At 37.1% G+C, this 54,405-nt stretch overlaps 1 protein-coding gene across 1 annotated transcript; it reads left to right on the plus strand.

The window, feature by feature from the left end:
- The first annotated feature begins 5,435 nt into the window (after window positions 1-5,435).
- On the plus strand, window positions 5,436-49,811 carry MICU3 (mitochondrial calcium uptake family member 3). The gene is made up of 14 exons (XM_074155119.1): window positions 5,436-5,644; window positions 9,000-9,031; window positions 9,875-9,953; window positions 14,351-14,398; window positions 15,405-15,487; window positions 20,570-20,641; window positions 21,989-22,027; window positions 25,273-25,368; window positions 30,487-30,587; window positions 32,225-32,396; window positions 37,301-37,409; window positions 38,530-38,687; window positions 41,670-41,744; window positions 47,410-49,811. The coding sequence occupies exons 1-13, from the start codon at window positions 5,596-5,598 to the stop codon at window positions 41,736-41,738; spliced, it is 1,107 nt and encodes a 368-aa protein (XP_074011220.1). The 5' UTR covers window positions 5,436-5,595; the 3' UTR covers window positions 41,739-41,744; window positions 47,410-49,811.
- The last annotated feature ends 4,594 nt before the right edge of the window (window positions 49,812-54,405 follow it).

Below are 54,405 nucleotides of genomic sequence, written 5' to 3' on the forward strand. Positions count from 1 at the left end.
CAAAGAACATTTTTGTTTTGTAATAGAAAGGGTAATGATGTCATGTTTTATCTTCTGCACTTTACTTCCACTGAACCTGAGCAATATCATTACCATTTATTGATATTTTCAGATATTTTGGGCTCATAACTGCTGCAAAATGGTAGTTATTTTAATGTCAATCTGTGACCTCATGTCCTGTGTTAGGCCATCTTATGGCAATGCCTTAAGTTTTTGCATGGATTTCACTGGAAGGCCACAGAGGTTAATTCATGTTATACCAAATTCAGACACACCGTATCTCTGAGATAAGAGAGCCAGTAAGACAAACATGGAACCAGAAATGGAGGTCAGCCCATGCTTCAAGGAAGTTCGAGTAATACGTGGAAATCTTTGGTGAGAGCACTGGACTTTGAGGGCATTTTGACTTGTCTCCACCGATAGACACAGTACATGAAAGATGAATGCACAATGGGAATTGGGGACACTAATTTCACTTGATAGAAAGCCTAGATCTTCTTCACTCAAGTTTTTGCTGTGCATAGAGGAAGAAAATATAGAGGAGTGTCCTGGTTTGAGGTAAAACAGAATCAATTCTCTTCTTGGTAATTTTCAGTTAAGTCTTTTAACTAACTGCACTCTCTGAAATACGTGCCGTTAATTTCAGAGGGAAAACTTCTTTACTTTGAGGGTGCCAGAGCACTGGAACAGGCTGCCCAGAGATGCTGTGAAGTCTCCTTCTCTGGAGGTATTCAGAACCCACCTGGATGGGTTCCTGTCCAACCTGCTCTGGGTGACCCTGCTTTGGCAGGGGGTGGGACTAGATGATCTCCAGAGGTCCCTTCCAACCCCTGCCATTCTGTGATTCTGTGAAATTGTGGCTACCAGCTTCGTTCTTGGTTTCAGCTGTGGGGCTTTTTTTTTTTTCCCCTAGAAGTTCTAATAAAAAGGTAGGTCTGTGTAGATGTGCAGGTAAAGCAGAACTAACCTGCTATGCTGAAAATTATGATAATACTGCTATTGGGAGATTTGTGACATTCTGCTTGGAGGAAATGGCCGTGTCCAGTTTCTAAAAGGCAGAGAACCATAACATGATACAAGCTCATAGTAATTAGTAGGCAGGATTGCCAAGAAGATTAGTAAACAGAAGCATTAAAAAAAAAAAATCTCCCCTCTTTTGTTTGTCAAAGAGATGTACTTTCATGAGTGTTTTTGAAGATTGTTGATAATTACAGAGAGATTTAGTCTGGATAAGCTCTTGGAACTTCAAATAGAAATTGGAATCTTATTGAATCCTGTTCAGTCCTTCAGCAGCAGCACCTTCCCTGAGGTATTCAGCATCGACTTTCTGTGTCTTGTTCCTGTGTCTGTTGGATTTGACACTAATGCTGCTCCAATAAGGTTGCCTAACCTGGGCATAAATATCAAATAAATCAATTGAGAGCAATCGGTGTCACTAAGATGCTCATATTTGCCTCACCGGATTATGATCTGCTAACGTTGGGGAAAACAGGAGACAGTTTTATGTGTTGAGACATAAATAAGTGCCTGAAGAGGTACAAATTGAATGGCTTGGTGTTTAATTAATTATCATTCCCAAAGATGGTTTTGTTTTTCAGTTTGCTAAGGTGTGTGCCTGGAGCCTTCCGCAGCCAATCCTTGCTTTTATTTGGACATCTAGCGTAAGGCCCAGTGATGTGATACGCATTAAGCCCTGTATACATTTGTTTGAATTCATGTTAGATCAATAACAGAAACAACTCGCTTTGATTCTTTCCGATGAACCCCAAAACTTCAAAGTAAAGTGGTGTTTTCATTCCTTAGAATGAATTTATGCTTCAGCCTGCAGTTTTCCCATCACTTTAACCTGAAGTAGGCGGTGCTTGCTGCTGGAACAGGTGATGTTTTCTTTTCCATAATCAGCGCGTTCCCCTGGCCCGTGTTTTGAAAAAAGTAACTGTTCTTGTGGGGTAAATCCGGGCATTTATCTGGCTTGAAAAATAGCACCACCAAAACAAAAAGTTCCCAGTCAGACCAGTTCCTTTATCCGGTTTGGCACTGGGGAAAATAAACATAAAGTGCCAGAGCACGGGCAGGGAGGGTATGGAGCCTTTAGGGAGGTGCTGCTCTTTTTTGGTGACAGGCTGTATTCCTATCAGGTTACTGTGACTTTGAGCCAGAGGGTGAAATATTGCCATCGCTATACAGTCAGAGGAAACTAGGTTGGCTAAAATGAGGCAGAAGTTAAGGTTTTGGAGACTTAGGTACTGGCATGAGTTAAGTTTAAGTGTGTTTTGAAAATTCCATGTTTGCAGTATTTTATACTTAACAGTAGCATGGAGTACTCAAGATAATGCCAAAAATATTTGTCTGAGAATTCCGCAAATGCTTTTCTGAGTGTCTCAAGCAAAATATTAAGCCGTAGTGCCTGAGACAGTGTAAATTACTTGAGAGAGGAAAGAATCACAGAATATTTTTGGTTGGATGGGACCTTTGAGATCATCGAGTCCAACCAACAAAAAAAAAAAAAAAAAAAAAAAAAAAAAAAAACCAACAACCAAACAAAAAACCCCCAAAATCCCAGGACACCAAAACCAAACCAAAACAAACGCCCACAACCACACCACACCCCACCCACAAACAGACACAAACCAACAGTCTCGGGCACTAGAGCATGCCCTGAAGTGCCACGTCTACACGTTTCTTAAATACCTCCAGGGAAGGCGACTCCACCACCTCCCTGGGCAGGCTGTGCCAGTGCCTGACCACACTCTCAGTAAAGCAATTCTTCCTAATACCTAATCTAAACCTCCCCTGCCCTGACTTTACACCATTTCCTCTGGTCCTGCCATTATTCACTTGGGAGAAGAGTCCGACACCCACCCCTTTACACCCTCCTTTCAGGTAGTTGCAGAGGGCAATGAGGTCTCCCCTCAGCCTCCTCTTCTCCAAACTAAACATGCCCAGTTCCCTCAGCCTCTCCTCGTATGACTTGTTCTCTAGACCCCTCACCAGCTTGGTGGCTCTCCTCTGGACACGCTCCAGCAGCTCAATGTCCTTCCTGTAGCGAGGGGCCCAGAACACAGCACTCGAGGTGAGGCCTCACCAGCACCGGATCTCAACATGTTCTCCAAATACTGTCAGTGATCAAAACTGAGATGATGTCTCTTGAGTGATACGTTATCTACAGATTCTCCTGATTATGTATGATTGATTATGACTGATTGCAATCGATTATATGTACTGCATGTGTAATATGGCCTTGAAGCAGTTTCTTTTCTGAAAATTGACTTTGCAGATATATGGCTTCATTACCCATGCTTACAACCTGCATGTATTCCAAAGCATGTTTTTAATAGTGGTAAAGTAACATATGTATCAAAAATAAGGTAGATTATTAAACTTAAAATATAGGGATAATCAGTTATGTCACTAAAAGCTCTACCAAAAAAATTGAGTCGTGTAAATCCTGCATGGGGGCATAACTTGAATGCCACTGGACTGCTGAAGGATCAGCAGAACCATAATACTCAAACAGTGACATGGGGCAGAATTATTTTGGCTTGCATATGGGTATGTCAGTGGGTATTCAGCTTTTTTCTCTCATTCTAAGGTGAGTTTGTAGGTCTGGCTGTTAGAATTATTTTTTTTTTCTCCCCATATTTAATTTGGTTCATTTGACAATGATAAAAAAACAGAGAGATCAGGTTTAAAACTGCTTCCAGGGAAAAATGCAGAGTATTTGTATGTAGAGCAGTCTATTGAAAATTAAATGCTTGTGTAAGCATTTCTGTTGCTCTTACTTTCTATGGCAGTTTTTTCCATTGAAACGAATCATTGTCACATACACACAATAGAAGCAGTAATTTCAAAAAGACGAGGGACAGTGCAGAAAGAGAACTGTGCAGTTAATAGTCTTGTTTTGCTTCTAGAAGGCTGGTTAAAATGTCCTAGATAAAATAGTGAAGTACTAAAACTTCCATATATAAAATCAAGAAGTTGTGAGTCTTCTGTTACATTGTGATTATACGTGTGGGTTTTTTGGTTTTTGTTTTGTTTTTCTAAATAGGAAGCATTTGACCTTTTCTAGACACATTTATTTTTGATGTGTCTAGTTTACAAACATAATTCAGTCTCTTAGTTACAACCGAGGCCATAAAATTTTGTTTCACTGCAGTAATCTTATGAATGTTTTATTTTTTTAAGGACGTTGTTTGGAAAACAGAAGGGAAGTCAGCCCAGAGTTTTGACTGCCCAATATAAACGTGCCTTTGCTTCTAATTGCTGAAATCTGAAACCTATTCTTAGAAAGGTTTTGGAAAAGCGAGTCCCATTTGTAGTTGAGGACTGCTACCTCTTGGCGGTCAGCAGCTGCAGGTATCTCCTGGCTTCTCTTCGTGTTTAGATGCCTCTCTGAAAAACAAAATGTGCTAGGCTGGTTTTTTCTTAGTTGGTAAAGGAAAACGTAGACGTTAGTTAAACCATGTGCTACTTGTCTTTCCTTAGCTTGACGCCTGAAGAATTTTAGGGATACTGTGTGAAATGACAAAAATAGTGAGAACGGTGTCAGATTAGGGTATTTCATTGATAAGACGCTGTATTCCTATTTAACATACTGGGAGAAGTTGGCTATATCATTGCTCTTCCTTTTATGAAACAAGTTGGGTTTGGTTTTTCATCTCTGATAAAAAATTCCAAATACTTACATTTTCTTCAAGATACCGATTCCACAGAGGAGTTTGCCTTGTTATGGGCTAAAACAAGTTTTCAGATAGTGGCAGTAGTATATTTTCTGTTATAAGGTTTGACAGTGTAACACAAAGATGTAATAATTTAGAACTCTTAGAGTTCATACTACTAAGTTCACATGTTAAACAGCTGGATGGTAAATATACCAGGAACTCCTGACATCTGTAAACTCTCATGAGGTGTGAACTCGATGCCATATAGTACTTCTCTAACTGGGGGAATAATTCTCCTCTTCTCTTCTTCTGTGCCCCCAAGTCTGGTAGCTCTAATGGCGTGGAATAATTGAAACAGGAGTATCTGTGCAAGACTTACACTGAAGTATATTATAGAGGTTTCTTGCCTGTTACTGTCAACAGTTGCGCTGTATGCTAAGAATCAATATAAAAGAAGTGTTGTTGCATTCTCTTCTAGAAGTGTCAGACAACTGAAATGATTTTATCAGAGTCGTTTAACTATTGAAGTTACGTGGACTTCCTTGAGTTAAAGTTGCCCCCTTTTCTATGATTCAAGAGCCTAAGTTCTCTTGGGTTTACCTTCCTTTTTTTTTTCTTCCCTGAGCTTGGGTAGTGTCAACAATTTCAATGCGTAAAGATTTATTGCTAAAATTTGTAGAAGACTGAAAAGGATAGAAGAATATTTGGATGCATTCGACCTTATGAATTATCACCTTTACATTTACAGTTTCTTTGTGGTCAATGGCAGTGGCAATTGTAAACCAAAGCTTTTTTCTTACATTAAAATTGTTTTCTTCTGTCTTTGAAGGTTACAGAAAACAGATCAGACCTTGAAGATTTACACCTTTATGCAACTCCTCGGGAGCAGCGGTTTCGTAGGTTTGCCAGTTTAGAATTTGAAGGGCAGCTCTATATGACTCCATATGACTTCATTCAGGCTGTCACAAGTGATGAACCCAAATGTAAGCAGGAGTTTTATACTGATAAAATTGCTAGGGAAAATGCCAGTGGGGTATGTTATTTTTCCATCTGCTTTTGATTACTGCTCCCTTTTCTGATTGTGCTCAAAAGGTACTGCATCTTCCAGAATTTTATTTTTAATGGTATCCAAGTGCGTACAATCAGTATTCTGATTGTTGTTAGATTGTAAATATCTGCATAACAGCCCTTAGTTAAGCGTTCTTGTCTTAGAGGTCACAAAGAGCTCAACGGGCATGAAAGACGAGGTTCATTTGTTCCAATTGCATTGACACAGTTACAGTCACGGTTTCTTTCTGAGCAGGCCACTATTGCTGTAAAACTCCTACCTCCTCCTCTGTATAGTTTCTGTGTAAATGGGCAGGCAAGGTATGAGTTCTCTAAATAATTTAGCATAAGATTGTTTTTGCAACTTTTGCCATCTTAAATTGTCATCTGCTATCATGGTGGGGTTTTTTTTGCCCTGCAGAGATTTTATAATCATATCGCGGCTTTCTAAATAATGTGCTTTGAGTAAGAGTTTCAGTCCCCCGGGGGATCCACTTTCTACACTTGAAAGTTGCCAGAGTTAGCACCGTGTGTTAATTAAATTAATGAAAAATAAACTATCAACTTTAGTTCACTTACTATTTAGTCACTCTTTGATACTTAAAGCAAAAATTTTACAGTAAGGTGATCCATTTCTGATCTGGTTTGATTTCCTGGCCCTCAGGCTTGCAGTGCGTTGGTAGCAGCACACAACTTCTAGGGAAAGTGAATATCTTTGCTCAGGTGTGACATGTGTAATAACAACTCACCTTAGGTCTTTCTTCCTAAAACCTACACCACAAAGGTAGGATAGAGAACAGTCAAAAGCAGCTAAAACAGTCAGAGGAGAGCTTCAAGCTCTGTGCAGATGTTAGATTTTCCCCCCTTTGTTCTCTTAACAGTAATGAAACAAGGAAAGAATTCAGCCATGGCACACCAAGGATCAAAACTTCTATAACTTTTGAATAAAGATATAATCTCATTGTAACAGTGAAGACAGAAGATAAAGCTTAGACAGCGAAAACTTGCAAAACTTTGAAACTCTTACCAGAAAGCAAATCTTCATTCTCTTTTTTTTTGCTCTGCAGTTAAAAGAGAGGAAGCAGATTCCTTATCACAGAAGTTAATACAAATACACAACAGCACTTTATATCTACTTCCTCTGCCCAAATCTCCAAGTCTTCTCTTTTTTTTTTTTTTTTTTTTGTCACTGTGGAATTGGGTTTCACCATGTATGGTCATGAAGCATTTGTGCCTTATACTGGATATCAGTTAAACATTTCATTTTAGCTCCATTTTGTGACAGTTTGACTGGTTTGACCACACTGTATGTATGGTTTGCTATTAAGATTTTTTCCATGCTAATGAAATATATGCTTCCTCCTCTCTCACTGCAAGTATTCAGATTTTAAAAGCAAAACAAACCCAAAAAGTCTTAAGCTCACAAGGACGTTCTGTTCATCTCATGCCAAAGGAGAAGAGATCTGGAAGTGAACAGTCAGACACCCTTCTGAGTTGAGTGGAGGAAGCCCTTGTTTGTAGCAAAATCCTTCCTGTGCATCCAGCTCATCTCTGAGAGTGAGAGCAAAACTAATCCGGATGGATGTCCTTCAGTTTTATAGAGACGAGTATCAGAGATTACATGACTGAGGTTAGTGTAAGAGGATGTTACTAAGTAGAAGTGGATGACTTCATTATGGTGGAAGTCAAATCATCTGGGACATTTGGACAGAAGGCTGACAAGTAGGAAGTAATAGATGAAGTAGGTGACCTGCGGGTGTTACCACCTCCAGCTTCTCATCTGGCTTGTAATTTTAACCTTTCTGCTGCAGCTTTGTCAAAATACCGCTCTGTCGGTTTGGACGAGTCTTTAATTTTCTGTTTTGCCGTATTAAAGGTAGTAAGTTTAAGGAAGGTATTTTTCCGAATAAACTAGTACATTCTAAACATCTTATTTTGTATTTTTGGATCATTTTTTAAATAAGTTGCAAGTTGTCCGTTGAGCAATTGAGTCCATTCAGGCTGACATGCTAGAGCATATATATTTTGCAGGAAAAAAAAAAGAATGAACATGCACCTGTGGTTTTTTTTATGGATGAAGACTAGAAGGGTCTTGAGTTTTGTCAAAAAGCAAAACTGCCCTTTGAAGAGAAAGAATAGTAGCTCTTTACATCTGCTTTATAGAAAAGCTAATAATACTAGACCTGAATGAGATTTGTGATGGAGTGAATGCATCTATTGTGATTGATTTACTTTGGAAATCTTGTAAACCCTACAAAAGTCAAGAGGGTGTTCACTTCCTCTTTTGATTAAACACTAACTAATATGGTAAGAGTATATTTTCTTTTATAAAATCTAACTTTTGACTCCAGGTAGTTATTATAGAAAATAAATGCTATCATTATCTTGCTGCTGCTGCCTTTACAGTGCAGGCTTTTATTTGGGAAAATACAGTATTTTTAACAGTCATGCTTCATACATTTTTATCATCTGAATATATGTCTGTATATTTAGAAAGCCAACTAAGAGAAGAGGAAATATATTTTGTGCCCTTTAACTATAATAATTTTAGCCTAATACTGAGCTGTAAAAAGTATGTATATACACATAAATCTTCACTTGCTTGTCCAGAAAGAAAATCTATATGTAATATATGAGATTGGGAAATTATCTGATTGGAAAGTTAGATATGTTTATTACCCGGGTTTTTTTTGTAGTAGGCATAAACATATACCAATTTATATGGCAAATGAGGTTGGTTTGGGGGGATTGTATTTAGTATTTTGAGACAAGACTTTAATTGACATTAAAAAATTAAGCTGAAAAGTATATAAAAATCTGTTGGCTCATGTTATGATGTTGTTTGATATAATTCCACCACAGTCAGAGTGGAATTTGCGGACAGTCTTGGTGCTAACCTTTACCAAGATGTAAAACTAAAATTTCAATAAGTTTCTAACCATAAAGTAATGGAAGACCATAGTGAATAGCTCCAGTATCATGATAATTATTTAATGGAGCATGGAGTTCATCATTAGGAATGGATTTCTAATACCACTGAAGCAGAGCTGGATTAAAAACTATACATCTAATTAGTTCCTTAAAGTTAGGAGTTTAGGTATGTATTAAGTTAATTATACTTTTAATAATATAAAGAAAATTTTTTGGAACCACGTTGAAGACTAGCCTTGTGAAGTGGAGAAAATAGCTCTTCTTTGGCTAGAAAATGCAGTATAGATGCAGTCTAATTTTTATGACACCACATTGGCATAACTGAATTCTGTGTATTCGTAACTTTGTCTTTTGTTACAGGTGCTAAAAAGTGGCGATCGCTTTCAAAGCAGGTGAGCAATAATTCCCTGTGCTGCCTTATAACCATAGATTTTTATAGTGTTACTTTCTTTCATGATGTAAACTTAGAGTCACGGGAGAAATAAGGAAATTTTTAAATGTTTTGGTTTTTTTTTTTTAAAAAAGAGAGACTTTAATTTCTTTGGTTTTGTCACTTCGGCTGAATCCAGAGTCTCAGAGATACTTGAGCAGCTGTGCTTGTTACATTGGATTTAGTGACTTTCTCAAACGTCTGTCAGTTCCTTCCTCGGCCTGTATCTGACTGAGTTTCTTTAGTGTTTAACAGGTATATCCAAAGCTGCCTGAAATACTTATGCCACACTCTACATTTTGTGATGTTTAAGTGCCTCTTACTTTTTTTTTTTTATATATATTTGTGTAACTGTAGACTCCGTATCCCTGTATTTTAAGTAAAGTACATTCATATTGGTGGGTGAAGTTTGCCTTAGTTTAGGTTGAGAGTTTTAAAGAACAGTTGCTTGGAGCTCATGTGAAAACCTCACTGAGATCCAGGGGGACTTATCCTTGGCTTCAGTGAGTATGAGCAGTGGTGAGTAATTTCAGCAACAAATACATTACATGTCTCTCTCCAACTCTGCAAACACTTAGTATTCATGCAGATGACCAATTCTTGAGATAATCATGCGTGCAAAATTTATATATGTGCTTGAGTACTTCTAAAGTCATTGTGGCAAACTGAAGTTAAATTAGCTGGTAGATTTGCATTTAGTTCCTTGTCCTTTATATTCGTTTCCTAGCATTTATTCGTAATCTGTTAACTACTTCATTACATTCTTAAATATATAATTTTATCTTTTTAAAATGTTATTTTTCAGGAACTGAATCAGATCCTTATGGAGACACCACCAGTTTGGAAAGGATCATCCAAACTTTTCCGTAATCTTAATGAGAAAGGTAAGGGATAAGAATTTATTTTCTTGATCCGAATTATGCCTTGTGTTAATTTATTGTGGCTAAAGTGCTATGGCACTTTAATCTGAGTCACATCTTCAGAAAGATAAAAAGTGTTGCTTTCTACATTTTACAGCATGGAAAATTTCCCTTTAGTCTCCATAGTGTTTTAATCATGCCATCTTAGCACCAGCCTCTTTAAGTGGATTGGTATCTTAGAGTTTGTTAAACTGGTGTTTGAATGTTTCAAGCTCAGTTTGTTGCAATGAAGAATGATCTATAAACCACGGATAGAATACTCTAATAAAGACATAATATCTCTTTACTTATTTAATAGGTTCAACAATGTGATTATTTTTAAAGAGAGTAATGGTGTCTTATATCACGGAATAAGCATTTTCACAGTTTCAGAAATGCTATATAATCCTTTAAATTCTGCAGAGAAGGGCTTTGATAGCTTTTAAAACTCATACTGTTGGTGAAGAAAGAGCCAACAGCCACTCCTGGTCTCTTCTCTTCCCCCCCCCCCCCCCCCCCAGTCTTTCTTAATAAGCTCTATCACTTGAAAAACAAAAAAAACAGGGGAAAAAAAAACCTCTATGATGGCTTGTATATAGATATTTAAAAGCTTTTTATGATAAATAATCCACGTATTCCTTTGCTTATATTCATAACGGCAAAGGTCTGGTGGAGCGGCTTAAATATTTTAATACTGAAGTGTTTTAATATTTAAAAGTAACCACAAGTACTCGCTATAAAATAAAGACACTTTATGAATGTTTAAAATAAACTTGCCAGCAACAAAATTCCAATCAAACGTGTGCGTGTAGTGAATGAATCTAATTCAAATGCAGCTTAAATTACTTAAAGGAGTGAGTATGCAGCTACCATCAGAGGAGGGTCCCGGGCTGAAATGTCTAGTGCATGGAGGCACTGGCACAGTTCTACAGCCAGAACTTTGGAGAGGTAGAAGCTGGCACATCTTTGCCCTGCATTTCCTTGTATTTCCTTGCTTTAGGCTGTTCTCTATATAGTCAGAACAGCTGGTTTTTAAATACTAATTATATAAAAATTTAACTTCAGGATCTGTTAAATCGATTAAAAAAACCCCTTATCTGCTTGTTGCTTATTAAGTCTGTCATAGAATGTCTGCAACATTGTGTAGTCCTAATTCATCAGTGTCTTACTCATTTTCTGCCAGTGAAATTCTACAGAAGTTGATGGCATTAATAGGACTCAAAACTGTCGTAATAAGGTGGTAAAATTAGTAATAAACTTGAGCACTTACATTGGTTTTCGGCATGCTTTACAAAAAAGTGAATTCCATTGTCCCATTTTATAAATAATATAAGAGGATGTCTCTTATGGCTGATAATGTCATTCAGGAACACAGTGAAAGTGAATGGGAATAGAATTCAGGTCTCCTTAATTGTGATTTAGTGTTTATTTAGTACATGACATGAAACTCCGAGATTAATTTAGTCATTTTCGGAGCAATCAACCAGAACTACCTGTCTACAGCAACAATAGACCAGTACAAACAAAAGGAGAGAATGCTTTCAAGGCCTTTTATATTGCTGTCTTCATACCTGTGATGGACTACTTGACAATTGCACTTTCTTCCTCTGTTTTACAACAAAGAAGGTGTCATCAAACAAACAAAAATACATATTTACATTTATCAACTGGCTCTTAACATTTTACATCACTGACTGAGAACCTTTGAGGTATCTGATTTCTTGATAGCTGCTTGTCCAAACAGATTCGAGCAGGTCTTTGAAAACTATTTTCTGCAAGCTGCTGTATAAAATCAAGATAAAGCGTAGAGCATGTGTCACTTAAATGCCTGCATTTAATCTTTGCTAATCTTCTGTGTGGAGCTGTGTGTAAATTGAGGAAAAGAATAGGCGGTATTAAAAATACTTAGTAGCCTTCCTAACTAGATCTACTAGCAGTAGTAAAATCTTGGTTCTGAAGACTTAAATTTGCTGTTGGATCAAAAAGTGGGAAATATCTTTTTTTCCATGAATGGAATGGAAGTTGGGAGGGCAGCGTTTCAGCTGGTAAAGGTTGAGGGGTTTAGTGATTCTTTCATAGAATAGTTTGGGTTGGAAGGGACCTTGAAAGGTCATCTACATCTAGTCCAACCTCCTGCCATGGGCAGGGACACCTCCCACTAGACCAGGCTGCTCAAAGCCCCGTCCAACCTGGCCTTGAATGTTTCTGGGGATAGGGTATCTACTACTTCTCTGGGCAACCTGGGCCAGTGTTTACCACCCTCATTGTAAAGTATTTCTTCCTGATATCTAGCCTAAATCTAACCTCTTTTAGTTTAAAGCCCCTACCCCTTGTCCTATCACAATAGACCCTGCTAAAAAGTTTGTCCCCATCTTTCTTATGAGCCCCCTTTAGGTACTGGAAGGGGCTATAAGGTCTCCCCGGAGCCTTCTCTTCTCCAGGCTGAACAACCCCAACTCTCTCTGCCTGTCATCGTAGCAGAGGTGCTCCAGCCCTTTGAGCATCTTTGTGGCCTCCTTTAGACCCACTCCAACAGGTCCATGTCCTTCCTGTGCTGAGGGCTCCAGAGCTGGAGGCAGCACTGCAGGTGGGGTCTCAGGAAAGTGGAATAGAGGAGTTATTTCTAGTATGTGATTTGGTTTCACAGACAATTTCATTAACTGTCTGTCTTTTGTATTGCCCTTCTGTTCCGGCCTGTGTGATATCTGTGGAGAAGTCTGTGGTTGGTGATTTTTTCTTTTATGTTTGAGGATAGGAGACCTGATTCTCTTGAAGGTGCCCCTCTTTCAGGACAATTGGCTTCTAGTATTGTATGATCAAAGCTTTGGGGAGACGTTTGGACAGATCCAAGAGAAATATACCTGAGGCTTTCATATCTCAGCTATTCAAGAGGACAGAAAGTCCATCCTGAGTATTATTTCTGGACAGAATTAATTTAGAACTTTTTGTGCTGTAAATATTAGTAGAAAATGCCAAAGTTTCCTGCTTTGGCAGTGTTGGAAATGCTGATGTTAAATGTGTTCAATAATTGTAAAATCCACATGAATGATACAATGTTTTGAGTTTTCAGGTTTGTCAGTGAAAAAAAACCAAACAGATGACTATTTACATTTACCGTTTACAGGTGACATTAACATATTCAGTTAAGTCAGATTTTAAAAGATGTTTAAACATCCAAAGATGTGGCTGTTTTTCTAAAAACTTTTTGCACCTGACTTGGACTGAAATCAAGGAGACAGCCAGCAACTTTTGAAAATCCCAGCTGATAGACATCTTTACTCTCAGGCATCTAAATGCTTTTTTTTCCCCACTCTTTTGAAATAGTCTGATATTGTGGACTGACTTCACCCTCTTGGTTTTGGAGGACAGACAGAATCAGTTGGTTAAAAATCAGGAACCAGTTTTGCTGGTTCAGCCTCAAAGGTCATTAGAGCGAAGGGCTACTGGGAGAGCTGCAAGTCATCGTTTTCAGTTCTTGGTGAACTATAAGATGCTGCTCTGTGTTGGTAGCATGGGCATTCTGCAAGGTTAGCTCTTTACCCCAGAGCTAGAAAAGCAGAAGTACTTACTGTTTGGATATTGACTTCGGCTCTAATATAAATTTTGCCTTGGTGGCTTCTGAGGAGAAAAGGAAGTGCCATTCTGCAATGTGGTTGCCTTTTGACATCTAACCAAAGAGGAAAAGCTTAGAATGTATTCCTTACAGGTCTTCTGAATATAGAAGAAATAGTACAAATGTCTCTAACAGGCATAAAAATATTTAACAAAATTGACACATTAATTTAGTAAGAGTTTTAATATAAATTTCAGGTGATGATTATGAAAATGTGCATATAAAGACAACTCAAACCCCCAAATCTATGCTTTCATAAGTAACATGAGGCTAAGTTTCCAATTAATGTTGGACGTGCACTTACAAAGCACGTAATAAAGTCAAGCACTGTATTCAAACGGTATGTATCAGGAGGGAGCACTATTAATGTTCTCAGAGTAAATGTTCTCATACTGTTAGAGAGTGTTGTCATGAACTATTGGTGGGGGTTTCGGAAAGAAAATCATTAATCATTTATATTAGCTTCTAAGAATCTAGCCAGCTTCTGTTTAATGAGCCATTCTCCACTGACTGTAGTTGTTTATTTGCTGTGTTTAATCTATTCCTCCCTTAAAATACTCAAACCCGAATGAAAAAACCCATCCGATAGATCAGTATTTTAGACAAATAACTCATTGACCTCATCGAATACAGTCACATACACACACGTATGAATATGCATATATACAAAAATTCTCCTTCTTCTATGTAGATAAAATATTTTCAAGTTTAGCATGTGAAGACAAGGTGAAACTAATATGGCATAACCTTTTTTTTTTTGTATCTTCAGGTGTGATATCTTACACAGAATATTTATTCCTCTTATGTATTTTAACAAGTAAGTATTTTTGAGAAAAAAATCCAAAAACTTCCTTAAAAATTTCTAAGCTCTTAATGTGTTGCTATTTGTGAAAATACTCTTTTTTTCTTTCTTTCTTTTTTTCTTCCTCTCCTGCATATCTCTATATGCAAAAAAAAATGTATCATGTATCTCTACGTTCATTTGAAGCTCTCCTGTCCTGAAATCTTGTGTTATGTTTTATTGAAGTGCTTTATTGTCTAGAACTGTTACTGACTGTTGAGAAATACACTTCAGCTGAACCCCAGTTAAGAACTTAAATTTATTTTCTTCTTTGAAATTCCTACAAAGTTTCTTGGCCCTGAAGTTGACCCTGAACTCTCACAATCCCTAACTGCTGGATATACTTCCACCATTTCTTTGTTATCTGGACTAAATTTTGGCTGTAATTCATCTCTATTGCAAATCACTGAGTATCACCAAAATGTTGCCTAAATGCTTCGCTTACAGTTACCTTCAAAGCCTCCGTGTTTTGGAAATAATTTAAAATTGTAACCTGATTTCAAATTTCAATGGCTCTAATCATGTAAACAAGAAAATTCTGGGTCTCTTTCAGCACATCATTTGTTTTGAGCAAAAGTTGCATCTTGTACCTGTTTTGCAAAACTTTTTATAGTGTCTTTTAGAACACTGTGTTTTCATAGAACATTTATTTTCTACAGATTTGTATTTTTTAGCGTAAAATGGAGTCTAACACTCTTAACTACCCAACCAGCCATTACTGTGAGATACTTTTTCTTGGATATTTCATGTTCTATTTCTACTGTCTATTTTCGCTTATCTATGAATTTGTGAGCATGCCTTCTGTTTTCATAACATGGATAATATAGTTCTACAGATGTTACGATTTGCGTTTGCTGTGTACACAAATGCACTAATTTAAATTAGTTGAAGATACGGCTTTTTTAAACAGACAGCAAATATAAAACTCTAAGAAATTATTTAGTTTCTTTCCAAGCAAATACATTTTTTTTTTTTTTGGCAGAGCCACATGCAGGTTTTAGAATCGCTTTCAACATGTTTGATACTGATGGCAATGAGATGGTGGACAAAAAGGAATTCTTAGTGGTATGTATATTTTCAGTCTTTGAATATTTTGATGTAATCTTGAAATCAAATTTTTTGTTGGGATTGAGACACACAATGATGTCAATAATAATGAGAACATGAGCTATTCTTCACTGAATGTAGTTGTTTATTTGCCTTATTTAACGTAAATATTAAATGTAATGTAAATTGTAAATAGCTCCTTATTACAGTGCATGGGTGTGTTTTATATAATCATTTTTGAAGCTTAATTCCAGTTTTTATTCTGGATCTTTTTGTTGCTACTACATTCACAGATAATTAGGCTACTAAAGTAATATTGATGTATCAATGGTGAGCAGAATTATTCAATTGCCATAATGATGGAGGGACTTGCAAAAGAATCTTTTCCTGGGAGACCACTTTGATTTGTCATTCATTCACTCATAATCCCAGGAGACCTGAAAATACTGGCTGGCATAATGTTACACTATCATCTGTTTTTAACAAGATTCGTAATGAAATAAAACATACTGTACATATATCTAGTTCAGCCAATTAAATCCATATGCTGAAGCAATTTGCTAAGCTGGAGTTTAGTGATTTTTTTTTTTAAGGAGAATATTCCTGATGGCAAAATTGACTTTGAGCTGAATAATTTTCATGTGCTTTGGAACAGTTGGCAGGACACCTAGAACTTGGCAGTAGTTTTGTTGCATCCAAGGTTTTGCCGCATTACAAATCTGAATTACAGTATTTTTCAAACTGGAGCTTTACTCATTTTAATGCTTGGAAAAAGCAATTGTGTAAATTCTTTTTACTAATTATTTAAGCAAAGAGTCATTTTTCTTCTTCTGGGTAGAAATTTAAGCAGTCCTAAAAGGTCCAGACTTTGAGAGAAAAATTAGCTTATTTTACATGTCATTGAGATTTCTGCAGTAATAATTTGGCACTTGAGAGAAAATTTTCAAAAAATCTTAAATCATCCACTATATTTTGATTTTTGATCATGATGTATCTGATCATTGCATCTTCAAATTCGAATCCTTCATAAGTTTTCAGGTGATAGGATGCACTAAGTACAGGAGAATAATGTTTGCACTGACAAGTATAAAATTAAAAAGCCTTGGAACAAGAGGGCTATTTCAGATATACGTTTGTTTCGGTTTTTTTCTGATTTTAAAAGAAATAGGAATATTTAATGCTATTCTAAATTAGTATCCGTGATGAAGTAAAAAATTGATAATTTTTTAAAAAAAATCATGAAATGCAGAAGATTGCTTGCTTGTTCGGGCTTCTGATTACAATGACTACATGGCTTTACATTAACACACTGCACAATACAGTATAAATTAGAGTTTTCTAAGTTGGTAATGTCCATACACAACAGATGTCTGGGATCACACTGAAACACTCAGTTATGGCAAACGTAGTTTTTTGACATTGCTTTAGAAATTAGCATTTAAAATTTTGTGTTTAGTGGTTTAGACAATCTTTCTAAAGACTGCACAAGGCCTTTATTTTCTACTGAACAAGTACAGGCGATTAATTGAATAAAAAATATTTATAAGAGTTGTAAAAGAAAACTCCATATTTGTAGAAGTCATCAATTCTTATCTTCATGCATCTTTTGTGTAGTTGAGTTTATAAATAAATACAGTAAATACCTATAAGAAAAAACCTTACTGAAGAAGATAGAACAAAATATAAAGAATGAAACAGACACATGAAATGGATTTAAGTGTCAGGCCATGATTTATTTAAAATTAAGACACCCTGATTTCCTGTGTGCTGTTTCTTGTTTTCAAGTCAAGTTATAAGGCTCGATGCAGATAAGCTGTGCTAAGCTAAAGAAAATGGAAATGTGAAAGAAACTGTCCTCAACACACTGAACTTCCCTCAATTCTCCTTTTCAGGGAAGCGAGAGCTGAGACCCAGGGGCTTGTTTTCTGGCTTAAGCAGAACAGGTCTATTTTATTTTGGAAGCTTGGACCACTTGCAAATAGTGGTGATCATTTTTTGCATTCTAATATTACATGTGTGCATCCTTATATTTGCTAACTCCTAATACCCATCTCCTCCAGTTGGGGGAAGAAGCCAGCAAACATTGGATTAATTGTCCAAAGGAAAAATAGAGGAAAAAGAAACAGGAAAAAAAAAGTCTTTCATGATTCAATAAAACAGAATGTGGTTTAATAGACTGACAACTTTTTTTTTCTTTTTTTTTCTTTTTTTTTTTTTTTTTGAAAAAAAAAAAAAAGGCTTCCATTACAACAGCTAAGCAGGAGGAAATTGAAGCCAGGTGGCTTTATCTTTCAGAAACTGATGCTGAAAATGAAAACAAATAAGTATATAAGGCAGGAAGCAAGGACAACATTTAACTATGGATATTGCATCTTTCTTTCTCACCATGCTTTTATAGTTCTCTTCACGTCCTGCTTTTTATTTGTTCTCTGTCATGGTCCCTGATAAAAATTTCTCCTCCTTATTCTTTTTCTGTTACCAGACTTGGTAGATAGAAGAAAGAAAAGAGACATTTTAAACCTTAGATATATTGTTCTCTACCTATTATTGTATTTAACAAATTTGTATAGATTAAACCTGACCCTAACTCTGCTTGATTACAGTGTCAGTGACCCTTCAAAAATTCACTCAAAACCTGTAAATCAGGATATTAGACCTGAAGTGAGAAAGATAATGTCTTTGTAAATAAAAGTAAAGATGAAAATAAAAGTTGATTCAGTGATGCTGCAGCTGTGATGGACCTGAATATACATTTGGTGTCTGAACTCACCTTACTTGGGTATGCATCATCTCCCGTGTGCCTGGAAGCAGGAGACTGTCCCTGTTGCCATTTGAACTGTATCCAGAATTTGCAAAATACTTCTCCATTGATTACAGTCAGCTATCATAAAATTGGAAATATAGCTAATACTATTCAGTTTTGCAAACAAAGAGACTTTGAAGAGATTGGTGTAGGGATCACAAGTTACGTGATTCTTGAAGAGAAGAGTTCATGTAGGGAAGGGTTGAAAAATACTTAATTTTTCTGATAATAGCTTCAATGTTTTTGTAAACTAATTCTGTGGTGTTTGTGCTTTCCTCTTTACTTATGTCATAGGGGTGAGGTCAGGGAACAGGAGGATTGTGTTGCCTTGTTAGAGGAGATCTTGGTTTTGCTGTGTTCAGCAGTCTCATTATCCTGTTTCAAACAATGTTCCTGTGAAAGTACGCCTAGATCCTTTTTGCATTCACTTTCCTGCTGGCTGGTATCCTATAGCAGTCCTTCTGAACAAAAGAGCCATTTCCAGGAGTTTAGCAAGTGCTTTAATGATGAATGCAACAGAATCCTACTCCCTTTGCCTCTGCAGCAGGGGAAATGCATCCAAGGATGTATTGCTTTTTACGGATCTTTTTTTGATTTTTCAATTCCTGCCACTCTTCTGCTTGATGGCTTGTCACTTCACTTTTCACAAGGTATTTTCTGTCTACTTCTCTCTCTTCATTCACCTTTCTTCTTTCCACAGTTTTGGGTTGCAAACTGTGTAATACTCTAGGCATCTAGCTAAATCTCCTATCATAGCTCTTTCCTCATCAGCAAAGGTTACAGGAATTTGTGCCTGTAGGATTGCAAAAAATTAGAAAAAAACATACCTAGAAAAAACCGTAAATTGATCCCATTCTCAAAAGTAGATACAGTGACACACACAATATTCTCGTCTGTATTTGCCTTATAGGCAATTCCAGAACACAGTAGTCCATTTTGGAAATTCATAAAACTTTATTTATAAATGCATTTGCTATTTAATCACTAAACACTGTGATTTATTTCAATGTTGTCAGACCCCTGCAGTAGAGCTTGCGGATGCCTTTGTCTTAGTCATCTGCCTTCTCCGAAATACGGTGCTCTGGAATTAAATTTGGAAAATTTCCTCGCAAAATTTATCACACACACTTTATCTTTCACATTCCGATCCCAGGGGAGCTCTGTGTGCATGGCATTTACAGTATCAGGTTTTTATCAGACTTCTGGTAGGTAATAGCAGGTCTTTGAAACGACTGCCACAGTTGTGTCTGTATGCCATGATGTTTGGTTCCAAAAATACCATATTTGAGATAAAACAAATTTGTCAGCCACAGCGTTTATTCTTTTTCCAGCCCATTTTGAGATTAGCAGATGCTACAAATGGCAGTACGATATTTTCAGGTGCAGTTCTTGAAAAGCTGAAGCTCACTGGTGGAGATAGAGATGGCATCATAGTTAATGCCACTCTCTCTTGCTGTGAAGAGTAAACACTGTGACACTTTTCTAGTGGTTTGGGAGTATTAGTAAGTACTACTATAAATCAAAATATCTAAACAAACAGATACTTACAAAGAAAGATTAAGTACAGATCAGTTTTTATTCTGAAGACTTTATAATTTCAAAAAATAAATATGCTCAAGAATCTGTATGTTTTAAATCCGTATTTGAGGTTTCCTCAGAAGTCTTGTTTAAAGCTCTTAATGTAGAGAAAGTTGTGAAAGGGGTATTTCACAAGACCTGAAGGTATTCTTTGAACAGACTTGAAAAAAAAAAAAAAAAAGGGTACTTGATAAATTACTCTTGACTAGTAGTTTGTTGCTGCTGAAGGGGAATGTTTCACCCCCACCAGGTGTTTCCACCCCTCCCTTGTGCCAGCAGGAGTAAGAACTGATCTGGTTGGAAATTCACAATATGAATAAAAGATTGATCCAGCTGACTCCGTAGCCACACAGATACTAACTAGTACCTGACAAGAAAGGATGTGCCTAGAGGTGGTGAAAAAGGCTGGAACTCCCCCTTTTTGTATAGGCTGGATTGCCTAAAATGTAAAGCTAAATAGGATGTTCTTAATATTGTGCTTCCAAATAGAATTATTAGCCTTACTTTGTGGAAAAAAAATTTCCTTTTTCCTTTCTGTGTGATGGTTAAGGTCACAGGAGGAACATGAAGGCATTAATCTGAACAATAAAGTATTGATATATTGATATTTTAGTAAAGAACAGCATTTTAGTACTGGTTGCAGTTCCTCACTATGAACAATTGTTATGCATGTGAAATAACCTGAAAACTAAGTAAGAACAAAATGGTTTGGTTTTTAGCTACAAGAGATTTTCAGGAAAAAAAATGAGAAGAGAGAAAGAAAAGGAGATGAAGAAAAACGTGCGATGCTGGTAAGTAAAATTAGAATAGTCGCACCTGGTAGTTGGTTTGTTTTCTTTGATGTAGGACAAAATTGTGCATGTATATATTTCACTAATCACTTTCAATTTTTTTAAAAACAATAAATTCATATCAATAAAAGAATGCGCATAACCTTATAGATAGAAAAAAGCAATATTTAGCCGAAATGCAGTTATTGGAAAAAAAAAAAGTGGTCTTATAGAAAGGAAAAATTAGTTTTTAAATACTGTATCGAATATTATGACAGTAGCATCGATTCCATTTGGAGTCTATAAATCTAGGAAAAAGTGAATCTTGATGACCCAGTGTTACTGTCTGTAAGAGTGAGAGATCTTAGTGACAGGACCAAACTGTATTCCTGCTCTTGTAACTAACTGAAGCTCTTCATGTAGACATACTGATCCTGATGCTTGGTATTAAAAGAGTAGTTTTAAACAGCTGATGAAATGTTATAAGTTAACTTAGGTTTTATATTTAAGTTTAATTTTTTTTATTAAATACTGCTTATGACCAATGCAAAATGGTTTCAGTTGTTTATATTATCTGAATAGAATTTTGTGAAATATTAAGTACTCATTCTTACATAATGTCACATTTGCATTTCTTCTGTGCCTAAGAAAGGTAAGTCGGAAACAGACAAGTCTGTGGTGGTTGGTCTGGAGGATGGCAGCAGTAGCAGGAACTTACTTTACTGTTGGACAAGTAAAAATCAGGGACAAGTCTCTGTCAAGCCCACAGCAGAAAAAAAAAAAAAAACACATGTTCATTTGTGATTTCTATATTTATGGCAAAAATTCCTTATTATAAGAAATGTTTTGACATTTATGCAAAACTTCTTATAGTGCCCATTATCCTTTTGGGACCGTAAATGCTTGATCTCAGATCTTTGTCCCTGAAACTTTATAAAGTTTGAATTTCAAGAATTAATACTTTTTAAACTTCTCTGAGTATAAAAAGGGATCTCTTCTTCCCACTCAGAGAGACCTATCCTCAGCTTTTCAAAACTGTAGGTCAATCATTGAATCTCTCACATGCTGTTTATTCTGAACAAAGGAAACTTACACCCAAAGGAAGAGCTTCTGGAAAAAGTGAAAATTGCAAAATAGAACATTTCTCCTAAAAGTAACCTTTGCAACTCTGTACTTCTCTTTTGAAAATTTGAGATAAACAATTTTTTTTCTTCACTGTCATTTTATAAACAAACAAATTTAATAATATATAAAATAAAGATTTGCTTGTCTTAACCTATTCTGTTGTCTTTTTTTTTTTTCTTCCCCTTCTTTTGGCTTCATTCTGACATGTGATACTTGGTTTGACCCGTTTTTGCTGTATGTCAGCGTCTTCAACTTTATGGATATCATACTTCTACTAACAGTGTATGTACTCTAACTATTTTCAATTTATGCGGTCTTCACCAGTGAAGTGAAATAATATGCTATAAGAAAATTTACGATATTCATCTTTTTCCTCAAGTAAATTACTTCTGCTAATCAGTAAAAATGTGATGGCTCTTCACTTGCATAAAAGGTTACGCATGCTTGTTGCACGCATTCTGAAAGAGGCGAGCCTACCAGGAGGGAAGGTTGCTTCCTCTGTTCATACGAAATGAAGTAAACAGTATTTTTAAGGGAAAGGACAAACTATATCTTAGGAAATTATAGACTTGTTCTTAATTAACGTCCGTGAATTGTCATCCTGCATGAGTTTTTTGATTCAGATCTGTCTCGTCTCCTTGTGTATAAAGTGAAGTAATAATTAGTCAAATGAATCCTTCACCTTTCTGTTGCCCTACCCACCATCCCCCCCAAAAAAAAAGAAACCAGAAGAGAGCTTTTATATTTTTGTGTTTCACTTACAGAACAAATGACTAAGAATTTTCAGTGCTGAACTAGGATAAGATTTTACAGAAAATAGTCCCTGTATTATGTAGGTGACAATAAACTTATTTTCGATCATTTTTGAGGAGTGGGAGAGAGAATCAGCAAGAGAGAGACCTTTTGGGGTTTTTTTAATGTCTTTGTCATGACCTGATTAAATTTTGGATAACAGCAAAAATTAAACTTGTAAAAAAGATTGATTTGGTGTTAAAATAGAAGAATTAAACTTGTTTTGGGATGATTATTGTGATAGGAGGGAGCCTACAGAATTCTAATCACTCACAGGAATGCAGAGATTTATTTCTGGTGAAGTTAGCACATACAGTTTGGGCAACATGCAGGAAGGAAGGCTGCTGAATGAAAAGGCGCAGTAGATGCTGCAGTATTGTGAGAATAATGGAGTAGAAAATATGAGGCCTTGTGATTCCATGGATTTTAGATCCGGACTTACTGCAGCAAAAGATGCTGTACAGTGGTTGCCACGTTCCTGTGCTGCCTCCTATTTTAAACTGAAACAAAACTAGTTAGGCTTTCCTACTCATACAGTTTCCAACTTTAGTGAAAGTCTCCTTCTAGACTCCAGCCAGGTCCAAACTCTTTATCAAGATGATGCCCAGGTGTGCGCCATCCTTTTCTGCCCTTCCGCTACCTGAATGGAGATCTCCATGCAAGGAGACTCAGATGTATAGGAATTCACAGTATCTGACAAATCCCCCAACCCAGAAAATTGATAATTTGGGTTTCTATTTCTCCTACTGAAACAAGAAGTGTAGCAGCCTTTTCAGCTTCCCTTGATGTCCTGGGGAGTTGAAGCTACTCAAGACAAAGGAGACACAGCCCTAATGTCTAGGATAGTCCAAAGTGCTGTCTTGGGCCCTTCTCCTCACTTCATCCTTCAAAGCAGTTCTAACTTTTTGAGAAGTATTGAGGCCTGTAAGCCATAGAGTGCATACAGGGACATTTTAAAGAGGTTAAATATTTTTGTATTTGCATTTGCATAGGTTAATTCTTTCAGATCATGTTCTGGTGCATACTGCAGATGTGCGTTAAGACTACTTCAGCATGTATTGCATGAGTGCATTCACTAGCCGAATGCCAACCGGAACATGATAATTATGATAAATATGGTGCATATGGAACATATAATTATGTAAGGAAAATAAAATGTGCATGCCCTGAAGTACTAATTCCATTGGCTAAAGTAAATCTCCAGTAAGAAAACTAATTCAATGTGTACTTACTATAGATAATTACAGAATTGCATAAAAGAATGAGGTGTTTATTCATATGATGCAGTAAACTTATGTGTAAGAGAGAAACTGCTAAGGGCTTAATCCTGTACACACTGAAGTAAATAAATTTATTTGAGTTTAGCAATTTAGCACTGAATAGAGTTACATGTGATGTGATAACCACATAGGAATTTTTACTCCATAATGAGAGAAAGATAAAACCAGAATTTTTCAAAAAGGAAAAAGAAGTATAACGTACATTAAGCATGGGTATAATTCCTGGTAGTTTATCATGTTTCTTTGATGACAATTTACAGGAAGAGCTGAGTTGAGTTGGTCAGTGGAGGAAGTACGTGATAGAACTTGTAGAAGCAGTGCATGTAATGTGTTGGCATAACGTAGAATACATAGAGACAATAAACCTTCGACTCTGTACAGTATCCTTTATGTGGTTTTTATACCACATATTTTATACCACTATATTATCCAATGTGGTTTTACGCATTGCACAGCAGCATAAATCTTCTAAGAGAACAGCATGTGCTGAGTCAAAAAAAAAAAAAAGGTTTTCATTTGTAGTTATAAGATTAAATTCATTCTGGCTTTGTCTTGCCTGCCCAGATGGACATGAGTGGGGAGCTGGGAAAGTAGGAGGCCTAGTGGAGAGAAAGAGAAAAATGCATTCAATTGCAACAACCCTAACGAAGTTCAAATAGCCTTCTGCTGTCTTTAGGATTACCTCCCCTAGGTTATTTGGGGGGGGGGGGAGGGGGGAAATGTATTGCGTAGATCTTCCCAGACTAATTGTAAGCAAAAGGAAGGCCTGTTTTAATAAGAGAGGATTTTTCAGGCTTCCAAAAATTAAACATTTCAGAGCAAAAAGGTAAGTATATTTTCTGTGGAGAGATTAAACTTATTTTCTGTTTAAAAAAGGTAAGTTTGATCATCACATGTGGATAGTCTTTTCTTGATAAGCATGTTACGGTTGAAGTTGGACTTACTAGGCTTGTTTTTTGCATTTCTTTATTGAAGCAAGGATGTCATCGTGATTGTTGGATGAAATTAATGTTACGTAACTCGTTGTATAGTGATGTTTATGTTTTGACCAATGAGAAAACAAATTTCATAAGTATATAAATTAATATATTTTTGGCAATACAGAATTGTTAGAAAAAACAGCAGCAAAATACTGAAGTTAGATGGACATTTTCACATGTATTTTTAATTGGTATTTTCACTTTACACTTTCCCTGATTTATTTTGTTTGGGAAAGTGGAGTCTGGTGATACTTTTGGCACAGCCAAGTTACAAGTAATAAGTAAGCAGCTGTAATAGACCAGTGTTCCTTTCATTTACAAGGTATCATGTAACTGGGTAGAAATTTCTCTGTGTAGAAGCAAAAAAATCAAGCCATGCTTTTGAAGATTAGTCAGAAAAGATTTTAAAATCTCTAAGCAGTTGTTTTATTGTTCTTTGGTTTTCAAACAATTGTACTTCTTGAAACTTCTGCAGGTTCTTAAAACAGAAGGCGAGGACGTTGTCCCCAGAAGCTATTGGGATACTTTGAGACGTAGCACAAGCCAAGCGCTCTTTTCGGACCTTGCGGAGGTATACGACAACCTCTGTCTCTGGTCCATAAACACACTGTTATTTTATTTATTTCTTTTCTGATTATTTTCCTACTTTATGCACTTTGTTTCTTCTCTTCCTTTTAATTCCTTTTTTTTTTTTTTAAAACCTGAAATTTCTCAGATGAAATGGATTTGGTTCCGTGCAGGGCGATAATTGAAAGTTGTCATTTCCCAGTAAAAGCGAAGTTACCTTTTGAAAAAGCTGGAAGATCAAGTCCTCTTCAGTCCTTACTGTTAAGAAGCATTTTCTAACACTAATAGTGGCAATATTTCACAGAGAAGTAATTCAGGAAGCCTTTGTCATTTAGGCTTGGTCCAGTGATAAGACAACTTTAATGAGAGTTGCAGCCCCTTAAGCTTTTAATCTTTACGTCCTTAATGTGCTTTTTATATATAATATCGGAGCTTATCTTCACAAAAACAGTATCACGCAAAGATTGTTTTAATTGTTGGATCAAACCAGGAATGTTTTAAGGTAACTAATTCGTTGGTCAATCTTTTTTAATATTACACAATCATTTTGGAGGACTAGCACTATCACTGAGCTGTCAAATTAATTTCCATAGTGCTTTAAATTCCAGTAGGATTCTTGTTTTGTGATCTGCTTTCAGATAATGGAGTAAGACATTGATTTGTACTGATCACGATAATGGAGTAAGACATTTATTTGTACTGATCATTTAAGAGAGTGAGAAAAATAGATCATTTAGGCTTTTCTGTGCCCCGTACAGTGAGGGCGATTGCTCTGCTGGTTGTGGCACTAAAGGACATTCAGCAGCTCCCCACTGACCCTGGGCTCGAGTCCGTGCTTCATAAGCAGGATCGTAATGAGAAAAGAACAAGGAACTGAAACAGACTTCCAGGGTAAAACAATCTTTTTCTTTGCTTCATAAGCAATGTGTGCTCCATATTAAAATAATTAGTGTTTTGTCCCTGCTGTTCCTCTGCAGAAGTTGTTGAATAACCTGAGGACTTGGATGGACTTTTTCTAATTTCCAGACTAAATTTACTCATAGTCCCTTTACACCGGTCTGTTGCCCCTTAATTTTCATAGGGTTTGGTGGGGTTTTTTTGTATTCTTACTCATGGTTGTGTTAATGCAGTCATAGCCTTCAGTTTTAATTATCGTAGGCTAAACACAATAAGGTCTTTGATTTTTCTCTTAAGGTAGAACCTACATTTTCCAGGCATCAAATAGGCCTTCTCTTTACCTCTCAGCTTGAGTTCATTTGACCTGATTTCGTTGCCACTACAAAACAAAATGTAGTGTTACAGAATTGAGTTTTATACCATTATTTATAGCAATATCCGTAGTAATAATATATTCATGGTAGTCTTGCAATAAAGCAGTATACCCAGCCTTTCTTTCCTTGCTTTTAAATTGATGAGCTCCTAAACTATTAGTCCAGTTATTAGTCCTTATTTATTTCACCAACTTTTAAAACCCAGAATATCAGCGTTCTTGTGTAGTTAGCTAAGGGAGAGAGAGAGGGGAGAGAGGGATGCTCTTTTCATTGACTATTTAAGGAGCTCGGGGCACTGAGTTTTCTGAATTAACTGTCGTCTTAATCTACAGTTGGCTGGCATGAATTCAGTCCCAAGTATAGATGGTCTTAAGTTTGGTAATCTCTACACACCTTTAATTTGAAGAGAGAGAGGTTTTTTACGTCTGATGCCTCAGACTGATATCTTTCACTACGATGTAATTGAAGCTTAACAGCAGCTATACTAAACATTGGTTTAAATCGTCTGTAAAGTCTACAAAAATTCTCTCTGCTCACTTGTAAGTCTTTTTATGAAGAAAAATTCACATCCTGCATTTGCTCCACTGACAATTTCCCGCTTCTCACCACAATCATCTTTATCTTGCTTGGGTTAAGTTCAAGCCGCCTGGCTTTCATCCATACTCTTATCTCTCCCAGGTACTCCCACATCTCAATAATATTCTAGCCATCTGCACTAAGAAGGTGGTATAAAGCTAGGTGACACTGGGGTCTGTGTTGTTTCGGAGCCTTTTGAGAAGGCCTTGTCTAAGTTGAAAAGGAGAGTAAATAAGGTTCGTTGTTGTGGGAATCAACTTACAAGGTCTCGTTGGGGGGAAAAGAAGTTATTCTTCACATCCAGTTTCTTTCTAGGACAGTTTACAGTACATTCTGCTATTCCTAATTTAGCAACTACCCCATCCTGTTGGAATATGCCAGTTATCACTGAATTCAGTTGTGTTTATTCTTAAATTACTAAATGAAACTGGAAATCAGTAGATTTATTATCACTACTGAAAAAACGAGGACTTGCAATAAGAAAGCTCTTATTAATTCAAAGCATAGTATGCATACTTCACCCTCAGAATATGTTGCTACAAGTGGACCGTTGCTCATGAGTGCAACTTTTAGTCAACCCTCTTTAATCAAAAGCTTTAAATTAATTTTGCAGAATATTAAAAAAAAATGAATACTGCCCCTAAGGTTAGGAAGTAGAGAGGAAAACACGTTACCACTATGCAGCAAGCCAATGCTGTGACTGAAACACTTGTCTCTCCTGTTTGTCTCTTTACCTGTAGTTGTATTAGTACAAAGGTAAAGAGAAACGAGGCAGGGTTTTATTCTCATTTAAATGACTGTGAAATATATTAGATCAAAATACAGGCTTATATTTGTATGTATGGAAACAGGTGTGGTGGTTTCATTTTCACTGATCTGAAATGCAAAATTCATTTTATTATGAACAAGAAATAATAGTTTTAAATTATTGAGGCTTTTGTTTTTATCCTTGACCCTTAAGAGAGAGAATTTATTTAATGCTATCAGTGCAGAGGGAGCAGAGGAATAGTTTTCAGTTGCCTGCAGCTCTGCAGAGAAGCATCCCGGGTTGAGTTTCTGGGGTGAGGTTTTTGTTTGGGGTTTTTTCATTTAGTGAGGCTGACCAAGTGGGAATTGTGAAAAGACTTACAGATTGTATTTTTTTTTTTTTAAATGGTTCTTTAGATATGGGTGAATGCAACCTAAGTCTAAGGTTTTGAAATGTTTTTGCAAGATGAAAGGCTGTAATTTAACATTTGATATCTTTTCAGTGTACTTGAGGGAAATTGTTTGAATGTGCTTAGGGATTTAATTGTTTAAAAGACATAAGAAATCAGGGTATCTGCATTTCAGTATATTGTGTCCTGTAGTGGAGGATAACAATATTAAAAGACAAATAGTGATTACTTTTCTGAATTAGCTTGCTCACTTGAAGGGCAGAGCTGTCTTAATTAAAGGACATGAAATATCTCTCTGCCTATACATGCGCTATGTCATCTTATTTCTCCCTGGAGAAGAATACAAGAATAAAGAGGAAGGTAGAGTACATGAAATACAATCTTGAGAATCCTAAACTGATTATGCTAAAGTACGGAAAAGTCTCTCTCATTTCTTTAGTTCTTGAATGTTGAATGGAAAGGATTTGTGTTGTTACTGCCTCGTGTTTTTCCTTGTTGATACATAAATACTCTTAGTGGATATTGCATTTTACATTTTATACAAATCAGCATGTAAATTGGAAATTCATATAGTTTATTTCAGAGAATGTAGATATGAAATGGTTTTTCATGATACAGGGTGATGAGCTACTGCATACTGTTCAAAATTTCTTCCTAGTTTCTTCATTTAGAGTTTCTGCGTCTGTTACAAATTGATAGCCCCTTCAGTTACAAAATAAAGTCAGAATCAAAGAGTTCTGAGTGCAGTTTGCAGGTTTTGTGTAGGCAGATCTTTATAGATCTGTATCAACGGTTTTCTATACTTACAGTAAATCCCATAGGTTTATAATCTGTCATTATGGTGATAAATTAGTACTCCCAAACTCTCACTAGGTTTCTGTACTGTGTATTCTCTTTTGTGCTTTAGCAGTAGAGTTGACAGGCACACTTCCACAAAAATATGATGCTGCTGATGGGTGGTAGCTTGCCCAGGAAGGGCAGAGACTACTGGCTCCCGCTCTTTGCTGCTCATAAAATCTCGTCTTTGTTGAGAGCTCGGACAGAAAGGTCTCCCTAGGCAGGTACAGCAAAGAGACTAAATATATTACTTTTTAAATTTCAAATGTTGGCAAGCGCATGTTAATGCCAGAAGGACATTGTCATGGTGGGATACTATGGCTTATTTAAGAGCCCAATATTACTGAATTATTTTTCTAGCTCTTCTATAAACTTTACAAAGAGTTTCTTTGTAAAAGAGGTAAAATCAGTGCACATACACAGCAGTTAAGGGTAATGAATATGTAGTTAAAAAGTGGAATGTTGCACAATCACTATACATTGATGATAGTTACTTCTGTTTATATGTCTTCCTATTTGCAACTCTTGCTATTACAAATGGTCAAAATTAGTTGGTTTTATTATTCTAACTCTGTGCCTTCAAAGTTGATAGTTCTTTATTAAGGAAAAAGTATTAGTACATGTTCAGAGATTCCTGTCTGATGCATAGACCACATACTCGGTAGATGAGGAACATTCTTAAGAGAATGAGTCAAAATACTACTTTGTGCTTTGAAAATTTCTTGCAGTTCTGTTGTTTTAAATATATTTGGGCAATAAAATTTAAACTACTCATCTGCTACTTGTAGAAAAGATTCATATAAAGTACACCTGACTGATGTGAGTGGTTTTAGAATACAATCCCATACTTAATCATTTTGAAATATAAAATAAGCGTGTATGAAGTAACATCCTTTAATTTCTTTGTAGTTGCAGAGTAGAAGGAAAGCACAAAGGGAGTTATTTTTATGATTTACCTTAACTGACTAGAACTTTTTTTTTTCTCAAGAGTTTCTGGTTTTATTTTTCATGCTTTTTCCCCCTTCATTGCAGCTTCCATTATAATTTATTGTTTTAAGTGTTTTCTACTAAATGCAAGTAACAGCCTAATGCTATTTTGTGTGCCAAATGCATGAATAAATTAATTTAGTGGGTTTTAATACTAAAATCTTCTTTAAGACTGTGAACATAAAATAAACTCTTTTAATAAAAAGGTCTATTGTGATGATAGGCATTCTCAGATTATACTTCTGTAACTCATCCAATCATGGCCTTTTAATTTTTTTTATTCTAATATTTAAGCGTGCTGATGATATTTCAAGTTCACTGTCAGATACTACACTCCTTGTACACTTTTTTGGCAAGAAAGGAAAAGCTGAACTGAACTTTGAAGATTTTTATAGGTGAGTCTCAACTTTATCAATTCCTTGTAAAAAAAATACTCTCATGCTTGTTCTAATTAATATCTATTATATTACTATACACATTATATTACTATGCAGACATGTATACAAAGTTTATTTTCCCTTTGTGTGTGTTATATATACAAAGAGCAAAATAAAATGGTAAGTGGACCAACAATAAAAAATTCTGTACTGATGCTGCTGCATTTGCAAATTGTGTTAGTGCTTGTGTGTATAGTTGGTTCAGGATGGAGAGGTAATTCCCCAGCCCTGTCCCTGTTGGTATGTAGAAGCTTTTTGCTTGGCTTTGAATTTTTACTGTTTTTTCCCCTGTTTGTCAGTGCTTTAAAAGAAGCTTTATGTGCATTTCTGCTCTTAGGGACATACCTAAATGTAAAGATTTTTCTGAAGGCATCATGAGGCACCTTAGAGAAACCTTCTTTGGGGGAGAAAGTGAAAACAGAGTGGAAGCTATTGGCTTAATTATTACGCCAGTTAAAACAGAATTTTAAAATATAGGGAGAGTGCCATAAAAACAGGGCCATAAAACTATGTTTCTGTGTGGTTGAAAGAGATACAGTGTTTGGTTATTGTTTCCTCAGTAAATACTCCCAATACCTATTGTCTTTATCATTGACACTTAACTGTGCGTTCTAACCAAGCAGATGTTCACAAAATATTTTGCCTTAAAATTATGTGTGTCATGAAAAGTATTCAATCACATATCATATCACATATCACAATCACATAACATAAAAACTGCGTCGAGTGAAATGGTGGTGTACGTTCAAAACAAGAACCAGAAAAGAAGGTACTTTTTCGAAAGGCATCTAGTTAAAATGTCCACCTATTGCTGTACGATGTTGTGAACACTAAAGAGGTCAAAACACAGTAGACATATTCATGAAAGAGGGATCCGTCAAGTTTTATTCAACACTACTTTACCAGCTCAAAAAATCATTAAACTATGGACTGGTGAGGGAAATACTATTGTATGTTTGCCTTGCAAGGCAAGAATAAAACTTGATGGAAAAACTGCAAGTGCAGTGCTGTGACCAGAGAGCTAATTTCATGCTTGGCTGTATAACCAGGACATCATGCAGAGTAAGGGAAGTTGTATTTCCTTTTTATATGTAGCTGGTTTTATACTTTATCCAGTTTTGGTGGGTTGTTAAGCTGGGAAGAGTTTATAGAAATAGTGTAAGAATAGTGAAGTATTAAAAAAAGTAAGTATTAAGAAAAGTAAGGTATAATTGCAATCTGTAAGTAACTATATGGGGAATAAATCTTGGGAATTCATTTAGTACCATGATGGAATTTTCAGTCTAGCCTATTAACATAAAGATTGGTGACCCACTGAAGAAGAAAATGAAGCAAACACAAACCAGAAGTAAATTGGAAATGTGGGTATTAAGTCATTTTAATCCTTAATAAAACACTTCATCTTTGAGTTAAGATTGTTGTATTGATTAGGAAATATGTCAACATAGATAAAGGATTTACCAAATTTACCATCAGTTCTATGAAAAGGGAACTAATTTGTATAATGCTGTTTGGTTTTATATTCTATGAGCATTTTAACGACATGAATGGTATAAAGTATTACTATTTCTTTGTATTTATGTTTGTGCTTTTAGATTTATGGATAACCTACAAACTGAGGTTCTAGAGATAGAATTCCTTTCCTACTCTAATGGGATGAACACCATCAGTGAGGAAGACTTTGCCCATATTCTTTTGAGGTATACAAATGTAGAAAATACATCAAGTTACTTGGAAAACCTGCGCTGCACGATTCCTGAAGAAAAGGTAATTGTTTAGCTAGAACAGCGATGGGCTACAGTGTCATCACGGTGAAAACAGAGCCTTGTTGGACTGAATTAGATTCTGTCACTGAATTAATTAGCACCAGGATTTTATTCTGATCATAAGATGTGTCTCATGTTTTTCAGATTACTTGCTGAATTAAAAGTAGAAGAGTAAATAGAACACAATTATGTTCCATAGGATTTAACTCGTTATATTTTTGAAGTTTAGATAACAAAGCTTTCTATTACGTGAAAATTTTTAGTTTGAACAGCAAAAAAAATAAGACTTGGAAAAGAACAATTTTCTAACAATGAGGCAATAAACCCCCATTTTTTTCTTCTCTTTTGCACTGCCACTGGAATAGCACTTATTCAGAAATAGCATTGATACCCTTTATGTAGTTGTTTTATAGTCTTAATAATGGATCACTTGTATACAGTTATTGATGGGTATGTGGTTCTTATTAATGGCTGCAGAGATAGAAAAGATAATAAAGCAGTAAACGTCATGAGGCAGATAGTCCTTCATTTGTTTAACAAATGTCAGAACTGTATCTGAGAGAAACGTAGTGTCAACTATGCATCAAGGGTAATCAACAGAATAAAGTTAAAAGTAGCCCTTCAAATAAAGGATGATAGGGATATGTTCCTGTGTGTATTTACAGAAGGAGGTCAGATTAATCTGTCCTAGAAATCTAACTCTTTCAAAAGCTATATATTTTAATAGCGTTGACAGCAGAGCTCATGAAGAAAAGGAATAAATCAGTTTGGACAGTTTTGTGGGGGGGTTTTAATTTGAGAAATCATATGGTAATTTCAGTCTACAGAGTAAGATCAGTCAGCTGACCTGATAGAAAAACACCACAAATATCAACAGTTTTCTGGATTATCTCACTTAGGTCCATTGAGAGATAAATATAGCTGGGGAGTGGGAAGAGAAAGCAGAGCTGTCTCTTTTGCACCAGGTTAGGTGTAACATTGAAGCAGTGAGGTTGGGATCCGGGTTCCTGGTTCACCAACCCTTTCTTCATTCCCAGTCTATGCTCAGTTCTAACTACTCTAAAAGGTCTGCGCAGCTTTCAATATTCAGAGCCAAGACAGTGCAACAGAAATGGTATAAAGCTCTTTCTCTGTGGTTGTCAGATGTTTTTTTGTTTAGGCTGAAATCAAGATTTCCACATATATGGAAATCCGGAAAAAAAACCAAACCAAACCAACACTTTGGGGCTTGTGTAACAACAATGATATAAGTGTCACTTGGGTAACTGAAAAATAATGGCAGTCATAGGTATAGAGAAATACTTATTTGAATGGCAAAGGGGAAGGGGATTAAGTAAATATAAATACAGACACTTTCTTTTAAACACAAGGAAGTGTTCTTCAAAGTTCATCCCTAAATCTTCCAGTGCTGTTGTCCTGATAGCATGTCTTCCACAGTGGTTTCCTCTTCCTGATCTCTGATGGGAAAACTTCCACATAGAAAGCTGCATCGCTCAGTTACAGGTTTGCTTATGCTGCGTTCTGGGAATCACAGATTGGTTTGGGTTGGGAGGAACCTTAAAGATCACCCAGTTCCAACCCCCTGCCCTGGGCAGGGACACCTCTCTCTAGACCAGGTTGCTCAAAGCCCCCTCCAGCCTGGTCTTGAACACCTCCAGGGATGGGGCATCCACAGCTTCCCTGGGCAACCTGTTCCAGTGTCTCACCACCCTCACAGTCAAGAATTTCTTCCTTATATCTAATCTAAATCTCCCCTCTGTCAGTTTAAAACGATTCCCCCTCGTCCTATCACTCCACTCCCTGATTAGAAGTCCCTCCCCATCTCTCCTGTAGCCCCTTTAGGGACTGGAAGGGGCTGTAAGGTCTCCCTGGAGCCTTCTCTTCTCCAGGCTGAACAACCTCAACTCTCTCAGCCTGTCTTCGTAGCAGAGGGGCTCCAGCCCTCTGAGCACCTTTATGGCCTCCTCTGGACCTGCTCCAACAGGTCCGTGTCCTCCCTGTGCTGAGAATATCCTGGCACTTAACCAGTGCTATATATCTGTATGTCCTATGCCATAGCTCCATGAAGTAAAACAAGACATTGCCATTTTCTGTAACTCCATATCTCTGGTTTGGTAGATGTGCTGTCAGTACGGTGGAAAAAATAAATCCCTGTGACATCTCTTGTGGTGGTCACAGGCTTTTGAGAATGGGACTTTGCCTCTTATTGCCATGGAGGCATTGTTCGTATGTTTGCACTTTCTTACACTTGGAATAACATAATTCAAAAATTATAAAAGGTATTCTCTATTTTATTACAGTGGTACTCTGCAATATTAATTAGTCTAGCCTGTAAAGTAATAGGCAGCTACTCTCACAGTTGGCAATGGTAGTCTTTTGTGGCGCTGTATGTAGAAGCCTCTAAAGCAACGTGATGATCATTTGGCATACTATAATCACATTAAAATGTTCATCTGGCGTGCTGCCTGCTCACAGGATATTTTCCTCTCTTTACCAGCTACATGCCAGGCAGTGATTCATTTAAGCTGGCACCTTGAATTACTACAACTATCAGCTCTTAAAGAAAGTCTATGCGTTTTTAACAGCATTGGTGCATTAATATAGCAGTTTTCTGTGCTGTAGTAAAATATAATCTGTCCAAATGAATAGAAAAGTTAGCTTCCTTTTACATAGAAAATAATTTCCAGTATGAAAACTGTGGGATATCTACGCGTAGATAACTTACTATGTCAAAATGCAAAACATATGCAAATATGAAATGTTATTACAGTTACCAGTTGAACAACATATGGTCCTAGGAAAGGAGAGAGACAGTAGTATGCTGTGTGCCTGACTCTTGAGTGTCATTTTGCCTGCCCTTCTGCCTCTTTTGTGTCCTTTGCTGGTCTTCCTTGAGAGGAAATAAACATGTATGTTTGCAGATGATTTCAGCAGAAATGAAATGAAGCCAGATATTTTTCTCATTGCTAAAATGTTGTGGAGTATGTACAGTTCAGCCATGGACTACAGGTGTGACTCCTTTATCTCCTTGCTTCATCTCCAGTGTCAACTTGTGGTAGCAGTTTTCACTACTGGAAACACAGAAGCTGGAAGGCAGCTTATTTGTAGACCAGTGGTTCTCAGCCTTTCCTGAGAGCAAGGGCTACTTTCCATCTAGACTGATCATCTCCCATCTAGTTACATGGAAAGAGCCAGGAATTTTGCAGTAGCCTGACTTCTTACAGTATCTCCCACATGCAGAATCTTCACAGACAAATTAGTGCAAATTAAGGATTTTTAAAAATCATTGTGAACCTAAAAATGTCAGCTCAAGACTTTGATGGCTGTTTTCTATTACTGCTATTTTGCCATAGTACCCGATGGTCCTAGTTGGGGAGTGAAGTGTCACCGATCTAGGTATTTCACAAACACTTGACAAAAACAATTCCCATCCCAGAGAGTTTTCAGTCTAAACAAAGTGCAAGAAACAGAACTCGGACATAAGCTGTTAGATGTCAAATGCAACAAAAGAAGAAGACAGTATTGGTTAGTATTAGTAAATTAAGCTTTTAAGATAAAAATTTAAAGGAGAATAAGGAGGTGGCTCTGCTTGTGTCCATGAGTGTTTCCTCCCAATTGCAAGGGATGAAATAGGCTTGTTGAGAAAAGCAATTCATGGAGGAGATGGGTCAAGCTCTCCAATCAAACAGTTTATAAATATTAGCTAGAGCTTAGGGAGGATCACTGAAGATGTGGTTTACATCTCAAGCAAGTGGAGGCTTATTAAAGTCTTATATTTTAACAATATTATGTTGTTCTCCGCATTTACCACAGTACTTGCTTCTTGTGGGTTTATGCCCAACCTCTGCCATTTTTTCCTCTGCCACAAACCTACTTCAGCATGTTTTCTGTGTTCTGCCATACCATAATGACTATGCATATCTTTGAGGAGAGATGTAGGTTGAGATTTTAGTTTGACCAGAAAGGCTCACAGGTCTTTCTGTTGTCTTCAGGTTTATTTTCAGAGAGGAGTAGCTAAATAGGGTAAAAGCAGACAGAAGAATAGCCAGGAATGATCGTTAAAGGAGGCCAGGGAGATCAAGGTGTGATGAAGAATGTCGTCCCGTGTTCAGAGTGGCTGACAGACCATGGAGAATGAGAGATAGGTCCTGGCTTAATTCAAAGCCTCTGTTTAAGGTCTCTTTCAAAATTGATTTAGAGGTATTTTATCAGGTCTTTGGAATTGTAGCTGAGAGAAAAGCAGAGCAAATATCATAAGGAAAGAAGAAAAAATAAGCTCTTTTAACAAGAGCACTTTCAGAGAAACTTCCACAGAAGTTATTCTGAAGTCTGGTCAAAACGCAAAAGATTTTTTTTTAAAAGCTGGACAAACCCTGCAATACTTGATACACAGAGTATCAGCTGATGAGACTTAGGTGTCTAAATAGGGATATGTAAAAACTTTACCTTAAAGTACAGAGCTTAAGTTAGATCATAACATATATTTATGAATTCATTCAATGTACGTGAGCACACACACTCATGTATATATATAGAATAGTGGTTTGCAGACTTTCAGTAGCAAACATATTCCAATATTCATACAAACCTAGACTCTTAATATTAATGCCATATCGCAATAATCCTGGAATTCTTAAGGATTGCCTTAAGCAATGGAACAATATTTTTGACTGTTTTTTTGGGTGGGAATTGCTATCCATGGCAGTGGCAAAGAGGAAAGACATACTGCATTCCTCAGGAGACTCTAATTCTTTACTTTATTGACTTTCAGTGTAAATCTCTATTTTTTTCAATGGGTGTAGTATGTATTCTTAAATGAAGTAGACATATGTGACTGCAAGGTTTATTTATTCAGTTGTCATCACTACCGATAATCCTTATGGTGCATATTGTTCTATTTTTTAGGGTATCACGTTTGATGAGTTTAGATCATTTTTCCAATTCTTGAACAACCTAGAAGATTTTACAATTGCAATGCAAATGTATAATTTTGCAAGTCGTTCCATAGGTCAAGGTAAGTATTTATATTTTTATAAAAATCTGTTGATAAATATATGAAACTGTTGAAAAAAATACAAAAACGCTTTCTAATTCCTAATTTGTTGTTCTAATGTCTCGGGTAAAAGGCTAAAAAGGCTAGGACTTCAGCTTTGAGAGAAGGCTCAGTCATATCATAAGAGAGATGATAAAGCTTTAGAGAGTCATGGAAGTGGTGGATAAGCTGAACACAGAATAGTTGGTCATAGAATCATAGAATGGTTAGAGTTGGAAGGGATCTTGAAGATCATCTTGAAGTTCCAACCCCCCTACCATGGGCAGGGGCACCTCCCACTAGACTAGGTTGCTCAAAGCCCCATCCGTTCTGGCCTTGGTTGGATGACCTTACCAACCCTAGTCACCAAATCCTACAGGAGTTGAGGTACTTGATGACACCAATAAGAGACTGGTTTAAAGCAAACAAAAGCATTTCTTTACACAGTGGGCATCTGGAATCTGGCCTTCTACAAAGGTTGTAGAAGTAAACAGTGTTAGAAGGTCCGAAGAGGGATTAGGCAGATTTTTGAACAAATTAGTAAGTAGGTGCTGAAAGAACTAGGCAGGTATATACTGACTAAAATCCTTAATACAACAGTTGAGATGCTTGGGGAGTGCAAGGAGAACTATGTGTGAAGTGGTCAGAGTTGTGTGCTCTCCTCAAGTAGTATCTTCATGGATCTGACAAAGTAACACCAGCATAGTCCTACCTCATGTAGCCTTACCAAAGGAGCATACTGTTTTCTCTGGGCTCCATTTCTTAGGTTCTGATTTGTGTCGATTAAGTAGATGCCAGCAGTATATATGTAACATAGGTTTAATTATATTTTCTAATTTTTTATTACGTATAGTATATAGGCTGTTATCTTTTGTGTAAAATAATTGATACCAATTAAGCAGGATCAATTTATATCAGATGAACTATGACCTACTTGGGTTAGAACTGTGAAACTGAATCTTGATTTTCACATTTCCTTATTTTTTGAGTATTTAAATGTGAAAACTCAAGTTAAAAGTTTACTTGTATTTCATAATTCATTGCCCAAAATCCGATTAAATTAATGTATTTTATTTTTTCTTCTGATGTTCTCTTTATGCAGATGAATTCAAACGTGCTGTGTATGTGGCCACAGGTGTGAAGCTTTCACCACATTTGGTGAACACAGTGTTCAAGATTTTTGATGTTGACAGAGATGACCAGTTGAGTTATAAAGAATTTATCGGCATTATGAAAGACAGACTCAATCGAGGGTTTAGGGTAAGGATTCTAATTTTTATAGTAATGTTACTTGACTTTACTACTTACCACTACTTACTTCAATGCCTGTAGCACCAGTAAGTTGCAAACCAACAGTATGTATATCTAAAGATACATGTTTTATAGAAATCCTGAAGCAGTCTGTAAGATAAACTTCTTAAATTTTTCATTTTTTTTATTAGAAAGCAATACATAGAGGACAGAATGTACCTTTATAGTACACAAACCAAATTGGAGATGAGAAATCCTCTGCATTTTGTCATTTCTTCTGTATTGTGAGATCTGATACATTGGCATTAATTTTAACAAGGGTAGCAATTACATCTGGGGTGTTTGCAGGGAAAAGAGAGTTTGTCTCTCTCAAACCTGGGCAATTTACTTAAAGGTTGACCATTGGCTCGTTAAAAAACATTATTTAAAATACCAAGTGTTGGTAATGACTGTTGGAAAGAGTTGCAGCAGCAGATTTTTAATTTTCAAATAAAGAATTAGTGGAGTGGTGCTGAACAATGCTATATTCTAGTGCAAAGTAGCTTTTGATAGTTTAACCCTGTATCCAGTATATTAAATTACAAGAAGCTAGAGGGCAGGAAATAACTTCCAGAAAACTTTCACAGGGAACAAGCTTGTAAATCGTGCTTTGCCTTTTAAGTGAATGTATAGGCCCTGCTGCCCTCTTCAGGGTCTGTGTAGTAGAGGAGAATTTTATAGTAGCAGAAGCCAGAGTATGATCAATAAAAGTCACAGGGGTTTTTTTCTTCATATGACAGGTGTTAACATTTTTAACTAAATGTAAAGTGTTCTTACTGGCAACCTAATCCCTTAGACACAAATCTTAAACTGTATTATGGTTTCTAAAATCACATTTCAGTATGTTCTTTTTATAATATAACTTTAGTAATTTTTAGTTAGCTTCCTAAATATAATTTTAGAACTTTCTGTGGTGTTGAGTCTAATAGTTTTCTTGTTATTTTCGTAATATTATGATTGAATGTAAATTGTGGATAACAATCACTGCATTTGTAACCAACTTATTTCCCTGTTGGTCCTCAATTCCTTTCGTTTTGGTGTGGGAATGATGATTGTTTCATAACTGTTTTGAGATGTTCAGCTCTATGTTTTAATTGTTTATTAATTGTAAGTGTGCAGTGTATGTTAATTTAACCAAAAACCAGCCTGCTTACTAAGTAATTCTTGTAAATGTATTACATGTTTCTCTTTCACAAAATGCATGACAGAACTCATATAACCCTTAAAAATCTTTATCATCCAGCATTATTCAGTCTTATGCATGTATCTTTCTTTTGCCTAGCGGCAATATTCCAGTGGACTGTAAAAGAGCTATAAAGAATAGCCAAGGATGTTCAGAAGAATAGCACCATCTTTCATAAGTGATATGTTTAATTTTAATTAGATACAAGATGTCTCCTGGATTGTGTAGGAGATGATCATGATTTGGTCCTATAATTCAGTTATATTCAGACATTTCTACGTGCAGACTTGTTAGATTATTCAGAAAAGTGCATTCTCTTCAGTAGCATTCCAAGATAATTACAGTACCAAACTTAGGAATTACAATTTCCAGTTAAGTTTTTGTGTCACACAAACCTGACTTTTCCAAAAGTGGGTAGTAAAAATTCTGCCAAAATTTGCCTTTTCAGTTTAATGAACAGTCCCCACCCACCCCAGTCTTGGTTTAGAATGAGAAGAAGAAAGCACATAAGAACCTTTTGCCCAGAACAAATTGGCAGAAAGTGTCGTTAATTGCCTCCTATTGTTTGCTCATTAAAAGTTACACAGTAGTTGGTGTGGCCAGAACATGTAAAAGTTTACCCTCTTCCTCCTACAACATGGAGGGCTCAAATGTTGTCTTGTGCTAAATCAAAACTAACAAATCACTAACCTTTTCTTTGTTAACAACTGTGTTTTGAATCCATATTAAGATTTGGTCAGTTCCATTATACAGATAAAAACGTTATGGCTTCTGCTTACACAGTATTTTGTAGCAACATGGACATTTTTGCTGTGAGAAGTTTGAACCTGTTTATAAAGTGTAAATGCCTGATTTTAATGTTAAGTATCCTACAATTAATGTCTGCCCAAATTAATGGAGTCTCTGATTATTGCTCTAAAAGCATCTAAAAATAACAGTTTAAAATAGGCCTATGATTTGAAATATTTTACAATTAACATCTAGTAGTCTTTTTTTTTAATTATTTTTTTTTAAAAGTTGTTTTACTAAAATGTTTGTCCAGAAGAATCCCGAGGGCATCACAGAGCTTGGTTCTAGGACCATGTATTTTAGAAAAGGGTGTTTTGTAGTTAGATAGCCTGACTAAATCAAACATATTTAAGAGCAAAGAGTTACACAAATCCAATGAAACAGGAATTCTGAAAGGTCAGTCAGCACCTACCAGCTTTGTCCTGTTTACAATCTTAGCCATAAACTTGAGGAGGGTCAGGTACTACCCCTTATAGGAACATAATAAATACTCATTTTAGCATATATTTTAGATATGTTTTTTGAAAAGTAAATGTCTTAAAGAGTTTATCAAATGAAATTTCTCTCTTTCTGGAATATAGTAGTATAATCTGAAACCCTTTTTGGTTTTAGTAGTTTGAAACAAACTAGTATGTTAAGCTGCCATCAAGCGGTCAGTCAGAGTATTGCCATAAAATGTGCAGACATGAAAAGCTTTATTTTTGCTTGCTGTTTGGTTTAAAATAGTTATTTCCTTTCATTTTTTAATTCAAAAATACATAAGAAGATTCCCTTTCACTTATAAATTCCATTTTTAAACTGAAAGATTTGGAAATTAACGATGACAATTTTTACGTAGGGCATACTATGCTGTATCTTGTAGCTACGTGTCACTGAAAGCCATTTTTTTGTATTTTCATGATACCGTTGTCTTACGCTTCCCTCTGGCTGCCTTCACGTGTTGTCTGCATCTGCGCACTTCTCCATCTTCTGCTCCACAGGGCTACAAACCCATACAGAGATACACTACTTTCAAATCCTGCGTGCGGAAGGAGCTGTATAGCAGATAACTGACGGTATGTGTTAGTCTGAGCGTGCCGGCATGCCTGCAGGAATGGCTGGATGTTAAACTGTCACTGCTGTGTTTTCCCATCCCAAAAATTCAGGAATTGGGTTCTCCCGACCGTAAGCCGTGTAGTAGCTCGAAGCGTCACGTTGTGTTTTTGGAGTGAAGCAGCAGAGTTTGATTCTGGAGTTGGCAAGGGCCGACTCGCGCTGTCACTGTTCTGTAAGCCAGCTGCGATTTTGTGCTATGTTTGAAAAAAGGAAAAGTATTCTTCCATAGTTCCTGTTGCTGTTTTCTGTCTGTCCTGTGACCTCTTTTTCTCCAGTACCTATACCTAATGAGTATTTACTAATGAAGATTGTAGAGGCAGATTTTCTGAGACCGACAGTAACCCGGTTCTACTTTGACATACACACTTATGCTTCTGAAAACAACGATGTGGTTTTATCTCAATTTAATGTTATACCAACGATTTCCAAAAATCAGCACTGTGCCCACACACGACCACCATGGCCGTCTCTGTGTATCCGCTGCAGGAATATTCATTCTTTACCATTTACATCGTACTGTGGGTTTCAGTGTAAAAACTGGGGTGCACATATTCTGTAGCCATATGGCAAAACTGTTTGCCACACGGTGGACATAGCAGAAGCGCGTTAGTAGACATTTCTCTTCTTACATAAAGCAAGAGTTTGCTCCTTTGCAATTTAAAGGTCTTGGTGCCAGCCCTTTTTTCATGTCTGTATTGATGGGCTTTGCAGTGGTTGCTATGAAGGCTGTTGACAGCTCACGCAGGTCCCAGATGTGACATTGTGCAGGGGGGAGGAACAAAGAGGTCTACAGCATGACAAACGAGGTTCTCATGGCCAGTGGTCTGCTGTGACGGGGCCCCATTGTTCCTCCTCTGGTTTTAATTATGAGGGCAATATTAAGCTGAGATTTCTTGTCAAATAACCATCTTCACATGCTTCTGACCATCAGCAAATGGGCCTCCCTGAGCGCCTGTATGCCAGCAGGCATGCTGGGCTGCTGGTTTAAATCTTTCCTCCCGAACTGTGAAGCAGCATGGCAGGAAAGGAATGTAGATAGATTAAGCAAAAGTTTCTTGGATCCTGTTTATTTGAGGTGGTGGTTGGCTTCAAAAATGCATATCTGTGAGGATGAGCGGTGTGTCTGGTCACGCAGACTGGCAGCCCACCAGCTTAACAGTCCCACTGATGTTTTTCTTTTGTAGACCCCTCTGCGAGATGGGTAAGGTAAAGGGAATATATCTAAACTGTTGGCCTGTTCCTGTGGCACAGCGTGTCACGTATCCCAAATTGTGTTCTTTGGGACTCTTCATACCATTTCTTTTTCAGTGAAGTGTGGCATCTTTCAAACAGGCTGGTTCTTTGAAATTCAGCAGTAAAGAGAGCTTGGGGCACGTCCAGCCGTATGCAGCTGATTTGTCCTCCTAGAAAGAAGACAAGAGTTCTGTTTAACCTGCATACACTCTTCTTTTTTAAAATTTAGCATCCATAGGATTACTTCTTTATTATTTTGATTAGCATTCAAAAATTTTTTTAATTATACTTCCTCTTTATGAGTACAAATGACTATGTTTCACGTACAGAAGTATTGTACTAGTACGTGAGGAACAGAAAAGGAAATTTGATCTTAACAAAGTGTCTGGTTTCTCCACCTGATTAATGGGAAACTGTAAATGACTAATGAAATAATTAAAACAACATTTTAGTAAGCCAACCCACCAGTCACATAAGAAGAAATTCATGCCTTTAGGTTAATTTTATGTAATTTCATCTCTTGGAAACTTTTGCCTCTTCCTTTCTTCCTTCCCCATGTCTTTTTAAAAATCATTCTTTTAGGAGTATTTTGTCTTTTTGTCTCTGCTAATTCTGCTACAGCCTACATTGTACTTGCATTTCAAGTATTCTTTAAACTGAACTTTTCAAGACAGGGAACAGTTTTTCCAGGGAAACTGGCAAAATGTTACACAGTCAAGATGCTTTCCTAATAATTTCAGTGAAGGCTATGTAACCAACTGGAACAAAATACAGTGTAACAAAAAAAACCCAAACAACCAAAAAAAAAAAAAAAACCCAACCAAAAAAAGAATCCAATGTCTAATAATCAAGGCAAATAAAATTAGCTTGGTGACAAAAAGAGAGGCTGTGGTAAAAGCCTCAAGTTTATATACCTGAACATCTGAGATCTGAACTTGGGCAATAAATTCATTCATTCATCTGTTGAGATGGAGTAAACTGGGGAAAAAAAAATATAGAGTGGAGATTTATAAAGAGAGATTTGTGTTCACCCTGTAGAAAGTCATTCTTTGCCCTGCTCTTCTTCCCACCTGCAGCTCCCGGGTGCTGTGACAAGAATTCCGGCACCTGAGCTGGCGTGTGTAGGACTGTATCGGGTATCTGTTACCTGCGCACTGGAGAACACAGCATAAACCTCATCTGTATAAAATTCCCTCTTCCCTGCAGACACATTGGTCAGCTACTGCCCTTCACTTGAGCAACTGCTCACTGTCTCTCGGGATGAATTACAGTGACATATCCCGTTGTTAGCTGTTCCGAGTTCCTTTTTTGGGCAAAACTTTATGCAACTTAGAATATGTCTTCAAATTTGTTGTAGACATTTATTAAAGTTTGTTGCAAATGTCAGTAAAAGGAAATGGAAGCGTCAGCCAAAGCAGATGTGGAGTGGTTTGGAGTGAATTACTGTGGAGGAGAGCAGAACTAATTCTGTCTTTTCCAGACAGTGTGGAGTGGAGAGTTACATAATTCTAAAAATTATTATTTTCTTTTTAGTTTACAAATGGAAAAGATAATAAAGAAGGAATCATTGGAGATCTGAAATTGAACTATTTCAATTGGGGAATTAAATTCCAGTCTGATGTACAAAGAAACACATACGTGTATGTGAAATACAAAAATCTGCTGCAATTACATGCCAAAGTTAGATTCAATAAAATAACTCTTAATTTTACTTTGTTCCAAATATAAATGTACAGATCACTGTCTGTGCTTTGATATACTTTCTGTGGTAAACGTAGGACTGATGAAAGAGATGAAGGTGCTTGGCACAGGTACCACAGATTACACCATGCTTTGAATCTGCACCCTGAAAAGGGTTAAACAGCACGTTGTGCTCTACATTACGTATCTCCAAATTGCACTAATGCATTTTACTTCATAGTGTAAAAAAAAAAGTTACACCTTTCTATCAAATAATGACGATTTCTCCTTGGAGAGAAGAACTGTAGAAGCTCTGTGTGGTCCAAACAGCTGGCGATGTTCTGGGAGAGCTTCTCTGCCTGCCTTGCTCTCCCTGCAGGGCAGCTTCTCCTGTGATGCTGTAGGGAGAAGAGGAAAAACGCGTGAGTGAGGAACTGCCAAAGAGAGCTGAGAGCTCTACTTTGAACACCTTATGGCAGGGTTAACTAGGAAATCGCTAACAAAACCCTTCCAGAGTTAATTTCCAAAAAAAAAAAAAAAAAGATGCTAGAGGCCAGCTTCGGGAGGGATTCGAGTCCATCTGACAGTACTGTTCACTACACTGTGCGCTCAGAACCTGTAATAGATAGTTAGGCTGTAATTCCAGCTCCGTTCACTTCCACAGTATTGAAGATAAATATTGTATGTCACAATTGTAAACCTAGAAAAAAAGTTGTATGTCCTAGCAATTTCATGAAAATCTTATGATTTTTGCATTAAAAGAACTGTTTTCTAGATGTTCTGAATTTTGTGAGACTTCTAAATTTCTGATCTAAGAAGTTTGTAGGAAGTAATAGTTAATATCTACAGAGAGAGTCTTGAGGCTGACTGGGGAAGGAGATTTCATTTTGAGAGAGAGCTGATAGACGAGTGTGGATTCAGAACCTCATAGCTAGTCATGTTTCAAGGATAAATTGCCGCCTTCTAGACATACTTCGTTCAGTCAAGCGACATTTAAGACGTGTTGCATAGTTAATATTTTGAAAGCTTTTAATTTCTGTACTTTCCTAATATCCAGCAGTTGAATACATCTGTCATAAGAGAGAACTTTAAAAAAAAAAAAAAAAAAAAAAAAAACAGAAATAGCTCTTACTTACTAGTTGAAGAGGCTGTTGCTTACCTCTTCTTTACAGCAAATAAAGCGGGACGTGTGTGATAGACACGTCTCACTGACTCATCTCACCAAAGTAACTGGAAATTACAGAACCCAAACTTTCGATCCTAAAACTGGCTGGAACCTTAAAAACATACCTGGGTACAGTGGGAGGAAAAAGTTCCAGCGAAATGTGAGAGCATCGCAGAGTATGTGGACAAAATGTTCTTTCTATGGGTTTGGTACACGGAGAGTAGATACAACTACAGTGCATACATGAGAAATAAATAGATGAAGGGTTAAGGTACTTCAGTGTTTCTTTTATTGATTTTCATGAACATTTCTCTGAACCTGTTTCATAAAATAAAAAAATAAATGCATATGTCAAAGCACTGGTTAATTAACCAAACGTGCTTTTCTTAAATAATGCAATGCATTTTGCAATTAATACATTTTTTTTCATAAGATTGGCCGTAAATCTCAAGTAAATTATTCATTTATGGAAGTATTGTTTCTGATACTTCCTTTAAAATCTGGATTATATACTGCTGTGCATTAGATTGTTTTCTGGATATTTACAACTTCTGCATAATGCTTTTTAGTTATACAAGAGTAATAAGAGTGAATTAAATGTAGGCTTCACTCTGTAATGGTTGGTTTTAATATATTGCAGTGTCACATTATTTTTAACTTCTTCGCTCACTTCAACCAAAAGGAGCTCTCAGACAATCTCTCACCTTGACACTGTAACCATTTACCTCCAGACACTGGACTTAGTTTCTAAAATGGGTTGCAATTTAGAATTACTTGTAAGTGCTTCTGGCTTATCCACAGTTACAATTCCCGTTCCTTGCTTAGCCTCTCTCCCCAGCTGATATAATACTTATATTATATAAATCTCCATCTTTCTGCACTCACTAACAAAATACTTTTGTGAAGTTAGGAATAGCAGAAGAAATGATGAGCTGCAGTGATAACTACAGACAGCACTGAGTCTGCTGAATCCCCCAGGTCAGCCTGTGGCGGATTTTCCTCTCCGTTCAGTGGGCACTTATTAATGTCAGTTAACAGAACGATGTCAAACTACAACTCGGTTTAGGATTCAGGTGACCCAGTGTAAAGAAGCTTCCACATCATCTGCCTGTTTTGTATTGGGCTTTTGCTAATGCCTCAGTTTCGTGAGCATCGATAACTTTCTATGCTTTTTATTTGGTGTTAGAAGTGAATTTTTTAGTATAGTGTTGATGTGAAGAAGCAAGAAAAAACTAGAGAGAGCGAGCGAGGACATACCTGAATAAAGAGGAAACCCTTTCTTACAGCTTATAACATACGCAGGCTATTTGTTGAATGCTAACGGTGTGCTGTGAGGTGAGGATGGATTCTGGATACTTAACCTGTGTATGGATTTATTACCCTCATTTTACAGAAGTACTTCTGAGCCGTAGAAGTATTTGATCTTTCGTGATTTTAATATTGCAAGTTACATCTAGTGTGTATGAGTCTGAGTAAAATTTAATGTAGTATTGAGGAATTTAGAGAGAAGTATCTTTTTCCCAATTGTACGTTTTCACTTTTCACAGGAGACTCCAAAGTCTGGTTGGAAGGAATATTACTCTTGTGTGATGACTGTAACCAGTGAACACCTCAGAGATCTATGGAAGCAATTTCGGAGACGAGATATGCTGAGATAAAGGAAGAAAGGAGGATTATCTGCACCGGCTAGAACTATTTATTCCTACGAATTCTTAATGAAGAACAAACTAACCCAGGTGAATCGTGAATCTTCCAGCTGCAATAGAAAACACAGGACTTAATGTAGTGATCATCAACTCTTAACAACCGCTTTTAATATGTATTTTATTTAAACGACAAGCTATCACCTGATTGGCTGAAGTCTTTTTTTTTTAAAGAATACATTTTTAATATTATTTTTTATTATTTTGATATACGTTTGTCATTTAAAAGAAAACAAACATAAGTTTTACACCTGGGAAGGCAAATGTTTTGGCAATGGAGAGAAACTGCCCCACATCAGCTTAGACTGTGAATTTGCTTTCAGAAGAGCATTATTAAAAGTTTGTGCTAAACGAGGAATGAGAATACATTAAGTAGCAAAACAATTATATACAAGTTGAATGTACAACTTAAATTCTTAGAAGCCAACAAAGCTGTTACTTTGAAAAGAGTAAAGCTGTGATGGTTATAATGTGAATGAAAGGTATTTACCTAGGAAAGGTACTGTATGGACTATAATGTTTAGATTCTCCAAGTCTTATGATAATGTTTATTTATTTATCCTTTTAAAAAAATAGTAGAGAGTTTAAAGTCTTTTGAGCAGTATGTTGAAAAAAAGTCAAAATGTTCAAATTCACGTTAAGTAACATGTACATTATAATATTTATTATAAATTTTATTGCCATACATATAAATTCACTGCTACATTTCTGGTAGAGTAAAACTTCGTGTGTTTCTTGTGAATAGTGCACTTTTATGTGAAGTAAGATGTGGCACTGAGTAGAAATTATAGCCGTTTAATTTGCTACTCTGGAATGCAGTACCTGAAAAAATAGATCAATAACTTGTGTTTGTGTCCAAACAAAAAAGCAAACCAAACACGAATGCATGCAGCAGCACAGAGCAACACGCACTAAGTGATGTTATTTGAGTATCACGCAGCAAATATCAAGCAGAAATTGGGCCTCACAGAAGTTATGGAGAGCACGGGCCATATGGAGTAGCCACCGTGACCTTTCCTGCCCTGTCGGTTTAGATGTTATTGAAACAGCGGTAAGGACACTGTTACCTTTGGTTTTCGCAGTCTCTAAATTTTATCTTTGCTATTCAGTAGCAATGTTTTTCCTTACTCCCTTTCAAGATGATTTTTAGGCAGTGCAAATTAAACCCAAACAAACATGAACACGTATTTCTTACATCCTTCTGGATGTTAAATAAGGCTGTATCTGTTTAGGAACAATCTGTGCCTTGAAATATTTCTAGTTGAATACGCACAGGCTAAAACAAATGTCAGTAAAATGTTATTGGAAAGGCAAATATTTGGTGGAGTCTGACAATTAAAATAGAACCAAAATAATGGTTTTAAATCTTCTTTTACTCCAAATAACTGTAAGCAAACTTGTCAAAATTGTACTTAGTGTGCATGTTGCTCAAATGCCATCTTAGATCACACGTGAGTAGAAAAAACGTATAGTATCTGTGTATATACACCTAAGTTTAGAAATGTTTAATTTATAATAAGATTTATCTCTGCTAAAAAGTCAAAACAAAATGAAAAGGAAGATGTTTTTTAAGAAATTCCACTCTGGGAATCTTCAAGAAAAAAAAAAAAATGTACGAGGTGTGGCTTTTATCTGAGAAAAAGCCCGTTCAGAGAGCTTTTGAAGGATGCTACTTTAGTTAATATTTCATGATAAATACTTACCAAATTTCTTGGCATCTTTAACTACTGACAACAAGAAAAATCAAATAGATTGGGATAAAGACACAACAGAACATGGATCAGCTGCGATCCCTGTGTGATCATTTAGGGAATCGATGGTATTCGATGTATCGTCTTGGTACGCAGAACTGTCTCGCTGCTTCTTGTCAGCATCTGCAAACCCCACAGTTTGCTGCTTCAGTGATGGAGGACAATAAAAAGGGAAGGAAGGAAGGACAGGGTGTTACTGAAGGGGTGCCCCTCCTTCCTCTTCATTCACTGTCATCCACCCTGTGGAGGAAGCAGCAGCATCATTTTGCTCCTCCACTGCCCTAGGCAATAGTGCACTTTGCTTTTATGGCTGGCTTGAGACAATTTTATCGTTTTTCTATGTATTTCCTAACTATAGTCACTTAATATAAAATAGAATGTGAAAGTGTCAGATTAGTTTTTAAGAGTATTTTTTCCTCATGTTTAATAATAAGTTATTTAATATAAATATATGCATATAATATTCTTATTTCAAAATAAATGCACTTGAAACTCATTTTCTTTGCAGTGTATATCATTCAATTTTTTTTGTCGTAAAACCAGCTTTTTTTGCATAACGGGAATGTACAAGTATTTTGAATTGGAGCATTTCACCATCACAAAAAAGTATACTTTTTGGTTTCTTTCAGCCATTTCTTTAGATAGCTTTGCTTTTCTGCCACAGAATTCTCTGTTAAAGAGCTGGAAGTGCAAGGAGAGGCAGGTGAAAACAAGGCGGGGTAGTGGGACATGCCATCTGCTCTGGAGGCACCCCTCGGACAGGCAGCAGTCTCTGTGCTCCATGAAACCTTACTCAAAATCCATCAAATTCCTGGCAGCAGAGAAGATTTGTGTGCTGCAATGAAGGTATGTCATAGTTGCGTAAATGAAGGCTCTTTGTAAAACCTGCTCTTGTTCTCTTCTGTAAGAAAACTGTAATAATATAAGAGGACAATCAGTGGATGCTTCAGAACTGCCCACGGGTGTCCAGACCAGCTGCAAATCGTGATAAAATGGTAACTTGAACCTGCAGCTTTGGGTAGCTTCATTATACTAACTTTTGCCTGAGCTCAGTTTATAGAATTCCCAGTTCCCAGCAGAATATCCTGTACTGGAAGCTGCTCCCTGCTGGTCTGGTGTTTAAAATCTCACTGGCAGTTTCCCTCCTTGCACGTTTCGACAGTGAGTCGATACAGATGACTTCCACTGCAAATGCATCTATTCTATGCCTTAGAATAAAGTTATCGGCCTGAGGAAAAAGAAATACTGTTTAATGGTGATTTGCAGCATACTGTTGGTTGTACTGCCTGGTTTTCTACAGTTATTTGGTCTCCTCTTTTCCACCCGTGTATCAGGATAAGGATGCTTTGAAACAAAATGAGGGAAAAAAAATGATAGAGGAATTTTTCACTTTGCTTGGATTCAACATTGTATCATATTCTTTACATAAAATATTCTTGTCTTGCTGTCTTGTCCCACTGAGGACACTTTCAAGACAGTTTCTAGCAGAACTCCAGACTAATACTTGCAGAAGGAAAAGAATCAGACCAAAAGCTCACTATTCAAAAATGAATGTGAAACAAAGCTCATTTGTAGCAATGCCAAGTCTGAACTCCCCTTAAAATCAAGGCAAAACTAATATCAATATTTTCTAATATATGTAAGGTCTAAATGTTCAGTACTTTTCCCTGTATCTGAAAGTCCATGAAAGTGTTTGGCAGCCTCAACCTGTCAGCAGATGGTGCCCTTGGATATATTACGTTCTTTTTCTTACACACGCGCTTGAATACATGGGGGTGTGCTTTCATCTTGAATGGGTAATGTTAATTTTTACCACTAGTTTGACTTATAAATTAGAACCACAATGTAATTCTTTACCTAAAGTTGGTTCAACAAAGCACAGCCCCATTGACTTGCCCGGGAGTAGTTTTTTATTAGGACTGCATGCCAGGGTACCAAAAATCCACTACCAATGCCTTGCATATACCTTGTCCAAGGGGAAAAGCTGAGTGGTACCACTTAGGACAAAAACATTGTGTTTCGATTTGCCAACACTCCAGCCTCCTCCTCAAATCCCAGCTACCTTCAGCCTAGCTCCTGACAAGAAGAAAAGCCAGTAAATTACCTTTGTTTCCTCTATCATTTTGCTGTGAACACTTCATACAAGCGTCGATAAACCGTGCCCCATGTAACCTCTCTCGTTGTAAGAGAGACGCTGCCCCAGTACGTTCATTTGGGAAATCTCTCCATGAATACCTCATAGAATCATAGAATTGCCCAGGTTGGAAGGGACCTTTCAGATCATCCAGTCCAACCATCAACCTAATACTGACAAAAAACATCACTAAACCATACTTTTGCCATAAGACAACGCTCCTTTGAATGTGCTCGCTCTTGAGTTGCTCTGCTGCTACCTAAAATTTCTGCAGATCATGATCATACAGAGGGAGGAGGAGGAGGAAAGGAACAGAAGTAAACGGTCTCTGATGACCCTCCTGGAGAGTGCTGAAAATCATGGAGGGAACGGAAAGGACCTGTGGGCATGCAGGGCAGCAAGAGAGGAGTCCATGTCCATGTCCATGGTCTCCACCAGCACGAGGGCAGGAGAGAGGGATTCTTCACAGCTCTCTGACGAAAGGATGCTCCAAGGAAATTGGGAGTATTGGTTAAGGCAGGCTTTCTTTGTCCTGGCTAACTTAAAGTGAGACCATACTAAATGGGCTAATTTTGAACCAGAATGACCATGATTTTGGAGCTCCAGTAAAGAGTATGCTATAATAATTACTATCAATGTAATTATTCACATGCTAAATAAAAACATGCTGACTATTGTGCAATCTGAGCAGTGAGAAGAGGGTGGTAGCTGCCATGGAAAAGTTAGAAATCTGGACTACAGAAGTCCATTTCCCTGAAGGAGTGATTAAAAGCCTCTGACCAGAAATTGTATGATACAATTTGAGGTCTTTGCAACACATCATCTTTTTATTTCCACATCTCTGGCAAACTGCCACCTCTCTATATACATAATCTTGTATAATAACAACTATTATTTCAAGGAATTGATTGTTATGTTAAAAAGTCTTCTCTACCGTTTACCATGTTTCCATGGAGTGTGTTGTTAATAAGCCCCTTATCACATACAGCGTTTTAAAATGGTTTATAGGAGAAAGCTTTTCATAGCCCCAAGTATGGTGCAAAAATGAATTCAGCCTTATGCATAGAGTTCCCAGGTGCTGACTTATCGTGGTACAGCCGTGCATCCCTGGAAACACACAACACGTTAGATGCATTATTCTTTATACCTGAGAGAGGTCACTGTCAGGGATTTCCACCAAATGATTTAAATTGCCTTCACGTCTTTTAACTTTAGTCCGGAAAAGCATGGGGTATGCCTTCAAGCGGTGGTAATTTTGTTCCTTATAATTCTAAAATCTGTTTTGTTCCTTATAATTCTAAAATTTGTTTTGAATAGCCATGGATGTTTTCATTAAACATACTAAAGTCAAATCCTTTAAATATTTTATTAAGATGTTGGCCTTAGTCGTGATTTGCGTAATTAACTACAGGTAAAATAAAATGGCTTTGTTGTCTATGTTACATTGGCTTTGGTCCCTTTCCTCGTTTTGTGAAATACAGTATATAGGAATATCAAAACTAGTTTTCCAGTACTATTCACTATTTCCCTACCTTTTTAACATATAATACATAACTCTCCATTATGCAGAATCTTTCTTAAGTTATTATATTCCAGTCTTCCGATGGCATCGTATCTTGTTCATTTCTATAATAACTATACATTGCAGAGATGGTTTCAGTGAGCCATTCACAATGATATACGAGCCTTTGTCTCTGGGAAAGATAATTTACTGCCATGGGACATTAATATTCCTCTCGATACATCATTCTGTATTGCTCACTCACCCGCTTCACCGTGGCTAACTGAAGTTCCTCAGCCTAATCTGACAATAATGAGGGGTGCATGCTTTTGCATTACATAAAAACACCGCAGCCATATGGTCAACTTCTTTTCCTGTCTCTTCAATAACCACGCTAACAACTCTGTTTCATACTGTGGAACCTGGCAGCGCACCTACTATTGTTTTCGTCGTATTTTCTCTGTTTTTTTCTTTCTCTCGCGCAGCCTGTTTTTAATCAATGGCAGCCGTACGCCTTCCAGGTTGTGATCGCTTCGCTTCATGCGTAGTCTCCCGTGCGTGACATTATGCCAGTCTTTTTTCCAAGTCCAGACACATTTTAATCAACCGGCTCTTTCCTCCCCACCGTGCCACCCGTGCCCTGAGAAGACTCCAGCAGATTGCAGAAATACTAGGGGCCGTGCTCGGCATTTGTAATTCTGGAAGGATAATTCAGCAGCAGTTTGGGTGAGCGTACTGCAAGGCCGTCTGGGCTTACTATGACATTTCACAAGCGTCTCATTACGATGAAGCCTTTTCGGGAAGGAGTGAGTCAGCACAACCTCAGGCCACCTTCCCTTGGCCGAGCATCCGCCATGAGCATGGCCGGCCGCCGCGGCCTCTCGGGCACTGCGACACGGCGGCCTGCAACGCTTGTTGTTCATTATGTGTTATGCCAAAAACATTGTTTGCAAATGAGGCAGCACTTTTCTTAAACAAGGGTTTTAAGGTATGTCCAAGGGGGGATAAGCATCCCCATCCCTATGTTGGAAGAAGCCCTGGGTGTTAGATGGGGGAGGCGTCTTCGGTGCCTCCAGCCAGGTAGCACCCAAAGCAACATGCCGGATGCCTGAGGTTCGTAACTGCTTGTGTAAAGAGCTGAGCTGCTCCACTGCGCGGCACCAAACTTCAAGGGAGGTGGTGGGAATGTCCCCCACCAGGCCCAGGGCAACCAGACCCTGAGGGGACTGCGAGGGAGGTGATTCTGCCTCTCTGCTCTGCTCTGGTGAGACCCCACCTGGAATACTGCATCCAGCTCTGGAGCTCCCAACATAAGGAGGACATGGACCTGTTGGAGCAGGTCCAGAGGAGGCCATAAAGGTGCTCAGAGGGCTGGAGCCCCTCTGCTGTGAGGACAGGCTGAAAGAGTTGGGGTTGTTCTGGAGAAGAGAAGGCTCCAGGGAGACCTTAGAGCC

Source organism: Numenius arquata, chromosome 10 (genome assembly GCF_964106895.1).
Source record: "Numenius arquata chromosome 10, bNumArq3.hap1.1, whole genome shotgun sequence".
Taxonomy (NCBI): Eukaryota; Metazoa; Chordata; class Aves; order Charadriiformes; family Scolopacidae; genus Numenius; species Numenius arquata.

Bases quoted from the DNA above. Each gene is read 5' to 3' on its own strand.
- MICU3 (XM_074155119.1), top strand. From the start codon at position 5,596: ATGACTCCATATGACTTCATTCAGGCTGTCACAAGTGATGAACCCAAA. The intron at 9,954-14,350 runs GTAAGGGATAAG...TTGTATCTTCAG, and splicing joins CCGTAATCTTAATGAGAAAG to GTGTGATATCTTACACAGAA. The intron at 25,369-30,486 runs GTATACGACAAC...CTAATATTTAAG, and splicing joins TCTTTTCGGACCTTGCGGAG to CGTGCTGATGATATTTCAAG.